The 70,298-nt window shown below is 50.9% G+C and overlaps 2 protein-coding genes and 4 non-coding genes across 6 annotated transcripts; 1 reads left to right on the top strand and 5 right to left on the bottom strand.

The window, feature by feature from the left end:
- The first annotated feature begins 21,059 nt into the window (after positions 1–21,059).
- B3GNT7 (UDP-GlcNAc:betaGal beta-1,3-N-acetylglucosaminyltransferase 7) lies at positions 21,060–35,866 on the top strand. The gene is made up of 2 exons (XM_024206324.1): positions 21,060–21,187; positions 34,292–35,866. Exons 1-2 carry the CDS (start codon positions 21,177–21,179, stop codon positions 35,484–35,486), a joined length of 1,206 nt encoding a protein of 401 aa, XP_024062092.1. The 5' UTR covers positions 21,060–21,176; the 3' UTR covers positions 35,487–35,866.
- An 18,092-nt stretch (positions 35,867–53,958) lies between these two features.
- On the bottom strand, positions 53,959–65,534 carry NCL (nucleolin). The gene is made up of 15 exons (XM_024206318.3): positions 65,402–65,534; positions 64,118–64,228; positions 63,189–63,426; positions 62,103–62,246; positions 61,301–61,468; positions 60,944–61,030; positions 60,502–60,637; positions 58,639–58,775; positions 58,124–58,250; positions 57,795–57,928; positions 56,932–57,058; positions 56,591–56,742; positions 55,783–55,909; positions 54,636–54,862; positions 53,959–54,428 (listed from the first exon to the last, which is right to left on the bottom strand). Exons 1-15 carry the CDS (start codon positions 65,417–65,419, stop codon positions 54,346–54,348), a joined length of 2,016 nt encoding a protein of 671 aa, XP_024062086.1. The 5' UTR covers positions 65,420–65,534; the 3' UTR covers positions 53,959–54,345.
- Positions 55,457–55,594, bottom strand: LOC112111066. The gene has a single exon (XR_002908460.1). It is a non-coding gene; the product is annotated as a small nucleolar RNA SNORA75 (small nucleolar RNA).
- Positions 56,344–56,412, bottom strand: LOC112111068. The gene has a single exon (XR_002908462.1). It is a non-coding gene; the product is annotated as a small nucleolar RNA SNORD20 (small nucleolar RNA).
- On the bottom strand, positions 60,708–60,775 carry LOC112111067. The gene has a single exon (XR_002908461.1). It is a non-coding gene; the product is annotated as a small nucleolar RNA SNORD82 (small nucleolar RNA).
- LOC112111069 lies at positions 61,113–61,192 on the bottom strand. The gene has a single exon (XR_002908463.1). It is a non-coding gene; the product is annotated as a small nucleolar RNA SNORD20 (small nucleolar RNA).
- Positions 65,535–70,298: the final 4,764 nt, after the last annotated feature.

Here is a 70,298-nt window from a genome sequence, read left to right as displayed (position 1 = left end):
CGGCGATGAGCAATGTCAGACTGATGATGTACCTACACCAGAGATGGGGTGGCTGGTACGGAATCTTTCCTTTCCGGGGCACTTGTTCTCATTCAGTCTGAGCGGGTGGTGAGCAAACGTCACGACAGCTTGTTGTTCTATTAGCCTCAGTCCCAGCGTCCACATCACAACCGAAGCCACTTGGTCTCCTTGTTTTTTACACTCGGGAAATCCAGAATAGGATCGGGAGTGAGTGGGCTAAAGGGGGAGGACAGAGTGGGATGAAGTGAGCACCGAGATGCTCTGGGTCTGCCAATGCCTACCTGTGAGGATGATGGAAGGGGTTTAGTTCCTAACAACATGTTAGGGCTAGATCAGCTTGTTTAGATACATCACTAAGCCTACGGCTTCCTTATGGGGCCAAGGACGGAGCTGTTTATTCGAATACTGGGCAGCTGGTGCAGAGGAGACGTGAGGTGAAGCGGTCTGAGTTTGCCAGCCAAGGAGCCACCGCCTGACTGCATCAGCCCTCGGCAGCCAGAGGGAGATGGACGCGGAGTTGTGAGTCCGGTGGGGCTGATCCCTGACTGGAAAGCCAGGGATCAGCCCCTGTTTCTGTTTCCAAAGCCAAGAGTACAACGACTAGAAGCTGACCCAAAGTAACCCCACTGCCTGCACATCAGGGTGGCTCCTGGAGAGGGGGTGGAGTAGGCTGGGTGTGAAGGTTTCTCCTTAGCGAGCTGGTGAGGGAACTTCCACAGTGAGACGCTACGTCGTCCTTGATGTTCTGTTCCTTCGCCTGTTAGGACGGCGTTGGTTTAGTCTTTGCATCCATCACATTCCTTGTTCTGCTCTTACTAAACTAGTTAGACTCTGGTTCCCCTGTCCCCTGCCCCCTTGGGGTCTTTCTCTCACCAGGGTGCATCTCCAAGGCTTGTTTGCACAGGGACATTTTCTCACGGTTGTTGCTCCTCCAGCGTTAGCAATGATGGCCTGGACCGGGGCCTGCCGTCTGCCAGCTTTTTGAGCCCGTGTTGCAGAGAGCAGGGTTAGCTGACACAGTACGTCAGGTGCTGGCAGCCACCCGCCGCCCTGTCTGGACTTGAGCTCCCGTTACGGCTACCAGTGTTGGGGCCGAATCCATGGTAGCAACCGTGGGCAGTGTTAGCAAAAAATAAAAATTGAGGTAAATGAGGCCTGAAGTGACTCACTGGAGGAATCGGGTCCATAGATTAACTCACTGGCCGTCGCAGCCCACATCATGACTTCACTGCGTGGCCAGGCCAACAGGAAAAATCCCACCCTGGAATCCAAGCCTCAGGAATGCAGATGTCTCCAGTCTCCCCTCCCGAGGGTTTCTTCAGGGCTGGAAGAATTCTAGAAGGTCACAGGCTAGTGGTTTGTCATTGCCACCTCCTTCGAGGAGCCCCTATGAGGAACCAGGAGTTTCCTTAGCCCAGGTACAACCTCCCCCCTCGCTTCCCCCCCCCCCCGTCCCAGGGACGTGTAGGTGGAGAGTTCACCAACTGGGAGGGAGAGAGGTTGTCCCTAACTTCCAGGGTTTCAAAGCTGTGTGCTGCATGATCTCTTGAAGGATCTGTCCTTCCTGAGGGCGTCTGCCCTTGGAGATCCTCCATTTGTGGCAGTGAAGGAAAGACTTCCTCTTGTAGATCAATCTCCTCTGTTCTAAGGGGCACAAACAGGGTGACCACTGCAAAGGCTTCACCCCAATGGAAGGCCCCTCTCCTTCAATCCAAAGTGGATCCACCCCACTGCTGTTCTCCAGCTCCAAGAGCGATTCAAACATCAGTCTAGGATCCTGGCAGCTATATACCTTGTTCTTCAAGTGATGGTCCCTGTATGTATTCCAAACGCGGTTGAGTACGGAGCAGCGATCAGCTCAGAGCTGGATGCGAAGATGCGATAGGTAAGGCCTGCAGGACCACCTGGCCCACGACCGCAGCTGCCCACTGGTCGATGGCCTAGTGCGCTGTGCAGGTGTGGACGGAGCACCAGGTTGCCGCATGGCAGATCTTGTGCCAGGAGACTTCCGCCAGGGAGGCAGAGATGCTTGCGTGCGCCCTCGTGGAATGGGCCGTGATCTTGCCGGGTGGTGCAGCATTTGAGCGCGCATAGCATTCTGTACTGCATTTAGATATGTGCTGGGAGGAGAGGGCCTGACCTCTTGACCATTCCACAACGGCCACGAAGGGACATGGGGAGGCGCAGAATGCGTGAGTCCTGTCCAAGTAGAAGGCCAGTGCCCTGCAGACATCCAGACGGTGCCATGTCCTGTTCTCGGGCGTGGCGCGCGGCTTCGGATGGAAGAGCGGGAGATGGATGCACTGGTTGAGATGAAACTCGGAAACAGCGTTTGGGAGGAACTTAAGGTGAAGGCACAGGGAGACTTTGTCCTTATGGAATTTCATATACGAGGGGGGTCAGCCATCATGGCTGCCAATTCGCTGACCTGCTAGGCGGAAGTCATGGCCACAAGGAAGAGGACCTTCGTGGAGAGGTGGGCAAGGGAACATGTGGCCAGTGGTTCAAAAGGAGGCCTGGTGAGGGCAGACAGCACAAGATTAAGGTCCGGGGTGTGTGTGGTAGGAGTAAGGACTGTCGGGAAGCAGTTCGTCGGGCCCTTCAGAAAGTGGGTAGCGTTAGGGCGGGTAAGCACCAACTGTCCGTCCATTGGAGGGAGGAAGGAACTAAGCGCTGTGAGGTGGACACGGATCACGACCTGAGGGCAAGGCCCGAGTTCTTGAGCGCTAGTCCAGGACGACGGGCACAGAGATGGTCTGGAAGGGAAGGTGGTAGCGTTGCGCCCAGGAGGTGACACGCCCACGTGGAGTCCCGCCTGCTGTGCATAAGCATGTGATGGACAGGTGGCAAACAGGCGTTGTCTACAGGCGAGCCCCATCCAAAAACCAGGCCGTCAGTTGAAGCGGGCCTGGGTGGGGGTGTCGAACCCTGCCGTTATCCCGCACACCATCCCCTGTGCTACGGACTCTCTATTCAGCGGTAAAAGGGAGACCAAGGGCAGGGTGCGTCGCCCCGCACGGCCTCTTATAATCTCGCCAGGAGCATGTGGCAACGCAAGACGCCTGTGTGGGTCAACAGACACTGCTGCTGAAAACATCCAGCTCCGGCCCATGGCGCGCATGCGGCCCCGCATTTGGAATACAAAGAGGGAACCACACATCTCAAAGAGCCTCCAGCTACAGGTAAGTAACCTCCTCTCGTGATGCCTGGTGTGTCATGCTGCGGGCACTAGGAGGCTGCCGGAGCATGGGCTGTGAAGAGTAGACCCTCCACACCTTCATACAGTATGTACGCAGGGATGCCACAGGCTAAGCCTACACAGCAAGCAGGATCCCACGCCAGCGAGTCTCAGGGCCGGGGCCCAGTCTTGTGGGGCTCATGCGACAGCACTAAAAATAGCTTGTAGATGTTCAGGCTCGGGCCGGAGCTCGCCCACGTCCCTAGGCTTCAGAGCCTGAGCTCCAGTCCGTAAACCCAGGCTCTGAGATTCGCCGCTGCGGCTCCTGCTTGCTGTTGTGTGGACGTGCCCTCGCTCGCCGGTGCCTTTCGCACAAACCGATCTGGCCAAATAAGGAAACGGAGGGTAAGGATTTCTGTGTGTTAAGGAGCTGGAAGGGGTCCAGAAGTGGCACTCCGCGGGTCTGTATATTTTTCCACTTAACTAGGAAAGCTGGCTCGTGCCCAGCCGACCGTTGGTGCTCAGGTGACTTGCGAGCCTGGCTTTCCATCTGACTCATGAGAAAGTTGAGAAACTCCCCCCTGCCCGATGGAAATACATCATCTTTCAGCCCTCGGTCGGCGGTTCAGGGCCAGCCCTGGAAGGGAGTGACCAAAAGGCAGCAGCATCTGCTGGCTCTTCAAAGATGTGTGTGTGATGCATTTGGTAAGTCTGGATCCAGTGTCTAGAGTGATCTAACATCACCAAAATCCCTCAACCCACAATGGCTGGTAGGCTCAGCTGAGAGGCTAGTGGGTGAATGGGCCAGGGAGAATGGACGCCCCTCTCTCCCCGGGGCTGGTCCCTGCACTGCCATGCTGGCTTGATGTCATTCTGTGCATATGCAGAGGCCTCCAGTTCCAGGACAGTGGACTCAGCACCTTTCCCCAGGACTCCAATTCTTTAACAAACACCCAGCCAGTGGTTCCTCCCGGCTTCCCTTCTCCCTACCCCTCCCACGAGCTTATTCTTGGATGGGGTCAAAAATGAGAACCACCAGCTGTTCTCTGGGCTAGGACAGAAGAACCATGTGCTGAGCGCATGGAGCATGGCACAGCCCGGAAGGAATCTTTGTCTTCTCCTGCTGTAGCCCCGGGAAATGGGGTCAGCCTAAACCCGCCCGTTGCTGAGGGACCCTGCCTGGCGTGTAGCCACACTGGCAATTGCTTTGACTCTTTGCATTCCTGGGAGCCCACGATGTCGTATTTAACAGCCCCATCCCTCTGGCTGGAAGCTGCGGAACGGGCTACCAGCCCCGAGTACGTAACTAGCATCTCGGATGGGCGTGTCCTTAGGGTGCTAGTCCTTCGCACGGCTGTGGCGCCGGTCTGTTTTTAGAGAAGTTACCCGATCAGAGCTCATGTGGGTACCTCTCCTTGACCCGGGAAACACCCCCAGCTCCACGTATACATATCCCCGGTGAGCGTGCGGTATTCTTGTTGAAGGAGGCTCAAGAGACGCACAGCAGCTGAAACACGAGTCAGTGGATCCCCCTGTATAGGGTGAAAGGCTTTTACTTTGTCTCACGCTACACCTGGCTCGAGCACTTTCCGCCAGAGGCTCTCAAAGCACCTTACCCGCACCAATGAGCTGAGCCTCACAACTCCCTCATGGGGTGCGCTAGGCGTTCACCTTCTTGTGTGGGGGAAACTGAGGCACACAAGGGGCACATGCCTTGCACGAGGTCACACAGTGAGTTGAGCCAGACACCCCAGAACTCCTGGCTCGAGTCCATTCTAGGCTCAGCGCTGGGCCTTGCTGACATCCAGCGCTCCCGTGGCTGCTCCGAGTGTCGGTCCCTTGCTGCCTCTCCACTGTGCTAGCCCGGCATGGGGCTGATTTTGATCCGTCCAAGGGGAAGTTGCTTCATGTTTGTGCTCCAAGAGCCAATGTGAGTCCAATTTCCCCTGCCCGCGGCAGCCAGGCGTTGGCGGGGCTGTCTGCGAGCCGCTGGAAAATGAATAAAACCACTCCGTAATGCATGCTGCAAGGGTCACTGGCAGTCACAGCTGCAGGGCAGGCTGAGGATTTAAAGGGACAAGGCTGCCAGGTTGGTATTTCTGAAGAGAGCAAGGAGACGGGGGTAGGGTGACCAGACAGCAAATGTGAAAAATCGGGACGGGGGGTGGGGGGTAATAGGAGCCTATATAAGAAAAAGACCTAAAAATCGGGACTGTCCCTATAAAATCGGGACATGTGGTCACCCTGGGCGGGGGGGAAATGGCCCCCTGAGAAGAAGCCAGGCCCCACATGTCCAGGCTCAATGTCCCAAAGGGAAACGCCCCCAGAGAGCAGGCATGCTGACGGGAACCCCAACACACCCGCCGTCAGGGGGAATGCAGGAGAACCAACCCCCGAGAGACCTCATTCCCTGAGGAGGGAGCCGGGCTAGCTCGGCCCTGCCTCTCTGTGGTACCTCCCCTGCCCTGGGCTTGCCTTGCCGGAACAGACCCTGTCTTGGGTCAGGCTTCTGGGCCCTGCTGCGCTTCATTCAGCTGCCCAAGATGCTGGAGTGGGGGAAACTTGTTCGCTGCTTCAGGTCCAGGGTGGTCTGGACCAAGACACAGAGTGCCTGAGAGCCCAGCCACTGGGGAGGAGAGCCTGTTGGGAGCCTCTTGGCTGGGCACCTGGGGCTCCTTATCTCCTGTGAACGCTTGGGAAGCAGCCATGGTTTCCTAGTACAGTAAAAGCTTCGTTATCCGGCATGTTGGGGGGATGGGGGGTGCTGGTTAGTCAACAATTCCAGTTCACTAAGAGTTATACTTACCCATGGAGGGAGGGAGTTTGGGTGCTGGAGGGGGTTGGGGCATGGGGCACGGGCTCTGGGAGGGAGTTTGGCTGTGTGAGGGGGCTCGGGGTAGGGGGTTGGGGTATGGGAGTGGGTGCAGGTGCGGTGCCAGATCCGGGCGGTGCTCACCTCAGGCCGGGCGGCTTCCTGCAAGCAGCGACCTGTCCCTGCTGCTCCTAGGCAGAGGCACGGCTAGGCGGCTCTGTGCACTGCCTCCGCCCGCAGGCGCGGCCAATGGGAGCTGCGGAGCCAGTGCTCGGGGCAGGGCGGGGGCAGCGCATGGAGCCCCCATGGCCATTCCTCCACCTAGGAGCAGCAGGGACAGGTCGCCGCTTCCGGGGAGCCACACGGAGCCAGGCAGGGAGCCTGCCGCCCCGCACCAACCGGACTTTTAATGCAGATCAGAAATGCCGGTTTCTAGAGCTTTCTGGTTGGTAAAGCGCCGGATAACACAGATTTTACGGTACCTGCCTGCAACTGGCTCTTGTTTCAAGAACAGCCCATGGCACCGTGACATCCCCTCCCCTCACCCCCCAGTCCTATGGCATCCCGATGTCCCCTCCTCTCCTGTGACAGTGTGATGTCCCCCACATCCTGTTTGTTGTCTCCCCTCTCATCCCCTGGCCATGCAACATCCTCACCCCTCCCCTACCATCCGCAGCAAAGCAACCTTCCCTCCTGGCCTGTGGCAACCCCAAACCAGGCATGGGTCTGTTCCTGGGCGTCTGGCTTATCCGCACCAGCAGAGTTTGAGGGAGGTTTCAGTTCTGATCCGTTTTGTGTGGAAACCATGAGAAACTCGGGGTGGGGGTGGGGGCAGTTATCCCAAAGTGGGCAAACATGTTGGTTTCAGCCAGGTTTGGCTTTGATTTTTCAGCGGGCCACTCCCTGCTCCTAATGCAGCTCGAGGAATTCCGCGTAGGAGCTGGGTTTGAACGCAAACACCCCAAACTCAGAAAAATGCATCTCTCAACACCTTGCGACCTGAGCTAATTCCTTGCCAAAGACTGAAGGGACTGGCAGGAAAAGGCGCCGGCACTGGGGCTGTTAATATGTAAAAGGCTCTCGTGTTTTGGTTCCGTTTGATGGAGTTGTTAATGATTGGCAGATAGAAAAATGTTTCAGTAAAGATGTCTGTATTTTCTTGACTGTCATGGAAGAACCTGCTCAAGGGTGATGTCTAACCCAATTTCCAGGAGGACGTTTTGCAGATGATACAAAACTACTCACGATAGTTAAGTCCAAAGCAGACTGCGAAGAACTACAAAAAGATCTAACAAAACCAGATGAGTGGGCAACAAAATGGCCGATGAAATTCAACGTTGATAAATGCAAAGTAATGCACATTGGAAAACATAATCCCAACAATACATATAAAATGATGGGGTCTAAATTAGCTGTTACCACTCAAGAGAGAGATCTTGGCGTCATTGTGGAGAGTTCTCTGAAAACATCCACTCAATGTGCAGCGGCAGTCAAAAAAGCGAACAGAATGTTGGGAATCATTAAGAAAGGGATAGATAAGAAGACAGAAAATATCGTATTGCCTCTATATAAATCCATGGTACGCCCACATCTGGAATACTGCGTGCAGATGTGGTCCCCCCCATCTCAAAAAAGATTACATTGGAATTGGAAAAGGTTCAGAAAAGGGCAACAAAAATGGTTATGGGTATGGAACAGCTGCCGTATGAGGAGAGATTAATAAGACTGGGACTTTTCAGCTTGGAAAAGAGATGACTAAGGGAGGATATGATAGAGATCTATAAAATCATGACTGGTGTAGAGAAAGTAAATAAGGAAGTGTTATTTACTCTTCCTCATAACACAAGAACTAGGGGTCACCAAATGAAATTAATGGGCAGCAGGTTTAAAACAAACACAAAGAAGTATTTCTTCACACAAGGCACAGTCAACCTGTGGAACTCCTTGTCAGAGGATGTTGTGAAGGGCAAGACTATAACAGGGTTCAAAAAAGAACTAGATAAATTCATGGAGGATGGGCAGGGATGGTGTCCCTAGCCTCTGTTTGCCAGAAGCTGGGAATGAGCGACAGGGGATGGATCACTTGACGATGACCTGTTCTGTTCATTCCCTCTGGGGCACCTGGCATTGGCCACTGTCGGTAGACAGGATACTGGGCTAGATGGACCTTTGGCCTGACCAAGTATGGTCGTTCTTATGGTCTTATGTTATTCCAAGGCATCTGAGCCCCCTAGTAACAGTCAAACCTGAGCTAGTAATCATGCTGCTGAGCACTTAGCTAGGGCTTGTCACCCATGGAGCTCAACGTGCTTTGCAATGGAAGATGAGCACCACTAGCCCCATTTTGCAAATGGGGAAACTGAGTCACCGAGCGGGGAAGTGATTTGCCCAAGGTCACACGGCAAATCAGAGGCAGAGTTGGGAATAGAACCCAAATCGGCCGATTCCCAGGCCAGGGTTTGAATCGAGAATCTCCGTTACATTGAGGCTTGTAAGAAACTGATACAGGCTTGAAGCTGATGGGCAGTGTGAGGTGTTGTCCTAATGGCACAAAGTTGTAGAGATTCATTCTGCTTGTGCTTTTAGCATGGACCTATGACCATGGCGCTGCCATCACAGACCGGGCACCAGCTGACAAGGTGCCCAGACTAAGAACTATAAAGCTGATACAAGGGGGCGTTCTTAGGCCTTTTCATTGCCGCTGGTTGCAGACGGTCCAAGACACATTAAAGTAAGTCTAAATTCCAGATATGCGAGTCTTTGCACTAGCTAAATAAATAGGGACATCCGGGTGTATGCGAGAGCGTATGAAGTATTGGAAGCGTGCCCATAAAACACCAGCCATGTTAGAAAGGAGAGCGAGTCTTAAATTAAGCAAGACATAATTAGGCCCAGTAATAAGGGTGGCCCAATTCTGAGCTCTTATGTGCCACAGGATGCGAGGCAGTGGATAAGAATCCCGGAGCACCAGATCAACATTTTTTAATGAATGAAAACATAAATGGAGTTTAAAATGGTCATTAACGCTGGAAAATGCTTGCATGTACCAGAGCATGTTAGACCGGAGAGAGCGCGCGTATGTATGTGTGTGTGTACACCATTACCTCCCTCTACTGGATGGAATCAGAACTGCTCACCCGCGTGTCATAGGTCCTGTACTGCCAATAGCTCCTTTGCCCAAGTGGAAGGAGCTGGCTTGAGCTACATGAGAAAGCGAACCTATTGAAATGCTGTTCCACTCTGGCATGTCCATCATCTGCCTTGTCCTGAGAGCGAGCTCTGGCCCCAAGGCCAAGGGGTCGTGCTGGTGACCAGCAGAGGAAGAGGTTAAATAAGTGATTTAGAAGAATTCTGTTTCTGCGGAAGCTGGTGGTGGCCACATTCCTGCATGGAAACTTACCGCCCCGGCTTTGAATAGTGAGGGAAGGAGGAACCACTCCAACCAGTTCTGAAGAGGCGAGGCCGGTGGTGGCCACATTCCAGGTTCAGTCCCGCCCGGCCCAAGTGCTCCTGTCCAGAGCACGGAGTGGGTTTGGGGAAGAGCGCCAGCCGTGTGACGGAGCTTGGATGGCTGTGCAGGGCAGTTGCAGGCCTGCTCCTGCGGTATAATGCGCCCTACACCTGCTGCCGGAAAGGCACCGTGTGCAATCCCCAAGCCAGCCACGGCGTGTAGCTGGGGCACCTCTCCCCATCCCCCCAAATGTTTGGTGAGCTCTAGGGTGGCCATTCTGTCTGGGATCTGCTGGGGCTGGGGAGGAGACTCCCGTTCCCCCTCCTCATCCCGCCCTGGGATCTGCACAGGACAAGCCAAACCCCTGGATGTAAGTGCTTCAGGAGAGACGAAGTCAAGCGGAGCTCCCCGCTCCCCAATGCCCTTCCCCTCAGACAGCACCCCACGGCTTTGGTCCCAGCCTTTGCACTGGGTTTGCAGCCCCACTCCTTTGTCAGGTCCGGGGGTTCTGCTCGTGCGGCTGCAGCTGGGAGGCCTAAAGCCCAGGTGATGTCGGCCCTGCCCCCCCTTGGCTATCGGGGTCACGATTTTCACTTGCAAACCCGGCCGCTCCTTCCAGTGCTGTGGTGGGAGGGAAAGGTGCTGGATTGACATCCCTGGGACGTCAGTCTCAGCCTGGGCAGCAGCAGGGCAAACCTCGCCCACACGCCGCCCCACCCCGGAGCCTCAGCCCAGACCTGGGAGGGCCATCTCTCAATGGGCGGGGGGGGAGGGGGCACTTCCGTGGGCCCTTTTGGTCCTTGGACTCTCGGCTGAGTCTGATCCAAAGGGGACGAGTGATGCTAAATGCGGGGGCTGATGTTAACCCGTCTATATGCTCAAAACGATTAACAGAACTGCCTGCTTCATGCCCCAGCCAGGGAACTACTCCTTCTCGTTGGCTTTGCCAGGCAGCGCGGGTGACCGTACAGTCGTTTTTGCCATGGCCCTTTCTGACCCACTTTCAAACCTCGGCCGTGCTGGGAGCACCCGTACCGACTCCTGTGGTTGGTTCTTCTGAAGCCCACTTGCTCTGACTGTGACTAATCCTGTCTCTTCCATCACTCTCAGGTGCCATCTGCCAGCCTGTGCAGACCTTCTCCTTACAGTGCAATGTACCATCTAGTTAGATCTAGAACAAGGGTGGGAGGGATAGCTCAGTGGTTTGAGCAGTGACCTGCCAAACCCAGGGTTATGAGTTCAATCCTTGAGGGGGCCACTTAGGGGTTCTAGGGCAAAATCAGTACTTGGTCCTGCTAGTGAACGCAGGGAACTGGACTCAACTCAATGACTTTTCAGGGTCCCTTCCAGCTCTATGAGATATTTATATACTTTATACATCTGACTGTGCTCACCATTAGCAGCTTCGTCCAGAAACCCAGCCTAAATTTTCCTTGGCGTCAGTTCATCCCCTTAGTCCTCATTGTATCGCGTTCAAGCACCCTAAACAATTCCTCTCTTCCGTCATGCCCCCAAGCCAGCCAGTGTGATTTTTCTTGCTCCTCTCTGAGCTTCCTCCAGCCCGAGTTCTTGCTTTCAGGTGATGAATTCCCTGCGCTGCAGTGAGAGGGGTTAATTGCCACCCTGTCTGTGATGCCTCACCTTGAATCTCCATGTCTAGGCTTCAGTCCAGGGCTGCTTGGGCTCCCACCTTCCGAGCAAGCTTCTTCCTAGGACACGGTGGCTGTGTCGAAACTTTATGGTTGTCGTTCTACTGCAGGCCATGAATGCTCAGAATTTCTTGGGGACATCAGTATTCGAACTCAGATCCCCAGCCCCACCCCATGCTCTACAAGCCCAGCCCCCCTGCTGTACAGCCAGGACTCATGTTACTAGTACAGTCATGCATGCGCAGTCACGCGGCTGGGAATGGGGGTCATGCCGGCGGGGGGTGGGCCCACACCAATCCCAGAAATACTGGAATGTCCTGTTTGCTGGGAATGCATGAGGTGGCCACCTTAGGTGTGGCTATGCCAGTGGCTGTTCAGCCTCTGAGCATGCCCGGTGTGAATTAGATGTTTCCAGAAGCCCCAGTCTGGCTGAGCTGATTGCTCATGCCATTCCAAGAATGCATTCCCTTCTCTCCCATCAGCCTGCCTCCTGAGTACCTCCTAAATGTGAACCCTACCACTCAGGCGAAAGGAGAATCTCCATTAGTTGTTAGCAGTGCGGGGCCTATGACACACAGCTGAACTGTTCTGATTCTACCCAGCAGAGGGCAGCAGTAATGTACCCACTAGCCAGCTCATTGTTACCCTGAACGCATTTAGAGGCAGACATCGTGATCCTGACCAGTCTCTATCCAGATAGCTCCCTCAGTCTTTCCATGGGGATTTTCTCCTCCCATCCTTATCTCATTTGAGTTCACGGCTCTATATTTCCTCTAGATTTTTCTGTCTGCAGGAGAGTATTACAGCTCTCACCACGACTGCGCTGACCCAGGGTGTCTCTCCCAGTCCCTCGCATGCTGAGATGTATTTTTTTGCAGTGACATTGCACTGCAAGCTCCTGTCCAGTTTGTGACAGTCCGGAGATCTGTCACCCCACTTGCATTGCTGCTACTGTGTGGGGGCCCCTCCCTAGAACTATGTAGTCAATCCCCCCGACATACAGGTGGCCTGTTGTTCTAATCTCCCCTCATCATGGCTCAGCGGCCCCTAGATATTCAGGGGGGTCTTTCCCATTCTTTGATTGCTCAGGAACAAGTATTTACTGAGTGACTCACAGGCCAGGAATGCCTGCTACAGCTCCCTCTTGCATAAGGTCCATTCATTCACCTGCCCCCGGGGGAGAAATCAGGTGCGACTATGTATGAGCTCAGAGCTCCATGCAGCTGAAGGAGCATTATCCCACCTGCCCATGCATAGGGGCACAATCAGGACATGCTAATAGCATCTCCTCCAAGCTTGCAGATAAGTGTGGTTTGCACATAGGCCTGAGAACGCTTCCCCTGAATTTCTGTGCCCTTTGCTGGTTGAACAGGCCAGGGGGGAATTTCCTGATCAGGCTCCTCTAAGGGTTCTTGGAATTCGGATGGAGGAGGGGGGCTTGCTTTGGTTTCGCTCTCTGTGGGTGTGATCTCGCCCCTCTAGGGCTTGGCTTGAGCAATCTGCCCTTTGGGAAGAAAGAGGACAGAGAGGATCAGTGAAGAGGGCCCTGGCGCATGGCAGAGAGGACTCTGGGAGGGCCAAAGGGCAGTGAGCTGGGCCAGGATGGGAGTGAGAGCGAGGGCAAAGCCCAGCCACCTCTGCTGCAGAAAGGGGCCCATGTCCTTGCTTTGGGGTGGGCCAGACCACCCCAAAAGACCTGCTTGTTGGCCCCCCTCCGTAGGCCGCAATGTTAGCCACTTGCATGGAAGTGGCCTTTCATTTACTCCCCTAGGTGAAGGGGCGGGGGGTGGACGCTGGTCCAGGGCCTCCTTCCACCCAGCCAGGCAGCAGTAGTGAGCTCTGCCTGACCCTGCCGCCTTCTGCCCAGCCTCAGACTCACTGATCCCCCTGGCTCCATGTGACCTGGGTCCTACGAGTCCAAAGCTCCTATCATAACCAACCCCGACATAATTGGGGAAATCAATTAGGGCAAGGGCTATGGATGGGCTACTAGGCTCATATACTAATGCAGATCTGGGGCCACACAGCAACTCAGATGTTGGTTTGAAGTGACCCAGCTTCGCATGACAGACCAGGGCCGGCTCTAGGTTTTTTGCCACCCCAAGCAAAAAAATTATTGGCTGCCCCCCCCCCCCGCCCCGGGCCCCCCCCCCACCCCACCCGCCCCCCCCGCCGCCCCAGCCCTGGGCTCTTCCCCCCCAATCCGCACCCCCTGCCGCCTGAGCCCTGGGCTCCCCCCCACCAGTGCTGACTCTGCCCGCTCCCCCTTGCCTCCAGCCGGTCTGGCGCTGGCAGGGTTGGGGTAAGCAGCAGGGCTCCCGGGCCGTGCCTCAGCCCAGGGTCCCTCCAGCCGGGGTTCTCGCCTCCAGGATCAGCTGGGACCCAGGAGGGCAGAGCCAGGGGACTGCCCGGCAGAGGGCTGAGGAGCCGTGGCAGGGCAGCCCCAGAGGGAGCGGAGCTCCAGAGAGCGGGACGTGGGCCCCTCACGGCAATGCCCCAGGCACCGGTCCCCTCTATGGCCCCGCTGCTGGTGCTGCTGCTGCTCCTGGCCACCCTGTCACAGTCCCTGGGTGGCTCGGGCTGCTTCGCCCAGCCCCGGCTGCGGCGCTGGGGGGCAGCCACCCTGCGGCACCTGCAGGCGGCTCCGTGCGCCCCGCAGGGTGGCCCCCAGCCCAAGTGTCCCACGCTCGGAGCCCGCCCAGCCATAAGGTGCAGGCGCTGCTCCCTGACGCGAACCGCAGCGGCCCCAGGGTGCCCCCCCGTGCAGGACGTGCTGCTGCTGCCAGGGCCGGCTCTAGGCTTTTGCCACCTCAAGCAGAGAAAAAAAAAAAAAAGGATGGCCGGAATGCTGCCCCTGAAAATGTGCCACCCCAAGCAGGTGCTTGGTTTGCTGGTGCCTGGAGCCGGCCCTGTGACAGACACCTGGAAATCTTCATGTACTGCAGGGAAGTGTTCGTCAATTACTTCCACTTAAACAGCCTTTTATACAAGATGGGTAACAATAACTCACTAGATAACTCTGCAGTGTTATTTTAGTGTCAGACATGCCTAAGCGCATCAGATTTGTTTGTGTGTTAAATGTTGCATGCATCAAAGGATAGCCTGGCCTCAGTGAAGAGTTTATATAGCGGTGTGAGTATATTGGCCCACACAAAAACACTACGCTGTGTAACAGTTAAGGTTGTTCAAGGACAAAAACCATTTACCCAAATATTAAAAAAGTAGAAAATCCAAAGTTATGGCAAATACATGACAAAGCAACCCAGCAACAACTTAGAGAAAGCCTAATCTTCAATCATTTCTATCTATCATACTCCTATGCAAACACACTACCAAAACAACCTTAACTCTGCCCCTATCATTATAACACCTGCAGTCTTTCTTACCTAGAGGCAAAGGTTCTATAAACATGGGATCAGAGTGTTGCATATGAGAGCACACTGCAGGTCAACCCAAATCCTTTCCAGTACATCTAACCCAGAGGTTTTCAAACTGTGGGGCATGGAGGAACGTTCGGGGGGAGGGGATGAGAGATACCAGGTGGCTGGCAATGCCCTGGGGCTCAGGCCAGCCCCGTGCAGTGGGGCTTAGGGAGGGAGTGCCACCTCTACCCAGGGCTGGCTCCAGGCACCAGCATTCCAAGCAGGTGCTTGGGGTGGCAATCTGCAAGCAATGTTCAGCTGCCCGCGGCCGAATTCCCGCCGCCGCCGCGGAAACGCGCGTGCCTCCCTAACGGCACACGGACTGCCCCCGCTGTCCGCAGTGGCAATTTGGCGCGCTGCTTGGGGCGGCAAAAACATTAGAGCCTGCCCTGCCTCCACCCCCGACTCACCTCAGTGGGCCACCTGTCTGGGTTGGGGGGGCGGGGGGCTCGGCTCAAAAAAGGTTTGAAAACTGCGGCTCTAACCCCATCGTGTATCTATCTGTACTTCGTGAGTTGGCAGAAAAACTATTTAATAAGTGTTTTAGACAGTTCACTTTGAAATCCCTCTCAGAGATGGTTTTGTTTGAAATTTTTCACCAAAATACTTAACTTTTCTATGAAAAACAGTCAAATCAAAACGATCTTTTTAAATTGTAAGGTGGAAATTGTTATTTTCTTTTATTTTTTTGAAAAATCAAAAATTTCAGATTCTGATTTCCAGGTGGGGGGGGGGATTTTTTCCCTCTCTTCCCATTTTTTAAAATGTTCTTTCTTTTTATTCTGCTGGAAAGGGGGAGAAAGTTTTACAACATGGAGAAAAAGTGATGGGAAAAGATTTTTTTTCCTCATTTGTATTTCTTACTGCCTTTCCCCCCTTTCCAGTGAGGGACGGAGGAGGAAGTAATCAAGCGGAGAAAGGGGGGAAATACTCAACATTTAAAATAATTTTTGTTTTGGCTTTCAAAACAAAAAAAATGAAACTTTTCATTGCAAAAATGAATTGAAAGAAACAAACAAACAAAAAACCCCATAATGTCCTTTAGAAAATGCTGTGGTGGGAAATTTTTGGCAGAATCAAAAATGTTCCATTCTGCTAAAAAGACAGTTTTTTTGTCAAAAACAAAAATTCAGCGCCTCTGAAGAGTCGGGGTGGTTTGATTTAGGGGACTAATTATGGATCATGTTTGGGGCACTCACTCGGGTTTGAATCCTGTCAGACATTTTAGATCATGTGTAGCGGCTCCCACAGATGTCTGATCGTCCCTCTGGCGAACACAATCAGGCCGTGACTTGGCTGCTTCACAGCTAGATGGTGTGTTCCTGTGCTAGGTATTATGATGACGATCAGATGTCAGCGCCGCACTGCGAGGCCGGAAGGACACGCCTGATTCGCTCCTGGTCCGGCAGGGCGACGTGAGCACAACGGAGCAGGCACGGTAAGGCCATCGATTCATCGCCTTTCATCGCGATTATCTAGTCTGCCCTCCTGCCTCGCACAGGCCATAGGCAGAGGGTGCAATCTAGAGCAGCCTTCAGTTTGCTGTACCCTGCGCCGGGGGTTGAACTGCCCCAGAATAAAGGTGGTACAAAGTGGGCACGAAGTCCCTCCCCCTTCTCGTGCTGGGCACAGGCAAGAACAGGGGCATTTCCTGACAGTGTCGTGACCCCCCATCCCCACTGCCTCTCTCAAGCAGGAGCAGGGACAGAGCACTGTAGCTAAGGACCACTGAATAGCACTGGCCTTGCAGCGAGTGCCCCAGCTCCTAGAGGTGGCGTGGCTGTTTCCCAGCTGTCTGGCTAAAATTGAGCCCAGAATCAGTTTAATAGCTGAGCGCCCACAGCTGAGAGGGGCTGGGCTCTCTAGCGCTCCAGGCACCGAGAGGGGGAGCAGAGTCTCGCCTGGCATTTCAAGTTGGTCAGGTTCCACTTCCTCCTTTCTCTCTATCCTGATCCCCTCGGGCAGCTGCCTAGAGCCGCCGGGTGTGTTAATCATGGCCCCTGGGCAGAGCCAGGAGAGGAGAATGACTGTGCTAATGGATTGCGAGGGTCTCCTTGCTGCGCGTGCTGTTTGGGGCTGGTCCCCCTGGAACGGAAGTCCCATTCCCACACACATTGAAGGGAAATCAACACATCACTGTCGCATCTGGGGACTCCCCTGCTCCTGGGGCTCTGCTCTGGGGGCCGGGGCCGGGAGGGATCCACTCCCTGTAGGAGGTGGGATGGGGGGGTGCATGACTGGAGTGGCAGGTGCCTTGATGGAGTCGGGGGCACTCCCAGGGCATCAGCTGGGGGGGCGCCTCTGCCTCCTGTTGGGTACTGACCTGCAGGTCTTGTGAACAATGGCCCTGCTGTTGCCATGCAGGAATGGCTGGCCGGGGTGTGGTGTGCACACTGTGGGTGGGGAGCAGGGGCTGGCTGTGGTGTGCTGAGCACACACTGTACCTCGCCTGCCAGAGGCGAGTGCCCGTTGCTATGGTTAAGGTGGAGCCACTTGTTCCATTATACACCTAGAGTTTCAGGGGGTTAGATTTCGGGGGAGATTCCGGAGCGCCACTGGTCTGGGCTGGCTCACTGTTTAGACTAGAGTGCAGCCTTCGGGAGATCTGGACTAAAGCAAGAGGAAGGTGCTGTTCAGTCCCAGGCCACTGGTTTGCTACTTCAGTTCCTTGGGGGTTGAACTGCAGCACATGTGGCTTTTTATCGACCTTGATGACGGTGCACAATTAGCTTGTGGAACTCACTGCCACTGGAGGTCACTGAGTTGAGTGGGGCTCAAATTGAGTTAAACGTTCATATGGACAGCGAGGACACCCCCAGTTACATTAGATGGAATGAAAAACGTGTAAGGAGTCCTGACCGGTCTCGGAGAAAAGGCGACAGGACTTGCTAGGCCACTGGTCTGATTCGGCCAGGCAGTTATTTATGTGCAGTTTTGTAACACGTTGCATTCACCCACAAAATGTGGTTACAGGCCACACCAGTCCAAGCCCTTTCCCCGTATTACAATGAGACTTCTGCTAAATCTAAGTGTGGTATTAAAGTGATAATCCGGAGTTTGCTCTGAAGCAGGGAGAGAGAACAGGTCTGGCTCAAATAACAACACCCTGTAACATTCCTCCCGGTCTCCCCTCTGCACCAGGCTGCCAGAAGTGTATGTTCCCCTAGGGCCCCGTGACCCATCTAGAACCTCCCCACAACCAGGTGGGTCGGGACCCACGTTTGGGAAACGTTGTTCTCAAGGGACAGGGCTTTCAAACCAGCCTTAAATTGAATCCACACAGCAATCTCTCTCCTGCTAATGAGGTGCAGTGGGACTGCCTGACGGTGGGAGAGATGTGGGTAATGTTTCTGCTTTGCTGTGTGGAAGTTCGGAACCCAGAGGTTGCTCTAAAGGGGACATTCAGGTAACGTCCCAGCAGCGGCCTTTCTCCTGGAAACAAAATGAAGGAATGAACAGCAAAAGCCCCTGCCTTCGAATAGTGTGAAAAGTTATGCCACAAAACTAGGGTGACCAGATGTCCTATTTTTAAAGGGACAGTCCCGTTTTTTGGGAGTTTTTCTTATATAGGCGCCTATTACTCCCCACCCCCTGTCCTGTTTTTTCAGTTGCTATCTGGTAACCCTACACAAAACCACATGTGCAACAACCCAAAATCCCCAAACAAGGCACTCCACTGCACATGGGTCTCTCCCTGGGGAGAGGATGAGGGAGCACACGGGACAGCGGGTAGTCACGTGACTGGATTAGACACCTAACTTCCATGGATTTCAGGTAAGCACCGATATAGAACAGAGTATGTTATTAGACACACTTTCTAGTCAACCACTGCTCTAGCCCCTTCTCTCCACCATCTCTCTTTGTCTCTCTGTCACACACTCTCTCTCTCACTTGAATTCAATGAGTCTTTTTTTGGCCAGGCAAGCTTGAATGGAAATCGTGAAGGTGTAGAAAAGAAACCCCCCCAGATCTTTTGTGTAGAGGTCAGTAACATCTGCACTCTCAGGCATAGGTGCTGGATCTAGGGGTGCTGCTGCACCCCCTGGCTTGAAGTGGTTTCCATTAGATACAGGCTTTACAGTTTGGTTCAATATGGCTCTCAGCACCCCCACTATATACATTGTTCCAGCACCCCTGTTCTCAGGGCTTGTCTGTACTTACAGCTCCGCTGTAGCACTTATTGAAGATGTCGTCTACGCTGACGGGAGAGCTTCTCCGGTGGGACTCCACCTTCCTGAGACGCAGTAGCTACGTCCATGGCAGAAGCCCTCCCGTCACCATTGCGCTGACTACACCGGGGGTTAAGTGTGGCTTTTCCACACCCCGAGTGACATAGTTCTATCTACATACGTTTGTATTGTAGATCAGGACTCAGACGCTCACATGTACGCACACAGCGTTCCAGGCAAATTACCTTTCTCTGATCACTGCCGTTGTTTTATAGTTACTTAGGGGCTTGCTTTGTTAGACCATTACGTATGAACTTGGAAATGAAACCCGAGTCAGTTTCTTGCTCACATATTTGCTTATTGCACAGTAAAACTTTGCCAAAGCTTGGATTTCAGTTCAGCTCTGAGGCAGTGTTTCCTGGTGTGAGGTTGGAGACAGATCAGATTAGATATACACACACAGGGAGAGAATGCACATAATAGCTGTGGCTATGCTAGTGTAAAGTTAGTCTCACGATTGGTTTTGCTTCATTGGGTGATGGCAACCGTAGAAACACTAGTGTAGATAAGGCAACTGTATAGGTGACAGTCAGACCGATTCAGTGGTTGAACCCCACCCTGGGAGGAAAATACAATAGATCTTTTCCCTTACAGATAATAACAGAAGAACACAGGAGCTGCAATACTGGATCAGACCATGGTCCATCTAGCCCAGTATCCTGTCTCTGACAGTGGCCCATACCACAGCTTCAAGGGGGACTGTACAGAACAGGGCAGTTTTGGAGTGATCCATCACTGTCTTCCACTCCTGGCTTCTGGCAGTCAGAGGTTTAGGGTGGCCCCGAGCATGGGGTTCCATCCCTGACCATCTTGGCTAATAGCCATTGATGGACCTATCCTCCATGAACTCCCAGTTATACTTTTGATCATCACTATGTCCCATGGCAACGAGTTCCACAGGTTAGTTGTGCTTTGCGTGAAAAAGCACTTTGTCTTGTTTGTACTCAGTCTAATTGCATCAGGTGACCCCAGGGTTTTGTATTGTGTGAAAGGGTAAATAACACTTCACTATTCACTATTTTCACACCGTTCGTGCTTTTATAGACCTCTAGCATATCCCCCCTGAGTCATCTCTTTTCTAAGCTGAACGGGCCCAGTCTTTTTAAACTTTCCTCATATGGAAGCTGTTCCAGACTCCTAGTCAATTTGGTTGCCTTTTTCTGTACCTTTTCCAGTTCTAATATCTCTTTTTTTGAGATGGGATGACCAGAACTGCATGCAGTATTCAAGGTGTTGGCTGTACCATGAATTTATATAGTGGCATTATGATATTTTCTGTCTTATTTTCTATCCCTTTCCTAACAGTTTCTAACGTTTAGCCTTTTTGACCACAGCTGTGGATTGAGCAGAAATGTTCAGAGACCTCTCCACGGTGATTCCAAAAAACTCTTTTGTGGGTGGTAATAGCTAATTTAGACCCCAGCATTGTGTATGTATAGCTCGGACTTTTTCCCCCAAGGTGCGTTAATTTGCACTTCTCAGCACTGAATTTCATCTGCCGTTTTGTTACCCAGTCACCCAGGTTTGTGAGATTTCGCTGTTTTGACAGCGTGTTAGTCATTCCCAGTCTGAATCTATTTCTGATACAGTCGCCGTGTCAGGAAACTGGACACACCGGGAAGATTTTAAGTCTATGCATGATACATTTTAGGATCCATAGACAATGCCACCATCACTCAGGCCCAGAAGCTGGGCGTTATCGTTGACTCAGACCTCTTCCCTAGATCTTTGCATCCAGGCGGTGTCTAAATCTGGCCCTTTCTTTCTGCACAACGTCTCTAAGGGCTGGTCTACACTAGAAAGTCACTCCAGGGGTGTGGAAAATCCACCCCCTCCCAGAGATGTAGTTAAGCCCACCTAAGCCCCAGTGTAGACAGCGCTAGGTGGCTGGAAGAATTATTGGGGCGTTTGTTCTGATGGGAGTGCCTCCCAGGAAGTGATCCACTTGGGGACGATGGGCCCCAGCCGTAAGTCTCCCGGCGCCCAGCGGGCGTCGGCGGCCAGGAAAGCAAAATGGCAGGAGGGCCTGGTGTGGGGAGCTCGTTCCCAGCGACTGAGCGATAACCACCAATGAATCCTGGCCCATCGCCCTTTGACAGGGCGCTGCCCAGGCTTTCGCTGGGACAGGGGGCAGAGCCCGTTGGCGGCCTTGGCCCCGGGGGCAGCAGTCCTGCCAGCCCAGCAGCTGAAGAGTTAAAATACCTGCAGCCCAGGCTCCACCTCAGTGAGTTGAGGGGAGGAAAGAGGCTGCTGAGCAGGAGGCCAGTGAGCAGAGAGGCCTCTGTGTGCAAGCGGCAGGCAGGGAGGAGGGCAAAGCCAAGCCAAGCCAAGCCAGCCCTGTGAGCTCCCACAGCAGTGTAGCCCCAGGACGAGGAAGGAGGGAGCCTCTCAGGAGAGCAGCCTCCGCTCCCAGCATGTTCCAGTGGTGAGTGCGCCTGGGCTTTCTGCTGCTCTCCCGCCGGGCTGGGAGGGAGATGGGGGGCAGAGCAGCGCCCCCCACTTTTCTCTCTGCTGCGCTGGGCCGATCTGGGCTCTGCCTCCCCCTGCCCCCGGAGCGGCTCGGGGCGAAGCGCGTCCGGCCGGGGGGGAGCTCCGGGTACCGAGTTGGGGGGTGCCCCTCGGGGGGGTTCCTGCGCCCCCCCCCCTCCCCCGCAGGTACAGCGGGGAGCGCGGCCATGCCATGAGTGGCTGCAAAGGGGGCGGGGTGAAAATGGGGAGCCAGGCTGGGGGGACTCGGCATGTGCTGCTCGCCTGTCCGATCCCCCGGGGGCTCGCGTGCTTCTCCCTCGCCTGCATCCCCGGCGCGGCGCGGCTCGGCGCGGCTCGGCCCCGAGAGCAAAGCCCTGGCGGAGCCGCTGGTGCTGCTCCCTCTTCGGGACCAAAGCTGGGCTCGGGTTGGGGGGTGTTTGGCTGATCGGTGCCCCTGTGTGTCGTCCCCCCCCGCATCCGGCGGGGGGGGGGGCAGTGTCCAAACCCAGCCAGCCCCCACCTGGCTTCCAGCGGCGCCTCAGCACCCAAGCGATCCGATCCGTTCCCTCTGGAGGGAGTGGGGGGGGGCACATCTCCCCCCTCCCCCCAGATCAGCACAGCGCTCGGTTGCTGAGATTTTTTTCCTCCTTCGTTGCAAACGGTACCGGCATTCCTATGGGACCGGGGCGCGGCTCCTCAATGCAGGGCGCTGCTGCCCATTCGAGGAGTTGGGGGGGGGGGGATGGGATCAACCCGCCCCGCAACAGTGGCAATGAATTGGTTATTCCAGCAGCTCCGGCCGTGGAGCCGGGGAGGTGCCGGTGCGGGGGCCCCACTAGGACTTGGTTTTCCTGACTTCTTTTTTTTCCAGCGTCAAATCTCGCTCCCTTCATTTAACCCATGTCAGCAGAGAGCCCCGGGTTCCCACTAACCGGCTGGCCATCACGGGGCCTGTCGGCAAGTCATTGCCCCTCCTGGCTTCCGCGGAGAGGAAAGGGCGTGAAATACCCTCACCTGCCGGGCCAGGAGCCAATGGGAACTCGAACTTCTAGTCCGGAACCCTTGGGTTCTAGATCTGATCCCATGAGCTCCCCAGTCCCCAGGTGTGATTGGCTGGGAGATCCTTGTGTTCTCCGGGGCAGAGCCCGCTTGATAACTGACTCTAAACGAGGAATTAAAAAAGAGAGAGATTCCAGTCCAGTCAAAGGGGGGTTTCATGGCAATGGAAAGCCTGCCTGTCTCCCCAGACACTTGATTTTTATGGATGGACTCACTGCAGGGGGAGGGAGAGTTTCCATTCCATACAGGGCCAGCATCCATAATGGGAACTGTTTATTCTTAATTAGGTAATTAGACTAATAAAGGCTTGGACTAGATGCCGAGGTGGCATGACTCACCCAAAGGTGTGTCCTACAAGCTGGGGGAGACCAAAGAAGAGGCAAGTGAGAGCTGAGTTTGGCCAATGTAAAGCACCCCTTCCTGGGGAAGAGTTTGATCTCAGGTGGGTTTCCTACTGGTGTGGCTCCATTGACTTCAGCCAAGCTACTCCTGAATTACTGGGGTGTGAGTGAGATCAGAATCCGGCCTCAGCAGCTTTTCCTGCTCTCCCTCTCCCTCCCTCAGTGTGTGAGTTTCGCCTGCACAAAAACAACCCGGAGTCCGGTGGCATCTTAAAGGCTAACAGATTTATTTGGGCATAAGCTTTCGTGGGTAAAAAACTCACTTCTTCAGATGCATGGAGTATAAATTACAGAGAGAGGCATAAATATATATTGGCACATGGAGAAGGGAGTTGCCTTACAAGTGGAGAACCAATGTTGAAGGCCAATTTAGTCAGGGTGGATGTGGTCCACTGCCAATAATTGATGTGGAGGTGGCGATACTAAGGGAAGGGAAATTGCTTTTGTAGTGAGCCAGCCACTCCCAGTCCCTATTCAAGCCCCAATTGATGGTGTTAAATTTGCAAATGAATTGTAGCTCAGCAGTTTCTCTTTGAAGTCTGTTTTTGAAGTTGTTTTGTTGAAGGACGGTTACTTTTAAATCTGTTATTGAGTGTCCAGGAAGATTGAAGTGTTCTCCTACTGGCTTTTGTATGTTACCATTCCTGATGTCTGATTTGTGTCCATTTATCCTTTTACATAGAGACTGTCCGGTTTGACCAATGTACATGGCAGAGGGGCATTGCTGGCACATGATGGCATATATCACATTAGTAAATGTGCAAGTGAATGAGCCTCTGATGGTGTGGCTGGTGTGGTTGGGTCCTATGATGGTGTCACTAGAGTAGATTTGGGGACAGAGAAGGCAATGGGGTTTGTTGCAGGGGTTGGTTCTTGGGTTAGTGTTTGTGTAGTTGCTGGTGAGTATTTGCTTCAGGTTGGGGGGCTGTCTGTAACTGAGGATTGGCCTGCCTCTCAAGGCTTGTGAGAATGGGGGATCATTTTCCAGGATAGGCTGTAGATCGTTGATAATGCGCTGGAGAGGTTTTAGCTGGAGGCTGTACGTGATGGACAGTGGTGTTCTGTTATTTTCCTTGTTGGGCCTGTCCTGTAGTAGGTGATTTCTGGGTATCCGTCTCGCTCTGTCAATCTGTTTCCTCACTTCCCCAGGTAGATATTGTAGTTTTAAGAATGCTTGATAGAGATCTTGTAGGTGTTTGTCTCTGTCTGAGGGATTGGAGCAAATGCGGTTGTATCTTAAGGCTTGGCTGTAGACAATGGATCGTGTGATGTGTCCTGGATGGAAGCTGGAGGCATGTAGGTAAGTACAGCGGTCAGTAGGTTTCTGGTATAGGGTGGTGTTTATGTGACCATCACTTATTTGCACTGAAGTGTCCCGGAAGTGGATCTCTTGTATGGACTGGTCCAGGCTGAGGTTGATGGTGGGGTGGAAATTGTTGAAATCCAGGTGGAATTCTTCAAGAGCCTCCTTCCCGTGGGTCCAGACGATGAAGATGTCATCAATGTAGCGTAAGTGGAGGAGGGGCGTTGGGGATGAAAGCTGAGGAAGCGTTGCTCTAAGTCAGCCATAAAAATGTTGGCATACTGTGGGGCCATGCGGGTACCCATAGCAGTGCCACTGACTTGAAGGTATAGGTTGTCCCCAAATCTGAAATGGTTGTGGGTGAGGACAAAGTCACAAAGTTCAGCCACCAGATGTGCCGTGGCTACATCAGGGATACTGTTCCTGACAGCTTATAGTTCATCCTCGTGTGGAATATTGGTGTAAAGAGCTTCTACATCCATGGTGGCCAGGATGGTGTTTTCAGAAAGATCACCAATGCATTGTAGTTTCCTCAGGAAGTCAGTGGTGTCTCGAAGATAGCGATGATTGCCGGTAACATAGGGTCTGAGGAGAGAGTCCAAATAAGCAGATAATCCTGCTGTAAGAGTGCCAATGCCTGAGATGATGTGGCGTCCAGGGTTTCCAGGTTTATGGATCTTGGGTAGCAGATAGAGTACCCCTGGTTGGGGCTTTAGAGGTGTGTCTGTGTAGATTTGTTCCCGTGCTGTAGCAGGGAGTTTCTTGAGCAGATGGCGTAGTTTCTTTTGGTACTCCTCAGTGGGATCAGAGGATAGTGGCCTGTAGAATGTGGTGTTGGAGAGTTGTCTGGCAGCCTCCAGTTCATAATCCGACCTGTTCATGATGTCTGCAGCACCTCCTTTGTCAGCCCTTTTGATTATAATGTCAGAGTTGTTTCTGAGGCTGTGGATGGCGTTGCATTCTATACAGCTGAACGCCCCACCATTTCAGGCCCAATCCTCGCTTACAGACAGCCCCCCAACCTGAAGCAAATACTTACCATCAACTACACATCACACCACAGAAACACTAACCCAGGAACCAATCCCCAACAAACCACGTTGCCTTCTCTGCCCCACATATCTACTCTAGGGACACCATCATATGACCCAGCCACACCATCAGAGGCTCATTCACTTGCATATCTACTAATGTGATACGTGCCATCATGTGCCAGCAATGCCCCTCTGCCATGTACATTGGCCAAACCGGACAGTCTCTACATAAAAAGATAAATGGACACAAATCAAACATCAGGAATGGTAACATACAAAAGCCAGTAGGAGAACACTTCAATCTTCCTGGACACTCAATAACAGATTTAAAAGTAGCCATCCTGCAACAAAACAACTTCAAAAACAGATTTCAAAGAGAAACTGCTGAGCTACAATTCATTTACAAACAACACCATCAATTGGGGCTTGAATAGGGACTGGGAGTGGCTTGCTCACTACAAAAACAATTTCCCCACCCTTGGTATTGACACCACCTCATCAATTATTGGCAGTGGACCACATCCACCCTGTCTAAATTGGTCTTCAAAATTGGTTCTCCACTTGTAAGATAACACCCTTTTCCATGTGCCAATATATATTTATGCCTCTCTCTGTAATTTTCACTCCATGCACCTGAAGAAGTGGGTTTTTTACCCACGAAAGCTTATGCCCAAATAAATCTGTTAGTCTTTAAGGTGCCACCGGACTCCTCGTTGTTTTTGTGGATACAGACTAACACGGCTACCCCCTGATACTTGTCGCCTGCGCAGATTCTCGTAGTTTGTGGGCCAGCTTGCAAAAGGACGTAGAGGACACATCAATGAGCAGGGGAGAGTTTAAGGGAGTGCACTTCGGTGTTATTTGCGGCCAGCAGAAGTTAACACGGAGACTATTGTTTCCTTTACGTGCCCGTCCCTCCCCATAAAAGCAGATGGTAGAAAATTCTGGGTGATCTCTGCAGGGAAAGGACTGTGGCATGAGTCTGGAACCCCGGGTTCAGGAAAGTTCAAAACCAAGGTTTGCTTCAGACCTAGCTCCAATCGCTAGTGATTATTTCTACCCTGCGGTGAGGTGGGTGGAAGGAGCTCCCAGTCTAGGGGCCTAATGCTGCACTCCCTGCTCAGTCTAATGCCCATTGAGTTCACTGACAGTTTTGCCTGGCTAAGGCCTGCAGGATTGGATCCTTGGTCTGGACAGACTGGTATGGATACACTCACAGCAGTTCATACCAGCTGAGGGTCTGCCCCCAGTCGGTCTGTTTTGCCTCTCACCTAGGTAAGTTTCACACTTGTAACTCCTTTGGCTCTAACAACGAGGAGTCCTTGAGGCACCTTAGAGACTAACAAATTTATTTGGGCATAAGCTTTTGTGGGCTACAGCCCACTTCTTCAGATGCCTGGAGTGGAAAATACAGTAGACAGGTATAAATATACAGCACATGAAAAGATGGGAGTTGCCTTACTAAGTGGGGGGGTCAGTGCTAACGAGGCCAATTCAATCAAGGTGGATGTGGCCCATTCCCAACAGTTGACAAGAAGGGGTGAATATCAACAGAGGGAAAATTACTTTTACTAGTGACCCAGCCACTCCCAGTCTTTATTCAGAGGTAGATAAATATTCCAATATCCTCACAGTTCATACAGTCTCAGATAAATGTATACATATAAAATATCACATACAATATCTATCCACCTTCCCATAACTGTTTATTTTCATACTCTTAGCTGTAACCAGAGCTACTGCGAGGTTTTTTACATTATTAATAGATAGAACGAAGTTATAGATGCTTATAAATGACCAGCTTTGGGGTTTTCATTAGTTAAAAAACAATTTGATTGTAAATCTTCAGGTTTTGCAACAGTTAAGTGCCATTTAATTTAAAAAAAAAAAACATAAAGAAGAATTATTTACAAAACCTGGCATTATCGTTTGATATAGTGACAGGTCCCTTATAAAATCTGTCTGGCCTGACAAGCATTTCATAAAGTTTATTGAGGGTAGGAGGAAGCACAAGAAAATTGGGAACTCTGCAGATCATACCTAACGTGCAGAGGAAGATGGAGCGTCGTCCAATTTCTACTGGGCAAAGAGAGTCAAGGGACATTATAGAAAGCATGATCTCTGCACTGAGCGATGGGAATCCAGAGGCCTTATAGAGCATCTAATCTCTGCAGTAACCCTATATAATTTATAAAAACAAAGACATTCGCACAGCAAAAATGTTAACGAAATTCAGGTTATTCCCATGGAGTGTCACAGCCAGTGTTGCCACCTCTCGTGATTTTATCCCATAGCGATATTGGATGTTTTACGGAAAGCCCCAGCTCCTGGAGATAAGTGATGACATGTGAATTGCAGCTTTAATTTAAAAAGTACATTTCTAGCCCATGGCTGTGGAGAAAAGCTTGGAACTGGGACCTGAGTGCTCCCTAGAGGCTCAAACCGGAAGGCCAAGAAAAGGTACCCAAAATTGATTTTTAAAAAAGCTCATGATTTTTAAGCCAATCTTGCGATTTTGAGAGGCCTGATACGTGATTTTTGTATGCCGTGTATTGAAGCCATGTTGGTCCCAAGATATCAGAAAGACAAGCTGGGAGAAGTAAGATCTTTTATTGGACCAACTTCTGTTGGTGAGAGAGACAAGCTTTCGAGCCACACAGGCTATCTACACACACTACAGCCTACATCAGTACAAGTTATGTCACTCCGGGGTGTGAATAAGCCACCCCTCTGAGCGACATAAGTTACACTGACCTAAGCACCAGTGTGGACCGTGCTATGTCCGGCCAACAGAACTACTGCCGCTGTTCGCTCACAGGTGTTGGGGGGTTTTTGTTTTTTACCATTTTCCTGTGTGAGTTGATTCGAGAGCGTGGTGATTTGTCTGGTTTCACTCGCATAGTTATTATTGGAGGATTGAGTGCACTGGATGAGGTACATCACATGTTGTGATAGGCACGTGTAGGACCCATGGATCTAGACAGGTGTGTTCTGGGGGAGTATTCATCATGGCAGCAGTGGAGATAGGTCTGCAGGCTTTGCATCTGTTGTTCTGGCAGGGTCTGGTGCCACTTTGAGTTAGTGTGTCCTGGTCTGTGGGGAACTAGCTGCTGCTGAGCCTGGAGAGACTGGGGGGTTGCTTGAAGGGCAGAATTGGGGGTTCAGGGAAGATTTCTTTCAGAATAGGATCCCCATCAAGTATGGGTTGTGGTTGTTTGATGATACCCCGTATCGATTCCAGTGGGGGGTGGCAGATCTTGCAATCTTTGAACACTTTGAGGGTAGCGATACTGAATTTCCCTCAACCAGCCAATAATTACATACAAAATAGGCCCTACCCAGGAACAGGCCCCTCCTTTGACCAATGACTTTGAAATTTTCCAGAAGAATTCTCACGTACCGTGAAATAATCACGGCAATGCTTTTCCTGCTTGATACGGGCCACGAATCAGACACTGCTGTGGTTAGTACGTTCGAAATCCCATAGCTACCGCTTATGAGATAGCTTGCTTGTGATCGTAACTCCGGAGCTACTACGGAGTAGTCAAAGTATTTCCTTATTGCTGCCGTATTTCCCCCTGCAACTTTCAGGAAATGCCCTCACTGGCGACCCTGCAACAAAATCCATTGTGAAAATCAAAGAGCGCAGTGGAACCCTGGAAAACTTTGTGTCCCAAACCACAGGCTTCTACTGCTTGAGCTAACGAAGCCCCCTTGTTCCAGGTTACAGCCTAGCCGGATACCTAGGTTTTCCCTATGCTGCAGCCAGCCACCAGACGGCAAACTGCTCATGGGCTGGGTTTGCGAAGGCCACACAGGCCGCTGGGTGGCTCTTCTCTGTTTCATAGATTCATAGATTCATAGATTCTAGGACTGGAAGGGACCTCGAGAGGTCATCGAGTCCAGTCCCCTGCCCGCATGGCAGGACCAAATACTGTCTAGACCATCCCTGATAGACATTTATCTAACCTACTCTTAAATATCTCCAGAGATGGAGATTCCACAACCTCCCTAGGCAATTTATTCCAGTGTTTAACCACCCTGACAGTTAGGAACTTTTTCCTAATGTCCAACCTAGACCTCCCTTGCTGCAGTTTAAGCCCATTTGTAACATGATAACTTTCGAACGGCGCACCCGATCCATTCCAAAATGTCAGGGAATGTTCTAGGCATCCCAGGCCAGAATCCTATTGATTTTGGGGGGAAATCAGAAAAAAACGAAAGGGGAAAAACGTGAAACACGTGAGCCCCCTGCCATCTGATTAGCACAGCCATAGAGAGGTGGGGCACAAACACGCCTGCTGTGGAGAAGAGAATGGGGGATCTTGGCATGGGGGGAGGCGGAATGAAGGGCACACAAAAGCGTGTCTGTGTGGATTTTGGAGGGTGCTGGTATAGGGGAGGATGGAATGGGGGGCACACAGGGGAGGGGGGAGTTGTCCCTGACAAAGAGGGGCTGAGAGGGTGGTACAGAGGCAGCTTGTGGGGTGCAGGACGCAAGGAGCCCCTGGTCTGTGCAGTGAACTTGGCCTACACCAGCTACCAAGTGTGCGACCCGCTAGTAACCGCTTTCAGTTAGATACAATGGCTAATAGTTTGGGCTATAATGATGTTCTTCAAACATGGGTGGCGCGTGAGTTTCCAAGGAGATTTTAACGATGTGCCAAATTGCCAGGGAGTCGCAACCAGCTTCAGAGCTAGTGGGACCCCAAGGGCCTAGAACCAAACCAGCATTTCCAGCCCGGGGCCCGTTTTTAAAACGATCTGTTACCCGGAATGAATTTGATCCATTTTCTTCAAACGTGGCAGCCATGTTCGCCTTCGCCTTCAGCAGTAACCTGCCTAGTCTCAGCTCAGACAAACCAATTCTGCCAAGCCGAGTTCATGAGGGTTGTAATGCCATAATGCAAGAGCGATGGAGAAGCAGATTGGGATATTGTGGGCCTCAAGCAGAACCTTTGTAGCATTCCAGAAATGCAATATTGCATTAGCGCAGAGAGAGGCAAGAACCCTGAAAGCAAGGACAAGCAGGGCAGGGATTTGAAGGAGTGGGGAGCAGTGATGTCAGGTTGACAGGCCAGGAAGAGACCTGGTCTTGGATAGAGCCCCATGGGACCCCCACAGAAGGTGGGAAAGGGTCTGCCAAAAGAGCGTCTGGTGCAGTGACCAGAGGCAGAGGAGGGAGGAGGACCGCAGAGGATGGTATTTGAAAGGCCAAGAGAAGAACCGATGTCGAGGAGGAGGATGTGATTGGCAGAGAGGGGACGAGGACGGAGGATGGCCGAGGCTGCTGGAGACCAAGTGGGAACAGTCTCAGTGGGGTGGAGAGGATGGAAGCTGGACTTAGGGAGGGGAGGTCCAGGCTGACGCTGGATGAGAGGGCCGTGAGGCAGCAGCTGTAGATGGTGTGTTAGATGAACTTAGTGAGGAGAAACGTGGGTGGCGGGTGGAGCCCCCCTTTGGGGAGCCTAGCCCCCAATTTCACCCCTTCCGCCTGCCCCCCAGCAGCCAGAGCCCCGAGACTCCCTCTCCCCCCCCCCCCCCCCCGCAGCCACAAGCCCCCCACCTGGAGAAGCCCCGAGCGCCCCTCCCCTCCCCCCGGCCAGAGGAGCCCTGGGCTGGCTGAAGCCCCGCGACACCTCCCCTCCTCACACACACCTGCCCGGAGGAGCCCCGGGCTGGCTGAAGCCCCAACCCCACCCCTCCCCCGCAACTACCTTGCCCGGAGGAGCCCCGGGCTGGCTGAAGCCCCAACCCCACCCCTCCCTCCTTGGAGTCGAGGGAGCTTACTGAGGAACCCAGGAAGCTGAATAGCACATACTGCCTCCTCAGCCGCCCCAGAACATGCATGGGGCATAATAAAGCAAAATCTTTGCCCCCAAGCCCCATAACCCGCGGGGTCTGGCGGCTGCAGCAGCCTCCCCTGGCCTATTATACCCGTCACCCATGATGAGAAGGGAGATGGGGCAGCAACTGGGAGGCCGGGGGGAGGTGGGGAGGTCAGCTTTTGGAGGGACATGGAGGAGGTGAGCAGGAGGCAGCCAAGGAGGGGGAGGGAAAAGGGGAGAGATGGAGAGCAGGGGAGAAACCTCGGTGTGGGAAGAGGGAAGGTGTTAGAGGGGGTGGAATGGGGTGAGGGGTAGCACAGCGGATCTCACTGATCTTCTCTTGGGAAGAATTAGCCTGCATTGGGCGGAGGGGGGGAAAGGCGGGCTACAGAACGGGAGCTCGTGTGACCCGGACGGGGCTCTGGGCGAGGTTACCGGCCGTATAGGATGCGCCGTCTCTGGGAAACGCTTTCCAGAGCAGCAGCTGCTTCCCAGGGGATCCCATCAGCACAGCACGCTGCCTGTGCGTCAAGCTCGATGAAATCAACCGCCCCGATGCCACATCCATTCCCTGCCCCCATCCACCAGGCGAGCCTGCGCCACTGCCAGCTCTGCTCGGCATCTCACAAACTGCCTTGTTTTTGGAGAAGGTGATGGGGTCCTGTCATTGGCTGGGGGAGAAGCCCTGACACGCACGGGACTGTGGGGCCGGAGGAAATTGGAGAAGATGTGAGAGCAGGAACAGCAGGGCCGGAGCTGGTTTGGGAGCTACGGAGCAATGCAAATAACCGCAGTTGGGTCCTGTTCTCAGCACAGACAACATAAGAATGGCCGTACTGGGTCAGACCAAAGGTCCATGCAGCCCAGTATCCTGTCTACCGACAGTGGCCAATGCCAGGTGCCCCAGAGGGAGTGAACCTAACAGGTAATGATTAAGTGCTCTCTCTCCTGCCACCCTCTGACAGACAGAGGCGAGGGACACCATTCCTTACCCATCCTGGCTAATAGCCATGAATGGACAACCTCCATGAATTTATCTAGTTCTCTTTTAAACCCTGTGATAGTCCTAGCCTTCACAACCTCCTCAGGCAAGGAGTTCCACAGGTTGACTATGTGCTGTGTGAAGAAGAACTTCCTTTTATTTGTTTTAAACCTGCTGCCCATTAATTTCATTTCGTGGCCCCTCATTCTTATATTATGGGAACAAGTAAATAACTTTTCCTTATTCACTTTCTCCACACACTCATGATTTTATATACCTCTATCATATCCTGCCTTAGTCTCCTCTTTTCCAAGCTGAAAAGTCCTAGCCTCTTTAATATCTCCACATATGGGACCCGTTCCAAACCCCTAATCATTTTAGTTGTCCTTTTCTGAACTTTTTCTAATGCCAGTATATCTTTTTTGAGATGAGGAGACCACATCTGTACGTAGTATTCAAGCTGTGGGCGTACCATGGATTTATATAAGGGCAATAAGATATTCTCTGTCTCATTCTCTATCCCTTTTTTAATGATTCCTAACATCCTGTTTGTTTTTTGACTGCCGCTGCACACTGCGTTGACGTCTTCAGAGAGCTATCCACGATGACTCCAAGATCTCTTTCCTGATTAGTTGTAGCTAAATTAGTCCCCATCATATTGTATGTATAGTTGGGGTTGGCAGCGCTTAGGTCTTTCCCCCGAGGGAGTGGGAGGAGCGGGGACACAGTGCGCTCAGGGGAGGAGGCGGAGAAGAGGCAGGGCAGGGGTGGGGACTTGGGGAAGGGGGTGGAATGGGGGCGGGGCGAGGGCGGTGCAGGGGCGGGAAGAGGCGGGGGGGGCAGGCGAGCATCCACCAGGCAGAGGGGAAGTCGGCGCCATAGAGGCGAGTGGTGGGCGAGCTAGTGTGGGGGGTGAAGAGCCAGCGGTAGGCCTGGGGATGAGGAAGGGCGCGGAGGGGGGGGCCCCGAGCGGGGAGGGGGCGGGACCTGGGGCAGAGTGGGGGCGGAGCCTGGAAGGAGTGGGGGCGGACTGTGGGCAGGGCTGATGGCACCCCAATGTGTCCCGATATTTTACTGTTGTGATCTGGTCACCCTAGTTGCTATGTCAGGGAGAAATTACAAGGAGCATGTGAAGGCGGGAGGGGTTTAACATGCAGTGTTTTGAGAGTGCAAATGTTGAAGACTGAGAAAAATTTGCCCCAAAAGTTTGAAAACAAATGTTGGTGAGAGCCATTCAAATAATGACCTAGAGCATCTTCCTACCCTCCATATGAATGTGAAAGTAAATCATATGTACCTAGACCTGGGCATAAAACCCACATTTTTCCCATGAAAAATGTTGGTTCACGTTTTTAGGTTGAAAAGTTCCCCTTCTTTCCCCAAAGGGAGTTCAGAACTGTTTCAAAACGGATATTTTTGTTCAAATTGCCATCTTAAAATGAAATTACAATTTTCATTTCATTTCAACTTAAAATTATAGGGGTGAGGGCAAAATATGGAGGCGAGGGTGGGGTTGGTTCCTTTTCCCCCTTCAGTTTAAAAAAGACCTAAACAACATTTTAAGTGGAAATGGAATCCGATCTTTCAAATTGACAGTTCGACATAAAATATCGTTCTGATTTGCAAAAAGAACAGGAGTACTTGTGGCACCTTAGAGACTAACAAATGTATTAGAGCATAAGCTTTCGTGGGCTACAGCCCACTTCTCGCCCCCCACCCCAAAAAACCAAAAATGTGAAACAAAATGACATTTTAAGGCACTTGGAAGTGAACATTGATTTTAATATTTATGGTGGAAAAAAAATAGAAAATTTTCACTAGAACTGACACTGCAAAAAAATTCAGTTTTGATGAAACCCTATATTTCAGCAAGAAAACTTTCTGCCCTCACTGTTTTAATGATTGTCGTTTTGTGTCTGATATTTACATGGTGAGAATTTGTAAACCGGCTAAAACTTCTTAAATGAATAGACAAAAAACTTCAATTGGCTTTACACGTACCCTGGAGTGGGGCTGCCTTTCCTCCCTCTCCCTTAACCTATCCTAGATAAGTTCATGGAGGATAGGTCCATCAATGGCTATTAGCCAGGATGGGTAGGATGGTGTCCCTAGCCTCTGATTGCCAGAAGCTGGGAATGGGCGACAGGGGATGGATCACTTGATGATTACCTGTTCTGTTCATTCCCTCTGGGGTACCCGGCATTGCCCACTGTCGGAAGACAGGATACTGGGCTAGATGGACTATTGGCCTGACCCAATATGTCCATTCTTATGGTCTCTCTGTTTGTCGCGCTCAGTTTCCTTCTCTTATGTAATAACCATTGTCTGGCATTTGCATTGCAGTGTCTCTCTGATCGTAAGAATAAAAGATTCTCGCACAGAGTGGGCTGACCCCTGAGATTCTACCCTAGCTGACTGCATCTTTGCCTTAACCATACATCTTGTCTCTTTAGGAAGAAGACAATCTACAAAAGTGTCTGCCTGTCCTTTGTGCTGGTGATCATGGTGACGGTGCTGCAGAGGGGGATGACTCCTAGCCATTTCATGCAGGGCCAGCAGCAGAAAGAATTGCACCAAGAGCCCGTGAAAGCTCAGAAGAGAGATGGCATCTTCTCCAAGACCGGAAACTTCTGGAAGAGCAAGAAGGAGAAGACCCACCTGGAGGCGGAGGGAGTCACTGAGAACCAGGTGAAATCCTGGGACGTCACCACTATCAATTGCACGGCCAACCAGAACATCAGCAAGTTGGACTGGTTCAAGGGGCTGGAACCCAACTTTCGGCAGTTCCTGCTTTACCGGCACTGTAGGTACTTCCCCATGCTGATCAACCACCCGGAGAAGTGCAGGGGTGACATTTACCTGCTGATTGTGGTCAAGTCCATCATCACGCAGCACGACCGGCGGGAGGCCATCCGAAGGACCTGGGGCCAGGAGAAAGAGGTGGATGGGAAAAAGATCAAGACTCTCTTTCTGCTGGGCACAGCCTCCAAAGAAGAAGAGAGGGCCAACTACCAGAAGCTGCTGGATTATGAGAACCACATCTATGGGGATATCCTACAATGGGATTTCCTGGACAGTTTCTTCAACCTCACCCTCAAGGAGGTCCATTTCCTAAAGTGGCTCAACATCTACTGCGACAGCGTTCGCTTCATCTTCAAGGGGGATGACGACGTCTTCGTCAGCCCCAACAACATCCTGGAGTTCCTGGACAACAAGAAGGAAGAAGACCTGTTTGTGGGGGATGTCCTGTACAAGGCCAGGCCGATCCGGAGGAAAGAGAACAAGTACTACATCCCCAGCGCCCTTTACAACAAGAACAACTACCCACCCTACGCGGGTGGTGGAGGTTTCCTCATGGATGGGCCCCTGGCCATAAAGCTCCACAAGGCCTCGGAGACCTTGGAGCTGTACCCCATCGATGACGTCTTCCTGGGGATGTGCCTGGAGGTCCTCAAGGTGGCGCCAGTCAGACACGAGGGCTTCAAGACGTTCGGCATTGTGAAGAACAAGAACAGCAAGATGAACAAGGAGCCGTGTTTCTACCGGAGCATGATGGTGGTTCACAAACTGTTGCCCCTGGAGCTGCTCCAGATGTGGAACCTGGTCCACAGTAACTTAACCTGCTCCAGAAAGCTCAACGTCCTTTAGCGTCTGGCTTCCCTGAGGATCTGTGGCAGGAAGGGCTGGAGCATCTAGAACTTTGTCCTGGGGGGCGAGGGGAAAGAACCTAGAACCAGATGAAGGCAACAAACTATTCTGGGACTACTCCAGAGCCTTCCCTTCCGGCGACGAGAGGAGAGAGACTGTGGTTGGGGGGAGGGAAGGTTTCTAATGGGGTATTTTTGTACTGTACTGCGTTTTTTATCCCCAACTGGGTTGGGGGGTCACTGAAAAAGAAAAAGGAGGATGAGAGAAAAGAAAAAGAGAGAGAGAACAGGGATCATCTTGGGGAAAACTTCTGGGTGCTACATTTCAGGAAAGATGTGGACAAATTGGGGAAAGTCCAGAGAAGATTTGGGGATTTTTAAGAGCAGGTTAGACAAACACCTGTGAGGGATGGTCTAGATAATACTTAGTCCTGCCCTGAGTGCAGGGGACTGGACTAGATGACCTCTCGAGGTCTCTTCCTGTCCTACGACTCTGACTGACTGGCACATGCCCTGCTCCGCAGTGTCGCTGTCTCATTCTCTCCTCCTCTTGCCTGGGAGCCCCTGAACAGAGGAATGTGCCTGGTGTGAATTCCTCAGGGATTTCTCTCTCCTAGGGGGAAGGGGAGGAGGGATTGCAAATTTCAAAACAAGCACATGGTGAATCTCAATTCGGTCTGGCCAGTGCAGCCTCCCCAGAGCAGTCACACGCTGCCCTAGATCAATAGGCTGTAGCACCTCCATTCTAATGGCTTCATTTGCCTATGGCTCATCAACCGCCTTGGACAAGTACCCTTCTAATGCCAGTGCCTGCTGGTCACTCCGTTGTCTCTCCAGCCAAAAGCGGCACGGCCTGGAGTCATCTACCAGCGATTCTCTCCCCTCCCCCTATGGGTTGCCAATTTTGGTTGGCTGTATTCCTGAAGGTTTCATCACCTCACATAATCTTCAATTCCTGGAGACTCCAGGACCATCCTGGCCCCAGCCCTGGGAGACACCACCCTCCCCCCAGCTGGTCGTGGTGCCACCCACAAGCTTTGTGGTGCTAGTTCCACGGGATTTTCATTTCCCTCCCTGTGCCAGCGACTGTGGCCCAGAGACTTCTCTGAGGACACTGCCAGCTGCCTGACAATGGCACCGCTCCGGGAGAAACTCTGTAGCCAGGGGCGGGAGGCCATTTCGTGGCTGGGTTGGGCCTAGCAGCAGCCGTGTCACCACAGCAACGGGTGCTAGGCTTCTCTCCCACCTGAGCAGAGGGCAGGCTGGAGTCAGGGCTGGAGGTCTACAGCCCCCACCCCTGGCCCTCAGTGGAGAGAGGGAATGGGACATTCTGTTCTAGTTAGAAGTCAACATTGGGGTTAACCCCAGTGCCAGGAAAAGCTGCCTTGAAAGGACCACCGGTAACACTCCAGCAGGCAGCATGGCCCCAGAAAAAGCAACATCCATGGTGCAGGAATACACATGACCATGCACTCCCACCCGTTACACCTGCAAAGACACAGCTGCATACCTGCAGACACGGGTGCACAGACATGTCCATGCACAGCCCCACGGTGAGATGCATCTCTCCACACATGCGCAGGCCCGGTTCACAGGCGTGGACATGCCCAGCCACACAGTCATGTGCACACTGGCGTGTTCATGCACATACATGGGCCAGAGCAAAGCCGCCGGAGTGAGCACAGCACGTTGCTGCATAGACACAACGGTACATACGGTGGTGTGCACCGAGACACGGGTGGGCGCACACACAGCCACCCCTCTCTCCTTGGTGCCAGCCATTGAAAGGAAAGCACTCCTACTACCTCAACGGTCCCCCTGTGCAGCACCTTTTGAATGTGTCCTGGAAACGTGCCGGTTTCATTCTCGCCAAGGCTGTGCATTCCCCACATTAGAAAACAAACAAGAAAGGGGGAAAGCTAGCCAAAAACGCCAACCTTGTGCCAGGTCTCGCCACTTACCCTTGGCCTGTGCCCACCTTCTGCTCAAACGCCTTGCACATTTGGAAGCGGGGGGACGGCACGCGGGAAATCTAGCGCTGTTGAGTTCAGAACCAGGCGGCCAGGCAGACAGTCTGCTAGGGTTCAGGTCCGGAAAAGTTTGTGTTTTACTTAGTTACTGTGAACTTTTATTTAAGGTGGTTTTTTTTGGTGGCAGGGGAGGGTGGAAAAGGAAAGGGGCTGGAAATGGACAACCCCCCCCCCTCCGCCAACAAAACCGTGCAAGTTCCACTCCCACACCGTCCCCGTCCCGTGTGCAAACGCACTGCGTGTCTGACGGGAACTGCAGTGTCGCTCCCACCCTCTCTGCTTCTCCCTGCAGAATCCAGAGGCCTCCTTTTCTGAACGAACGTACACAGGGGCACTCTCACTATACGTGTCTGGGTAATGTATGTCCAGTAGCGCTGTATGTCTATTTATAGGGTATACCGTAGACAGCGATATAGCACGTGCATGTGTAAGGAGAGTATTGACTGGGTACGTGAACATCTCAAGGCTGCTTTTTGCCGTGGTGGGAGCTGTACAGACAAATATGGTAGGTTTGAGGACTTTTAGTTTCTTAATAAAGATTTTTTTAAAACATGACCTTGAGTAATTCCTAGCAGCTGGGGCGGCTGCGGGATCCGCGGTGGACCATGGATGTGTCTCAATGGAAAGATCATTTGGCCTAGCGTTGACCTTTGACTTGGTGGCCTGAAGATTTGATCTATGGCCTCTGATTTGACCTAGGATCTTGGCATCACAGTGTTTTGGCTCAGCCCCAGATAGCCCCACTCCCTGATGGCTGCCCCTCTCCAGCCTCTGCTGCAGATGTGCAGCGATTCAGGGACGCAGTAGCTAGGATCTACGCCACAACGGCCACCTGAAGCAGGGGTTCTCAAACTTCATTGTGCCGCGACCCCATTCTGACAACAGTTCCTACATGACACCCCCCCCCCCCGGGAGGGGACGGCGGAGCCCGATCCCTGCCGCCCCCGGGTGGGGGGAGCTCGGACGTCAGCTTCAGCCCCGCGTCCCAGCAAGTCTAATGCTGGCCCCGGTGACCTGGGTCGTGACCCACTTGGGGGTCCCAACCCATAGTTTGAGAACCACGGCTCACACTCTGCACCTCTCACTGTTGATTTCTAGAGCGAGAGACTGGCCCAGGCCAGAGGGCCCTGAACCACACCCCGGCTAGTGCACAAGCTGCTAGGCTGGGATTCGGGGCAGGGGGACCAGGGAGTACACGCACCATCACTGGGAGCAGCTTTCTGGCTGCCACACTAGCGCCACCTAGTGGTGCCAGGCTTGTCCCTTGAGCAGGGCAAAGTGCTGGGAAAGGGGCATTGGGCCTGTGCATTTTGTGCTCTCTCTCCCTGGCACTTACCAAGCCCCGTGTTACCAACACAGCCCCAGCCATGTGACCAGCATGTGGTCTTATCTCCTGCTGGCCCCCCCAGCTGTGTGCTGGTGCAGCCATTTGCTGTGGGGCGTGGCGGGGGAAGGGGGGTAGCATTTCTCTGTGAATTCTTTCCCTCTGCCAGGGGCAATGCTCTTTGGATGCCTTAGCTCAACAGCCCGAGATTGTAGCTGTCTGACCACTTGGGGCTTTTTGCTAGCTCGCCTGGCCTGAGACACAGCAAGGCACCTGCCCGAGCGCCTATGAATTTCTCAACTCCTGCATGGGTCAGCAGCTGGGTCAGTTTCCTTGGCCCCATCATGGTTTGTCAAGGCAGCCGCCCCTTCATGTCCGGTGGGTGATCACAGAACAGGCCACTTCCCCAGAGGCAAGTGCAACCAAATTGCTGGACTGTTTGGCTCATGGCGTAATAGTTTAATGATGCTCATGGTGGTAGGGCTTGGTGCATTGCCCCATACACACATTCCCCACCACTCGAGTTACCGCCCCTGCTGTTCGGCCCTCGCTAGACCCCTGAACTGTGTTCCACGCTGCCAGGCAGGCATGTGCATTACACAGCGTTCCTCGTGCAACCAGACAGCTGCTTGCGCGGCTGCGCGGGTGAACTCACCCTCCTTTCTGAGTTGTACAAGGGCTTTGCACCTCCGCTGTTTATGTAAAGCCCTTGTGAAAACAAGCGCAATGGAACTGACTGGCTGAGGCATGGCAGTATGGCCTACTGGTTAGAGCCGGCACCTGGGTGTCAGGATGCCTGGCTGCTCTTCCTATCTTTGCCACTGCTTTAAGTGGGTGACCTTGGTCAAGTCACTTCCCTGCAGTGTGCCTCAGTTTGCTCAGTTGGAAAAAGGACCTCCTGATACTGACCCTCCTCCCAGCGTCAGTGTGCATTGTAGAGCAGGCCTCTCATTGATTAAGATTTAAAAAGGGATAGTTGTGTTATATGGCTACCAAGTACGAACCCAACAGCAGCAATTAGATCCTTAGGGATGTGGAGGAGGGGCATTCCTGCGGGATTGCCCCTAAACTGAGCTCAAGCCACGATCATGTTGGGTACGAGCTGAGTGGCGCGAGCACGACATTTTTCTCACCCACGGAGCGGGAAAGGGAAAGAGGGCACCAGGGCCATAGCTAGGGAGTGGGTCGGGGCTAAGCGAGGGGCGTTATGGAGAGGACAGAGAGTGGCACATTTCAGAGCACTGGCGAAGGCACCAAAGACAGAGGAATTGTGACTGACGGAAATGTAGGGGAGCAAAGACGCCATGATGCTGAGCAGGGGACCTGCCCCAACCTAACCCGCAGTGGGCAAAAACCTCCCAGAACATAGCATCAGGGATGCTCCGGGACACCTCACTAAGCCCCATCTGTGTAATGAAAGCCTTCTCCACACAGGGTGCGCCTAACCAAAGCTCAGGCCAGCCATCTCTTGGAGAGCTGTAGAATCACCCGCAGGCAGGAACCCACTGAAAGCTCTGAAGGGCGTGATCCTGCCGCTGAAGGCCAGTTCGGCTCCAGGGGCAATGAGGCGACTGCAGTATATGTGGAAGCTGTTAATTATTTACCCGTCCCAAAGACTTGCCTGACCCAGAATCCTCCCTCCAGCATAGCTCACGGCTCACCCCTGCACCAACCAGCCAGCGCCTCTCCAGTCTGTATCGATACGCTGGTATCAGCTCCTCGAGCCTGCGGCTCTCATCTGCTTTGCTAGCTCTTGAAATGCATCAAGCGCATCACTGTTTGGCCCCATAGGCGCAGGAACTACGGGTGCAGGGGGTGCTGCAGAACCTCCAGTGTTTTGGGGGGGGTCCCGGCTTCAGGACCCACACCTGGGGCTCTGCTCCCGCCCCCAGTTGTGGTTCCAGGCTCAGCTCCCTTACCCCTGTCTGCGTTGCCTCCCCCGCCCCCCGCCATCCCGGAGCCAGCTCGGGGGAGAGGGGGCACAGCCAGGGGTAAGGGGCGGTGCGAGGTAAAAATTTGGGGACCACTGGCTTTCAGCAGCCCCATTGTAAAAATTGTTCCAGCACCACTGTTTGGCCCTGCCGCTGGAAACCTGCAAACAACACATGCAGCAATTCTGAGGGCCCAGGGCATTTCCAGTGCCTCATACACAAGTTCATCAGCACCCCAGTTTCCGCCTCTGCTGCTCAGCCCTCAATGTACCCCGAGCCGTGTGCCACGCTGGAACGCGGCGCGTGAGGCATCCATTAGGAATTGACGGGGGTTTTCTTTTATTAAACGGGAACACAAAGAAGCAAGACAAATAAAAACGTTCCTTTGCCGTCAGATTTGCCTCTAGCAGACGTTATTTGAGCCTTGTACTGAGATTATAACCACAATCGGTCTCAAGAGTATTCTGGCTCTGTCACCATGAGCAAGCCCTTGGAGCAGTGCCTGGAAAGGGATGGGTAGCTAGTGCAGGGCGTGGGTGCTGTGAGCACACATCAGGCCAGGGCTGTGTGAAAGGAGCTTTGGGGGGGGTGTCACTCTGGTTCCTGAGGGACACGTGGCCACATCACTTGGCAGCCTCAGCTGAAAGGGGCCCTCGGGGTGATCTGGAGGCGCAGTGTGGAGGTCAGGGGCCCTGCTGTATCTCGTGCAGGGCTCATGCGAGATCTTTGTTCTCCAGACCTGCCGCTGGCACCTTTTCCGTTCTCCAGCAAACAAAGAGGACAAGCCCATGTTGAACTTGGTGCACTGCAGGCTGTGTGACATTCACCTCTAGCTGCGTCACAGTGTCCCAGCCCAGTCCTCGCGGTGTGAGGCCCGGCGCCAGCAGGGAAGCACTCAGCGCTACGTGCCCCACCAGCTGGCACCAGGGAGCTGTCCTGAAGGAATTCGGCCTTGGCGCGTGCTTGCCAATCCCCCGGCACTGTGGGGGATGGAGAGGGGGGCAAACCACACCTGTAAGAGGCAAAACGGTTGGAGGTGCTGGTTTTCTCCCAGGGTTTCCAGCAGAAATGAATGAAAACCTGGTTTCACCTTGAAATCGCCTTTATTGCAGTGAAACTGGTGAAAGGGGCACGGAGGCCGGTGATTAACCCCTGCTCGGGGCACCCCGCTGAAGCGAGCGACACTCAGCTGGGCCCATGGCCCACCCCTGACCCATGTGCCCAGCTGTGAAGCGTTTAGTCCCCATTGGCCATTCAGCCCTTGACCAAGCCCAGGCACAAGGTAGCAAATTGGTGCCAAGGGCAAAGGTGGCTCTTGTGCTATAGGATGGACGCCTGCCTGAGTGCCCATCCCCTCAGTGCTCATAAGCCAAGCAGCCCTCACCTGGCAATAGCAGGCAGTATCAACTCGAACCCACAACCTAGCGGGGCAAAGCGCTCCTTATTCTCCTTGGCTGGCCCCAGAGCCAGGCTGTTTGGTGGACACGCCCTCCCTGCCAAGGCCCGTCTTGTTGGCCGTTGCTGTCCCTGCCCCATCCTATTCTCCCCCTCATGCCAGGTCATTCCTGCTGCTGAGGGGCCAGAGCCCTGAGTGTAGCCCAGGAATCTCTAGGGCAGCCCCTTACGGCAAGGCAGCAGCCAGCTTCTTCCATGCAACTGGGGCGTGGCAGGAAAGAGGCCTTGGAAAGAGGGGAGAGACTTTATCTCCTAGGAGACAGGGTTTGGGCCTGTGCTTTCCTGGCACCTCCCCAGCGGCTGCGCCTCAAAGAAGCAGGGCCGAGCTGGAGGCAGCCCCAGTTGGGTTGCAACCCCCCGGTGGATCACAGCAGCAGAGCTAAGCCAAGTGTCTGCCCAAGGACCTGGCCTCCCAGCCAGGAACATCGATATCTGCCTCCAGAACAAGGGTGTGGGCCCCCCCACTACCTAAAACCTGCACAGATGCAGAAGAGCAGCTGCTAGCATCACCCTGGGGGAGTGGCTCAGCGGACTAACGGACGGATCTGCCAAGCAGGAGACTATGAGTCCTATTGACCCGGCTCCTTGCTGGCCAGGTAGGAGGAGGGGGCAGAAACTCCATGAAAAGACCCCGAGCCAGGACGGGACGGGGCACTTCTGGGAAGCAGCCCTGGTGTGGCAAGCAGCAGGAAGAAACCTCGAGGGAATCGCGTAGAGTAGGTTGCAGCAGAAGCCCAGGACCTGCGGTGGAGCAGGGTGTGATGTCAGACCCGCAGCTGGGACCAGGTCTGCGTGGGACTTATGGGGAACAGCGACGGGGCAAGCAGCCAGGGCAGAGGGGCCCCAGTGAGCCAGACAGGCCCAGCAGTACGTGCTTCGGAGCCATGGTATACCTGGCACCCGACTGGTATCGTAAAAGGTTGCTGTGCCATCTAATTACACTGACGAAGGCTGGGGCACCCCCATGCTCCCAGCTGTACAAAGGTCACCTGTGCCCTGAGCAGAAGGGCATAATCGGTTAAGCACACTCTGGATTTTCCTCTGTGGTTTCTTTTGGCGTTTTTCAGAAGCATCAGATACTGGCCTCTCGTTTGGCTCAGGCATCAGGCGAATCGCAGAGCATGGGCCCACTGCAGCATCTTTATTACCAGGGATCATACATAAGCCACAAACCCTGATGGACGTACACAGCGAGTAATGGAGGCCAGAGGAGGCCTCCCCAAACCTCGTGCCGCTGGAGTAGGGGAGGGGCAGTGGCAGATTTGGGCCCCCCCCAAAAAAATCTTCCCCCCTGCCACTGCCCCAGGACTGGAGGAGCTCTCATTCCCTGCCATGGCTCTGAACTGCAGTGGGGGCACAGAGCTTTTGTGGTCTCAGGGTGGGAAGGGGGCAGAGACGGAGCGAGCAGGGGGCAGGGTCTTGGGGGAAAGAGGCAGAGTGTGGGGGGTGGAAAGGGGGCAGGGCCATGGGTGGAATGGGGTGGGGCCACGGGGGAAGGGGCGGAATTGGGGAGGAGCTCCGGGCTCGGCCCTGCAGCCCATGGGGCCCTGACTGAGCTCTCAGGACCCCCCTCTCCCCAGGGACTGTCTCTCTCACCAGCCGAAATTGGGCCAGTAAAAGCTCTTGTCTCTCTAATATCCTGGGCCCAACATGGCTACGCTGCCCATTCGCTGCACTCAGGTGATCAGGAACATTCCGTTAAGGAGAACTATTAATCGGTGTCTATATTGCAGCGGATTCAGCTCCCTGATGCGCTCTGGGATCCAGGGCAGCTCGGACCCCACCGTGATGTGGGCAGTTTAGCCAGGTACAGCTGCTCTTTGGCTCAAGCCTGGCAGGGCCCTCCTGGTTTGAGCACATCACGCCTTAAGGCCATTTCCCGCCTGCAAAGGCAGCTGTGAAAGCTCAGTGGTTGGGTGTCCTTGGAAGGCAGGGACGAGGCAGGTGGTTAGAATGCAGAATCCCCACCCTGCGCTGGACTTCAGCCTGCACGGCCCCGGCGCAGCGAGCAGCCGTTATAAAGCAGGAGCCAGGAGCTGAAAGGAGCAGGAGAGAGACCCGCCTTAAATGCCACTTATGTAGTAGTGAGTGTAGGGCTGCGGTGGCGTCTCTTTCTATGCTCGCTCAGACACGGTATGGGCTTGCTGCAGAAATTAGGCAGTGAGGTTCTCTGGCCTGTTACACAGGAGGCCAGACTGGAGACCCAGCATGGTCCCTTCTGTTGCTAAAATCTATGAGCCAAAACCTCAGGCTGGTGAGGAGCAGTCGCTGCACCAGGAACAACCTAGTCGAGCCCCAAACTGGCATGCGTGTGTATCGTTAGTTCGATTACAGTAGATCTGGTTCCCATTGTGCTGGGTGCTGCACACACAGTGAGAGACAGTCCCCAGCCCAAAGTTATCCCCATTTTACTAATGAAGAACTGAGGCCCAGAGATGCCACCGGGTGTGTAAAACAACATACTTGGCCATAACAGCAGTGGTCACATCGTCTCCTTTGTTCACATTGTCTTGAGGGCCAAGGCTGTTAATTCACTAGTCCACAATCACGCAGCCAGTCTACGGTGGCCCAGAGAACAGAACACATCCCGGTCCTTAGCCACACCCCTTATTTCATCCTTGAGCTCCGCTCCCCGAGGAGGCACTGGCCTTTCTGGAGTCAGCAGCTCTCACACAATCCCACACTCCACCCCTCAGCGTGGATGCAGGTTTAGAAATCTCCTCTCACCTGGCCACCGCGCCCACTCTGGGATTCATGTTTAAACATACTAGAACAATGTCGCTGTGGACAGAGCCATACCTGTTTGAGACAGGATCGTTAAATACTATGAACCTGGTACTCCATTGCCGTGAGGCTCCCTTGATGCCATTCCAGCAGTGTCAAGGCCCCATGCTAACCCCTTTGAATTAGGTAGGCCTGGGCTACGCTTAAAAATTCGCTCGCCCTAGCGCAGTCGCTGAGGACTGTGAAAAATTTCTCATCCTGAGTGCCATAGTTGGGGTTGACCCAGCTCCTGGTGCAGCCGTGGCTACATAGATGGAAGAATTCGCCTGTCCACCTACATCCCACCTCTCAGAGAGATGTATTAATTACGTTGGCGAAACTCCCCCCCTTCCATCGATGTAGGGAGCGGTTATATCGTGGCGCTACCGCAGCACAGCTGCAGCGCCAGAGAAGTGCAGCTGTAGCATAGACTCAACCTTATGCAGGGCTGGCCTTACCATGAGGCGAACTGAGGCAGCCGCCTCAGGTGTCAGACTGTGGGGGGGCGCCACTAGGCCCCAGAGTGTAGAAAATTGTGTTTGCTGCTGGTGCATATGTATTCTCTCTGCTCTAGATGCACAGAGATGGTGGAGTGCTGTGCTGGAGGAAGGAGGGCACAAGAGACATAACAGGCAGGCAGGAGAAAAGGTGAGAGTGAATAACAGAAAGCAGCAGGAGCTGCAGGGAGAGAGAGAGAGAGAAGGAGGAGGAGCCTCTTATGTACCTCTCCAGCACCCCCAGGAGCCTGGACTGATTCACACCAGCTTCTCAGGGAGCTCCCTGTCTCCTGCTGCTTCCCTGAACCCACTTGAGGAGAACAGGCAGTCAACTGAAGTAGTAGGAGCCAATTAGGCCCTTAAGACACTGATATCTTCCCTCACTCAGGCCCTGCTACCAGCCTGCTTATTTGTCCCTTTCAATTGAGTGTTGAGAGCCACTATACCGGGCACAGAACAGCCGTCATGAGTGAAAGAAGAAAAGGCCCCTCTGGGGCAGCATTCAGAAAAAGAAAGCAAAGGAAGCTTTTCTATCTAAGCGGGAAGGAGCTCTCCTGAGATACATAGACACAAATGTTCACGGTGAGTCCTCCGGCTCCAGTGAGGATGGGAGTGGTGAGGAGATGCCTGATCTCCCAGTTAGTCAGAGTGCAGGTGACCTGGCAACTACTGCAGCATCCATATCTCCATCTCAAATGGATGTAACCATGCACATTCCTGAAGAACAGTGTAGATCAGAGAAGAATGTGGTGGAGGTGCAAGAAACAGCTGCTGCTGAGTTTAGTTCCTTAAGTCTAGATGATCCAGGACTGTGGACCCACTTGAGCAGTAGCCTGAGGGACTTCCTTGTACTGCACGGGCCACAGCAAGTGAAAAACTTTATGTTCCCCATAGACAATGAAAATAGAACTTTCCATCCAACACATTACTGGCGTGAAATCCCCAATAGTGACAAAGTGGAGAGGCCATGGCTTATGTACTCAAAAACCCAGAATGCTGCATACTGTTTTTGTTGCAAACTCTCCCAGTCTAATGTTCCAGCCACATTGGGGTTCTACAGGAACAAAGGACTGGAAAAATCTGGCATACCATGAGAAAGCAGCAAATCACCAGAGAGCATTCCATAGGTGGAAGGAGCTTGAGATGAGACTAAGGTTAAAGGCCACCATAGATGATCCGCAGCCAGAGAAGATTGCATCAGAGTCTCTTTACTGGCAAAATATTCTGAAAAGGCTCATTGCCATTGTGAGAATGCTTGCTACCCAAAACCTAGCACGGCGTGGCACTTCAGATCAGCTGTATGTGCCAAACAATGGAACGTCCTTAAAATTGTGGAGCTCATGGCTGAGTTTGATGCTGTACTCCAGGAGCATCTAAGAAGAATCACCACCCAAGAAACGTACACACACCACTACCTTGGAAAAACAATTCAAAATGAGATCATACAGTTACTGGCAACAAAAGTCAAAGAGAAGATTGTGGCAAATCTGAAGTCAGCAAGATATTACTCTGTTATTCTGGAGTGCACACCTGACATCAGCCATACAGAACAAATGACTTTAATGGTGCGTTTTGTAACAACAACAGAACCTAGTGAAAATGTCCCTGCAATGGTGACTGTCAGAGAGCATTTTCTAGAATGTATTGACATTGATGATACTACAGGAGCGGGTATGACAAATGTGCTTCTTAAAAAACTGGAAGATACAGAAATTGCGATAGCTGACATGAGAGGTCAGGGCTACGATAATGGTGCCAACATGAGAGGAAAGAACAGAGGAGTGCAAACACGGATCTGAGAGTTAAACCCTCGAGTTTTTTTTGTCCCATGCAGTTCTCATTCATTGACCTTGGTGGTCAGTGATGCAGCATCAGCTTCTAGTGAGGCTGCTGAATTTTTTAATGTAATTCAAAGCATCTATGTATTTTTCTCTGCATCAACTCATCGATGGCAAATTTTGAAGCAACATCTGGGAACATCCTCTCTGACACTGAAACCACTGAGTGCCACACAATGGGAAAGTCGAGTGGAGGCAATAACGCCTATCAAACACTAAATTGGGAAGAGAGATGATGCCATAGTTGCCATTATGGAGGATAATGCTATGACAGGAACTGTTCATGGGAGAACAGTGGCAGACGGAAATGGAATCACTAGAAACATATACAACTTCAAATTTCTGTGTGTCTTAGTGTTGTGGCATGACAAACTGTTTGAAATAAATGTTGTAAGGAAGAGACTCCAAGGTGTTGACCTTGAAATATCTGGAGCAATGGAACAATGGGACAAAGTAAAGTCATACCTACAGTCTTACCGGTCAGATGAGGGATTTCAAAACATTCTGAAGAGTGCACAGAAGTTGGCAGAGGAACTTCACGCTGAAGCTATTTCCCCACCCATACAAGAGTCACCGAAGAAGAAGACATTTTGATTACACGGCACAGGATAATCCCATGAGACCCCAAACAACAATTCAAAGTTGAATTCTTTAACCAGGTGCTAGATTGTGCAATACAGTCGGTTGAAGAACATTTCATGCAGCTCAAGGAACACAGCAGTATATTTAGGATGTTGTATGATAATCCAAGACTCCTCACCATACCTGAAGAAGACCTACACCAGCAATGCAGGGCACTAGAGACAGTGTTGACACATGATGACATGCGCTATATTGATGCGAGTGATTTAGGTGATGAACTGAAAGCCCTTTCAAGATACATTTCAGCAGGATCAACTCCAAAGGCTGTTCTGGAATATATGTGCACAAATTCTATGCATCTGAAGAAGTAGGCTGTAGCCCACGAAAGCTTATGCTCAAATAAATTTGTTAGTCTCTAAGGTGCCACAAGTACTCCTGTTCTTTTTAACATTTTTGAACAAGGTATTTTAAGTTGTTAGTTCTTCTTTATTGGGGTAGGTAGCAGAGCAGTACTGTGAGAGGAGTAGAACAGGAAGAAGGCAGAATTGAGACCTTTCAAAGTTTTGACCCAAGCGAGGGGACATGGGGGCGTCATTTGAGCTCCCCGCCTCAGGTGCCAAAATGTTGTGGGCTGGCCCTGCTTAGTCTGTCGATTCTTAGGTACAGCACTGTTTTCAAACCCTGTTCTGCCAAGCCTCCACCCTACCCAAGTGCCCAGACGCATCCTATTGCTTGTAGCAGTGTTTTAAACTCAGCCCCTTAACTGGACAAACATAGCAGAGGCCTGTATCCTGAGCTGGTTCCTTCATGCCGTTTGCTCTGACAATGTCCAACGTTTCCTAGCTCTCGTGATTCTGTTTCTTGGCTCATACCGTTTGGTGGGTTTTTTAAAGCATCAGCTCCCGGAGTTCGATAAGTACCTGAGAATTTCAGCTTTCATTTAATCAAAATAGTAAGTGTCCGGGTTGCCCAAAAAAGCTGGAAAATATAGCCCCTTAAAGGCTTTCAAGAAGGCAAAGAAAGGAGATGGATCACTCAATGATTGCCTGCTCTGAAGCATCTGGCATTGGCCACTGTTGGAAGAGCTAGATGGACCATTGGTCTGACCCAGTATGGCCATTCTTATGTTCTTAAACAGAATCTAAAATTCATTTGTTTAATCTCATGATTTTAAAACAATCTGGTGATTTTAAGAGACATTGACATGATTTCTGAGCATTTGGGGTTGGCAATCTTGCTGGTATTTTAATGGGAATGGATTTTTCAACCCCTTCCACCTCCCGCAATAAAACAAGTGATTTCTCTCCACCCCTCAAAGCTAATCTCACATGTGCCAAAAATCCCCTAAGCATCTTTTTCCTGCCTTGCTAAAAGCAAATGCTGCCATCTAGTGCTCTTACAGAGAATAGCAGCAGAGCTTTTTCAACCATTTGCTGGTATTGCTTCTAAGCAGCCACACATCTTCTAAAATGGCTGAAGCCCAAATTAAACCATATTCACCAAATCCGCCTAGCAGGGCTGGGGAGTACTGGTTAGACGACTGCCATGACTCCTGTGCTTTCTAGTCTCGGCTTTCCTTCTAGGACAAGGAGCAGTTACAACCTGTCTGCTTTAATTTTGTGAACTGTTCTGTGCACCGGTGAGGTAGAAGACAGGAAAAATAAGCGAGCACTTCATAAGGCCCCGGTTGGGCTTTGGAAAGGAACTAAAGTCTTTGGGGCAGGTTTTGCCTTTTGCTGTGTTTGCACAGCACCCCGTCCAATGAGCCCCATTTTAATTGGGACCTATGGGCACCACACGCAACAAAGGAGAGGGAGCTTCCATGTGACCATCTGCAGCTCCTCTTGTATAAGGTCCCATAACGCTTATTAGTAGGGATCGTGACGTTAGCTAGTAGGAATAAATGCAGGATAACTCCCAGCCCGTGCCCCCACTCACTCGCAGAGGCATTGCCTCGCAAGGGGGTACAAGCAAGAAAGGATGCAGCGGCTTTAAGCCGCGGAGCAGCAGGCAAGGAATGACCTGCCATGCTCCTCTAGTACATTTCAAGGGCAGTACTTTTAGCAGTGACAGCCGGGCCAGGAGGTACTCCAGTGTTCTAGAGAATGTCTTTATGAAAGGCGGACACTTTTGCCATAGTTGCCATGATCCCGCACTAACCGTCACACCTGAGATGCAGTTTAAGTGAAGAGACATCTTAGCTCCATTCTAAGCTACCAGCGAATGGGACTGGCAACTTTTCAGAAGTGCTGTGCCGAGTCTTCATTTATTCACTCCAATTTAAGGTTTCGCGTGCCAGTCATACATTTTAACGTTTTTAGAAGGTCTCTTTCTATAAGTCTAGAATATATAACTAAACTATTGTTGTATGTAAAGTAAATAAGGTTTTTAAAATGTTGAAGAATCATTTAAAATTAAATTAAAATGCAGAGCCCTCCAGACCGGTGGCCAGGATCCGGGCAGCGTGAGTGCCACTGAAAATCAACTCACGGGCCGTCTTTGGCACACGTGCCATAGGTTGCCTACCCCTGATCTAACAGTACGACAGTTTCCCCCGCCTCCCCAAGGACATGCATAGCACTCCAGATTATGTATAGAAGAGATTCTCCTTGAGCACGTAAAACCTCACTCTAAAAAGTTAGAGATCAACTCAAGCCACGGTGTAAAACCCCCACATCATATGTTCCGAATGGCACTAAGATCATAGTCTGGGAATTTCTCATGTGCTTTTGTTTTACATTTTAGAGCTTAGTTACTAGGGGAAGTTTCTACCACCATTGTCCCTTTGCAGGATACAGAAGTTTAGCAGCCGCTGCCTTGACCGTGGTTGTACAGATCCATGTGTTGCAGTCACTCATCTCATAAAGGGAAAGGGATGTATTCCTGGGCTGGACAGCTGCAAGGCTGAAGAGACAGGCTGTCATCTGTTCCACGTTCCAAGATGCACCCTTTGTGCAGGGGGTACAGATGTAACGTTAGGCACAAGTGTTCAGTAAGGCCCTTTGCTCCAACAGCTTGGCTTGTGCACAACCCCTGGCCCCTCGAAGCTGCCGACTCCAGGGAGGGGAAGATCTTAGAGACACTCTACACTAGAAATTCACATCAGTGCAGCTGCGCATGTCTGGTGAAGTAGTCTCCCATCAGCTTAATAACTACCTCCACGAGAAGTAGGAGCAAACGTCAGCACATAACACTGTCTAGGCAGGGACACGATGAGGGTCAATAATATATGGAGATATACCTATCTCCTAGAACTGGAAGGGACCTTGAAAGGTCATTGAATCCAGCCCCCTGCCTTCACTAGCAGGACCAAGTACTGATTTTGCCCCAGATCCCTAAGTGGTCCCCTCAAAGATTGAACTCACAACCCTGGGTTTAGCAGGCCAATGCTCAAACCACTGAGCTATCCCTCTGTATTTTTCACATCCCTGAGTGACGTAGTGACCAGTGTATAGCATAGATCTGCCCCTGGAAATGCTCTGCCCTTTTATATGGCTGGCGTGCAAGCTCCTGGATCACCCCACCACAGCAAGTTTTCACCTGTCACTCAAAGGACTTTGTGCCATACACTCTCAAATGAAGACAGGAAGGAAGGACCTCTAAACTGCTTGTATGTCACCCTACACCACGTAGCTCTCATTCAGAGCCATATCCCAAGATGCAATTGCAGTGGGAATTGCTGTGCTCAGCTGCACCGAGGCTGTAGAAAGGAAGCATTCTTGGGTACTTACACCTGTAACAAGGAACCCATTCTAGGCCAGCAAGTTGAAGATTTGACACATCAAGACAGCCTTTACCTAGTGTAGTTGAATATTTTTACAGTAGCACATTATATAATTCATTTTAATACTGAAACAGCCTCTCCTATTAAACAGCAGTTCTGACATCAACACACTGGAGTTCATGGGGATTTTGCTCCTGGCTCCTCCTAAGTCTTCCATCTGGTGTAGTGACAAAAGGCCTGCTTCTCTTCAGGGCGTGTCTGTGCCTCAGTTTCCCCCATGTAAACACTTCCCAGCATCACTAGGAATAAGTTCACGAACAGATGTACAGATACTAGTGATGAGCCTCACAAAGAGCTTTCAAGTAACTAGAACGTCTAGGCATTGCAAGCTGTCCCAGAAGGAAGATGCCTTGCAGCGGGTTTTAGGTGCGCAGTGCTGCACAGAATAGGAGGTCCCCAAACACACACATAGAAGCCACTTTTTAAACCTTTGATTGTGTAGAATACAGCAGATTATTGTGGTAAGTGAGGTTCTACCCAACTTATAGGGCAAAGAATCTATGCTGCATTTAGTCTCCATTGCTCTCTTGAGATACATGTGTAACACATCTAGTTATCTTTTGTGGGAGAGTTAAGAGCTGGTACTTACATGCCTTTAAAGACAAAAGTGTGGAAATACATCACTTTAAAAAAAAAAAAGCACTGTACCAAGTAATCTGACATTACTAAGAGGCAGCTGTTAGTTTTCTAGGAGAGAAAATCCACACAGGCTAAGTGATATCCCAGGCTACATAGGAAATGTAGGTGTAACTACAGTTGACAAGAGGAAAATCAGATTCCAATACTCATGTGCTCACACCACTGAAATACGATGCCTTTTAGTGTTCATATGGAAATGTGTCAGACTTGCTGTTACAATGGGCAAAATGCTTATGCACTAGGCCTCCAGCTCTAGATGGGGATTTCCTTCTCCCAGCCTGTCTCTATCTATGCAGATGTTAAACACTTTGGAATAGCTGTAGTTTTACTCCATCCTGTGCCCAATACAATGGCTCCACAATCCCTGATGGGGCCTCTACACACTGCCATACTACAAAATTACATCAGTCATTTCACCACTGTCTAGTGTCAGGCAGACACAGTTCAGCTCTATCAGCTTGGCATTCAAAGGAATATAAAGGATGACTTGTTATGCACACCATCTGGAGAAGGTAAGAGATCCATGACATATGTTCGAATAAGCGTCTACAGCAGGAATTAGACTTACTGACAGAAGTGGCAGGCTCATACTTCTTGGAGTTTTGTTACTTTAGAGAATAGCATCTTTCAGGAAACCTCAAAATTCTCCCTGACTTGTCTGTTTTGATATATTCCATTAGACAGTTAGCTTAATTACTACATGACATGTAAACTTGGAACAGTCGGATTTGTGTAATTGATGTGCTCTGTCTAGCTGGTCAAGCTTTGTTTAGTGAAATGTTTACTTGAGTCATGGGAGCAGACACGGGTTTCCTTTCTTCCTTTCCTCCACATTTCCCTCCAGGCAGGAAGTCCTAATTCCCAGCCCCATATACATCAGGTAGCAATAAAACAGACATGCATATAAGGCATTAGTTAGAACTAAAGCAATGAAGCTGGTTAATGTTTTGGGAAGACAAAGTTCCATCAGTATATATTTAGGTTTTCTTCCTAACCAAGAGGGCTAGAAACTTTCATTTATGAGTTTAGATTCTGTAACTCTGACTACAACATATGGGGCACAGAGCTAAAGCAAGTGATCTGGGCATTTAACACCGCTGGGCCCTTTCACATCAGGAATGTAGGGGGCTTTTTTTTTATTTTTCCTTAAATGATTGCCCAAGCCTTAATATCGTATTTCCCTCCACCCTCTTTCACAGGCAGTAGTTTTTAAATCTTAGACCTGTCCATCCTGCCATCAGAGTGATCCTATATACGGAGCTGCTATATGCTTTCCAAACAGCAACTCGCAATTTTGGAGGCTTGCGAGCACAGGAATGGGATTTGGAACAGCCGTTTTATGGTGAGTTAGAGTGCGCACTCTTTGAATAACAAGAGGTGGCACAGCAGAGATCTTAGACAAACTAGTACTGCTACATATAAACAGGTTCAAATGTCCATCCAGAGTAGAGCCCTGCATGGGATTATTTTTTAACTCTTGTTATGATGACAGCGGGTCCTGCAGGATCCCAGTCCCGCTGCAGGAATCCTACACTAGTCCCACGCAGGGCTCTAATCTAGAGCGTGCTTGCTTTCCTGTCCCAGATTGCTCACTCATCAGCACTTGATGAAGAATGGCAGGAAGACATGCACCAGTTCAGGCCCTTTAATCTGTCTGAGACAGGGTGCCGAAGCACAAAAATGATAAAACGGTCTGCATTTTTACAGCAAAAAACCTACGGAAATTTATAGGGAAAAAAATATTTTTGTACATGGGGTAAAACGTTATAAATTCAAGACAACTCACAGACAAGGGGAAACTCCCACATCTAGCACTCATTTCTTTAAAAAGTTCACTTGAATAGCCAGGCAGTCAAGCTGCCGCTCTCTTTGAAATGATAGTTACTTTTCCCAAGTGGCTCACAGTACTGCTTTGCATCTTGGAATGTCCTCAGAAGGCTCCGTGTCAAAACAAGGTGACAGAATAAAAACCCCAGAGTCCTTTCAGATAGCAGGGGAAGGAAGGAAAAGGGAACGCTTAGTCATCAAATTTTATCTTCTTCCCTTGTGGCTTGTGTTCTCCTCCTCCTCCTCTGCCTCCCCGGAAGCCACCTCCTCTACCTGGAAGGAAATTGAAGAGATTAGGAACCAACGTTGCGTTTAGCCTGACTCAGAAGTTAGTACATGGACAGCACATCAGTATTCTAATGTGCCACCTCTGAGAATCTGAAAGTATGTGCCTGGCCTGGGATTAGTCAGGCAACATTTTAGATAAATCAAAGACCGAAATCGATAATATGCTAAGCTTTGGTTATACTTTCTTCGTACCTCCAAATCCTCTGCCGCCACCCCGTCCACCGAATCCACCTCTGCCACCCCGTCCTCCTCTTCCTCCGCGTCCGCCAAATCCACCGCCAAATCCACCACCACGCTGACCATCACCCTTGGGCTTGGCATAGTCAAGGGTCACTTTGTTTCCATCGATCTCTCCATCCTCCATAGCTTCTTTAGCTGCTTTAGCATCTTCTGGGCAGTTGAAGTCCACAAACCCAAATCTATGCAAGGTAGTGAAAAGACAAGAGTTCACCTTCCACTGAAGTGAGCCACGCAGCAGTTCCACCCTTCACCAGAATACCACACATACTGAAGAGCTACACCGTAACGTATGCATTTAAAAAGAGAACACGCGGGGGGAGAGGGAGGAGAAGGGGTGGTGTTTCCACTGTATTTGGCTTCCCACCATCCTATAAGCTTTAGTCTTTCAAAGTTCTAGCTTGTTAACACCATGCCAACTTTAAATGTGCATTATTTGTGTAACCTGCTCATTGCCTCCTTTACTTTTAGCACTCTTGCTGCAAGTTCCATACTATGCTGCTTCTTCACAACACCTTCAGTCCAAATTCCTGTGTGTCTAATGTCAGCCCAGCGATCAAAGCTGTAACATTTAAATATCCCATAAGAGGCTCAATTTAATAAACTGTATGAGCTACTGGGCGAGGAGGGAGCAGCAGAGTATAAAACCTCATCATGGAGGATCTGTCTGCACTATTAATATTGGCCCACTGGCAGTCAGAGCAGAAGATCTACACCACCATTTTTCATGGCCATTCACGGGACTAAGCACAGCTTGTTACACAAGAACACACATCCAGTGTCCCACAGCCTTGGCTAATCACTCATCTAAAGCCAGAAGGTGAATATGCCAGCACTGAGCACTTAATTTTCTTCTCGTGCGAATCCATAGGCTGCCACTGATTTTACGGCAGGAAGGAGCTCATTGAGAAGGGAGGCTGTTACACCTTTACTGTTCACAGGTGTAATAGAATATCCAAGATTGTACGCCTGTTTCCTCTTAGCAACTAGTTGCCAATGTTATTAACGCCAATTTGAGGTCAGTTAGGATTTCAATTGATTAATCTAGACCTCTTCCAGCAGGAAGTGAATTATACCATCTCCAGATTAGAATTTAACATACCCTTTGGATGAGCCAGTGTCTCTGTCCATGACTATTCTGGCATTGACAGAACCCTCAAACGAATCCCTCAACGTCTCCTCTGTGGTGTCCTCAGAAAGGCCTTTGACAAACAGCGTTTTGGTTTGTTCTAAACAAAGAGAATCCATTTTCAGATCAACCACTTTTGTAAAGTTTCTGCCTTAAGTAAGATACGTGAGCCAGGTTCCCAGCCACGCATACATCAAGCCCTTTTATGTTAACAAAGGAGACATTAGCCAGTTGAACATTGTGGACTAATTTGAGATGTCAGATAAAAACCATTATCTACACCAACATTATAAGGTTGCTTTCCTGGGCCACAACTACAAAAATAGAAAGGCCAAAAACATTGAAGTGACTGACATGCAAACAGCTAAGGTGTTTTTGTTTCAAGATTTTAAAAGAGGGAAAGATATTAGCAACTTATGCCAAGACATTCCCCCGCCCTTGTTTCTGACCTTGGAAAAAACTTGTCCTGTTAGACAACAGAAATGCTCACAAAAAACAAGTTCAGTCATGACGGCATAATCATAACTAACACAGCTTGATCAGTACTTTACTATCCAAAGGAATTTTGAGATTATTTCATCAGTATCTCAGTCATCATATCCACCTCTTAAACTTAACTCTTGCTGCTGTTCACTGTTCCTAGCATCTGAGAAGCAGGTCTTTTCCACACCATTTGTCCACGTCAAATGATTTTTGGGGAACAGAATTAAGTGTACATGAATTATAGCTGAATCAAAGTCTCAAAACCTCTGTAGGTCAGGATAAAGCCCAGGGCACTTACGACTAAATCCTCCTCTGGAGTTACCACTGCCTTTCTGTCCGGCTGGTGCGCTGAATTCCAGTCGGATTGTTCTGCCTTCAATTTCTGTGTTGTTACAGGAATTCAAAGCTTCCTTAGCATCTTCAACTGTGGAAAATTCGATGAACGCATATCTAGGTGGAGAGAAAGATTCAGATCAGACTGGAGACTTGTTCCCATATGGGTCCTAAATAGCATGAAACAAGTCATGCTGCCAATATTCAAATCTTTACTACAGGGCTGGATCACTTAAGGTTTCATTAGGTTTTTTTTTGGGGGTGGGGGGGTGGGAAGAAGAAGGAAATACAACTCCTCTTACACACCCTTTAGGCTTGCCCTGGTTATTCTGTGGCATCCTGATAGCAGAGGCTTTTTCAAACAGTTCTTGAAGAGATTCTTCTGTTGCATTGTAGGAGAGGTTGTTCACAATTAGGGTCTTTGACTCTCCACCTATCAGGAAAGAGAAAGACAACTTAGAACTGCACATTTACAGACTTTTCCGAACTAAACCAACAGAGCTTTTAGGAGCAAGAGGGAATGGGGTATTTTCAGGATTATGGATCTTTGCTCCACTACGGTATCTGCTTCAGGTCACCGTGCACAAGGTAGACTCCCAAGCACAAACTAATAACCTTCATAGGCTTAATTGGCATCTAGTGTATTGTATGTCAGGGTAATTGGTACCTGGACTAGTTAGATTGTTCAGAACTGGAGAATTGCTGTGTAACTTAAAACTCCAGAAGGATTTAAGAATGGTTTAAGTGCTCCTTTGTGCCAGGTGCTGCTGGATTAACAGCCTTCAAAACAAATCCTCAAATCCAAGAATATTCACCAATGAACACTCTCTCTCTCTCTTTAGGTCAAGGTCTAGAGAATGAAGGTACTTGTTTCACAAGGCCCAGCATGATAGGGGCAGGTTGACTCAAGTCTGAACTGATGGACCTCTTTCCCACTAATATGCAAATTAGAATGGTAGCCATTGTGATATTTTATAACTATATAAGATGGCATGAAGCGTATGGGATTGAAAGTAGAAAGAAAAGAGGAAGAAATACAAAGGATTCCCTGTGAACCGCTCTGATTTGCTTGTGATCGCATCACAGCCTACCTATCCCCTGTCTTGGTAAAGCTGATCTGTGGATTGGCTATCAGGTACCTTTAGCACATCATAGTGCTGTATAAATACCTTTTTGTGTCTCTTGATGGCTCTTCTCTCCTGTGTAGTCTAAGATGATGGCACGTCCCTCGATTTCAGTGCCCTGCTTCTCCTCTAGTGCCTTGTCTGCCTCAGCTTCTGTTTTAAACTCTACATAGGCAATCCTAAAACAGTAAAGACAGCAGATGAACAAGCTGTTTCTTTGAGGAGTGTTGAATAAGCACAAAAAGCTAAAACCCAAATAATGCTTTCAGGACAAGTATTTAATTTCACTTTTCTAATTAGCAAAAAGACATCAGTCTACATTAAAAAGGCAACGCATGCCTGGGAAAAAAACCTAAACTATCACAACTACATACCCTTTACTGCTCCCGTCCTTGCCAGCCACTAGCCTGATTTCTAGCGCTTCTTCAAATACTTCTCTCAATTCATCCTGAGTTATACGGTAAGGCAGATTCTTAACAAAGAGTGTTCTAGCATCTCTCTCTACAGAAAGACAAAAAAATTAAGATTCTCTAGTACACTGTACCACATTGAACAAAATGCCAGCACCAGGAAAACCAAAGTAATTCAATTATATCACCAAAACACAAGTCAAGTTGATATTTTATATTTGTGCCAGGAACAGTTATAATTTTACACATTAAGGGCTTTACATCCAAAAGTAGAAATATCTTTACCACATGCTGGTAATATGAACATTCCCCCAAACACAATCCAGATCATTAATACATTAACCATTTCTGCAGGTATTCCTACAATCATCAAACCGAACAGGCCAGTAGCAGAGTCAGTCAGTCACTGGCTTGCTTAACATGACAAGATGCATTACCTGGAAATCTAGCAGATAACTAACTTTCGTTCTTTTTCATACCTTTCTTTGTTTCTTTAATGATTTCTTTACTCCTTGCTTTCTCCAGTTTGATTTCCAAACCCATGAATTTCTTTCCATTAAATTCCAGGGATTTATCCAGATCCTCAGCTGATGAGAAATCTACATAGCCAAACCGCCTGAAAGAAGGAAGACTTTAATATCTACACTGAACTTTGGCGTTAGTGTCAGAACACATTGTGGAAGTGTGGTCAATAAGGATATGTCTACACTGAATTATAAACCATGGTCTGTGCAACCCAAGCTTATGGAGCTGATGTTTCCAAACCCACGCTTGAGCATCCACACTGCACTATAAACCTGAGCCTACGATTGCCGGACTCAGGTCTCACAGCCATGCTAATACACCCACCCTGCACTGCACAGATCTCTTGACTTGGGCCTGCAGCTTAGAGCTGCATCCACACTGCAAAATGACAAGGGCTTAGACAGGAATCACAGTGGGGCCCCCCTAGGATCGAAGTCCTGCTTGCTTGCTGATACGAGTCAGACTGATGTGTGTGTGGATGGAAAGGGGACTTGGGCTCAAAACTGAATCAGGGCTGGACTTAGGTTATGTCTACACTACTCACCTTTTAGTGACACAGCTGTGTCGCTAAAAGGCACGCAGCATAGCCGCTGTTTGTTGGCAGGAGACAGTTCTCCCGACCAAAAAAAAAACTCCCACCCCCAACGAGCGGCCGTAGCTGTTCACATCGGTACTTTTGGCCGGCAAAACTTTTATCATTGGGGATGGGGTGGGGTTGGGTGTGTTTTTTTCCCCACCACTGAACAACAGAAGCGTTGCCGACGAAAGTCCAGTGTAGACAAAGCCTTAGAGTGCAGTGTACACATACCCTAAGAGCTGTCTTCAAAAAAAAAAAAAGAGTTAACGATTGAAGCAGCTTTACAGTGGAAGCCATTAAAATATAAACCTTACACAACTAAGGGTAGGTCTATACTTACCTCCGGGTCCGGCGGTAAGCAATCGATCTTCTGGGATCGATTTATCGCGTCTAGACAAGACGCGATAAATCGATCCTGGAAGTGCTCGCCGTCGACACCGGTACTCCTGCTCCACGAGAGGAGTATGCGGAGTCGACGGGGGAGCCTGCCTGCCGCGTGTGGACCCGCGGTAAGTACCTTGTAGTTCGAACTAAGATACTTCGACTTCAGCTACGTTATTCTTAGTTCGAACTGGGGGGTTAGTGTGGACCAGCCCATAGGGTAGTCAGAAGAGCTGTGCTCCTCAACAAGGAATCTATCATATTGCTAAGACAGCAAGTTTTCAGACTGGAACTCAAATTTAGAGATCCAAATGCATCAAGACGAGTTGCATCTCAGCTACAAGGTATGCTGGTTTATGTCTTTAAAGCAGTCCTGAATTCAAATCATGACAGGTTTCCTGTGCCTCCCCAGGAGGGTCACTTAACCTCTTTCAACATCTGCCAAATGGACACACTTACCCAAGTCACAGAACGAGTAAGAATTAGCTGTTCAGCACTAAATATTTTCAGAAAAATGAAACCAAATTGCCCCCAAGACACTCAAAAAATAGCTCTTTAGAAAGTAGAATAGCTTAGACTCAGCTGCCCAAAAAAGGGCTGTACGTAAATTACATAAAATGAACCCTGCAGCCTTCCTCTTTGGTATGGACATGCTGCCTGAAGCAGTTACCAGTCCTGAGAGGAAGTGCTTCACCTTGTTCAGAATAGCATAAGGCTGAACTTGGTCTAAACAGTTCCACATACTATCCAGTGTTCACTTAAACATTTTGTTTGTCCCAGTTATGCCTCCTAATTGTGCCAGTAGTTTACAGCTTAATATGAAGAGAAAGTGGCAGCAGAATTATAGTGAAGAGCTTACTTGGAACCACCAATTCTGACTTGCAGAACTGGAAGGTCTTTTTTGCCAAAGAACTCCTTGATAGCAGTCTTCAGTTCCTCATAGTCCTTGCTGGCATTCAAGTTTCCCATGAACAGAGAGAAAGCTGAAGCAGTTTCTTTAAGAAAAAGTGAAATTCAATTAGGCAAATTAAAGGATGACCAAATTGGAAGCAATTTAGGAGTACGGCACATCAGTTTATATCAAAGTCACATCAGACTTCAGTATTAAGTCCCTAGTATTCATCATTTGTGCTGGTAGCACCATATAAAAGCCAAAGATTCAAACCCCATACTGCAAGTTCCCCAGCTAGTACCTTCCCACATTAAATGAAGAAATTTTGAACATTCTCTCTGGAGCACTGCAGTAAGGGAAGCCTTGACTTTAGCTGCACTCACATTTCAGGCTGCACCACACTACATACCTTCAGTTTTCTTTTTCTTGGCTTCTGGAACACTTTTTTGCTTGGGCATTTCCTTCTTTCGTTTTCCAGGAACTTCCTTCACAGATTCTGTGGTACAGGAAAATACATTAGAAGGATCTTAGAATAAAAATAAGCAAGGCATCCAGTGACACCCCCACCCTCCGTCATGCTGGATCAGTACTTGACTATCTTGAGAAACTTTCATTGTGATTTTCCTCACATCATTTCAGTGAGTGTTCATCAGTTCCAGCTTTGGAAGACAGGGTTGGACACACTTCTTACCTACTGCTGCTATAGATGAGTTCTGTGTATTACTAAGCAGCAGGGATTTACACAAGAATAGAACATTCAGCTCACCTTCCTCTTCATCATCATCGTCGTCATCCTCATCATCGTCCTCATCTTCATCGTCGTCGTCCTCATCATCATCCTCAGAGTCTGCCTTTGCTTTCATTGGAACAGCTTTCACTGGAGTAGCTTTCTTTCCTTTTGCTGGGGTTGTGTCCATTGCCTCAACTTCAGAGTCTGAAACATCAAAGCAAACAATCTTTCTTGGGAATGGTTCAATTTCTGTGCAACTGAGCAAGGAATCTCCACCACCCTCATTTCCCCTCTGGTAAAATGGGCCATGCTTCTCACTCTTTCGTCTTGTCCATTTCAGTTGGCAAGCTCTTTGGGGCAGGGACTCAATGTGTGTTTTACAGTGCTTAACACAACTGGATCCTGGACATGACTGAGGTCTCTTAGCCTATGTCTACACTGCAGTGAAACACCTGTGGCAGGCCCGAGTCAGCTGACACAGACCAGCCGTGGACGTTTTATTGCAGTGTAGACGTATCCTAAAGTGCTACTCTAATATTACTACCTACTGGACACTACTGATGGTAATAACAAGCGCCCACAGAAAGCAGCAATAGGAAATAATTGTTAAACTCCAACACACTCCTTAGTTTTATTTGTACGCATCAATGACCTTATAAAATCAGATCTGCCGTATGTGAAATAGGCAAGCAAACTAGTTTCAATAATACAAAGAGCTCAGTACATTATTAGTGCCATGTCAGCCTCTGTGGGTTCAAGCCAACTAAAAACTTGTGCGTTTTATAATGATCAAAATTATATACTCTAAGCCTTCCCATAACCAGTGTAGCCTACACACCATCGTCTTCCTCATCATCATCTTCCTCATCGTCGTCATCCTCATCGTCAGATTCATGTTTTGCAGATACTGCCACAGGTTTTGCCAGTACAGGCTTTTTGACTGCAGGCGTCACAGGCATTGCTACTTCCTCCTCAGACTCATCTGTAAGAAGAGTTTATCACTCACTAGTCTGCATGCTATAAATGAGCATTTATACCAGGGGAGGGCAAACTACAGCCTGCGGGCCGGATTCGGCCAGTCAGGGCTTTCAATCCGGCCCGCGGGATTGCCAGCCCCGGGCTGCTCCCAGATGCGGTCGGCACCACGTTCCTGCGGCCCCTGGGGACGGGAGCAGCGGGCTCCGTATGCTGCCCTCGCCTGGAGGCACTGTCCCCCCACAGCTCCCACTGGCCGGAAATGGGGAACTGCGGCCAATGGGAGCTTCAGGGGTGGTACCCACAGGCAAGGGTGGCACACGGTGGAGCCACCTGCCCGACCCCACAAGCCACTGCCAGGCATGCTGGCCACATCCGGGAGTGGTGCAGGGCCAGGGAAGGCAGGGAGACTGCCTTAGCATCGCTGCCACCCCAGAGCCTCTCGAGGTAAGCAGTGCCGGGCCGGAGCCCACAGCCCAAACCCCTCCTGCACCCCAAGACCTTGCCCCCTCCTGCACACTGCACCCCCTTCCCATACACCGCACTTCAATCCCCTACCCCAGCCCTACATTTATGGCCCTGCATACAATTTCCCCACCCAGATGTGGCTCTCGGGCCAAAAAGTTTGCCCACCCCTGATTTATACTGTTAATTCAGGTTTGCTCAAGAAATGTACTCTGAGATGTTGCTAAATTAATCAATGGCTTGAACCATGCACGACAGGGAGCCCATGCAAGCTTCCCCCAAACAGCTCTGCTACTTTAACTTAGTGCTGACCTCTCTACTCCCTACCTTTGCTATACAAACCCTGTGCCTCATTGGACGAAAAACTGCCAGTTGTGCTGAACTGCACACTGGTTGTGATATGGACATATAGGAGCTATTCAGGTTGAGGTAATTTTGTTCAATGATGGCAAAGCATTTAACAGAAAAGTGAATTTTGACTTGCCAGAGTCATCTTCATCCTCCTCACTGTTGTCGTCATCCTCCTCCTCCTCTTCCATGTCTTTTTTCTTCGCATTTTTTCCATTCTTAGCTCCTTTGGCTGAAGTGGCAACTGCCTTCTTGGCTGGAGTGGCAACTACCTTCTTGGCTGGAGTGGCAACTACCTTCTTGGCTGGAGTGGCAGCCTTTTTGCCAGGTGTAACTGCTGCTTTTGGTGTTACCACTTTCTTCTGAGGAACAACCTTAGAGAAACAGACAAGTCAAATGAGTGTACACAACTCCTAAATTAGATCAAATTAAACCCACCACAACCATTCATCCAACTAGCCTCTCTGCTGGAGTGCCTAGAAAGGCTGCATGACCAAACTAGCTCACCGGGAACCAAAGGACTGTCCCTCGTTTACATATATAAGAAATCTCCCTACTACATATGAACTTCTGCCACCTCTACACCTGTTTTTGGCCCCTCTCTGCCTCCACAACTAGGACATCTGGAGGGGGTGGGTTTACCAAGTATAAAAAGAAACCACCATTAAGAACCCTTGGTAAGAGCTGAGTATTAATAGGTGCCCTTTTTGACAGAACTACTTGGTTTCTGATGAAATGCCCAGTTAGCTAATTTGCGTATTCTTCCCTATCTTTATGGGAGAGGAATAGAAAGGAGAATACAATTAGTTTAGTGTTCAAGAAGCCAGCCTTTCCGCAACAGACAAACCTTTACAGTGCCACATTTGAAAGTTATTTAGCTACACTCAAAAAATCTACTTGCTAATGCTAGTTCCTTGTCTCATCACTTACGGTATTCTCATATCACTTATTGCATTTATTCCCCTATTTCATTCACCGAAGGCTTCTGGGTTGTGTTTCCCAAATGAATAATTTGTTCCCAAAGTAACATGGAGCAAAAAAAAAATCCAGATGTAAAATGATCACCTCTTCCTCACTGCTGTCCTCTTCCTCTGAGGAGTCCTCCTCCTCACTATCTTCTACATCCTTTGGGGGAGGAGGAGCCACTTTTTTCTGTTTGGCTTGATTTTTCGGATTCTTAAAGAAGAGATGTGAAATATGAAGATACATTAAAGTTCACCCCTTTAATCTTCCAGTTTACAAAAATGTCTATAAAAGAATGTAAAACACACCAAAGCCGTAAAATAGTAAGCCAAATCCCATTTTAGCCAAACTGTTTCCAAATTGTGCTTCCACACACAATTAATACAACTGCATGGCACCACTACTTTCATATCAAATTTAGAAATCTGCTGGTCCTTGTCACACTGCATCGTGCCACTGCATCATGACTCCGGCAGTGACCAACACGTTTTTCAGATCCTCTAAAATGCCTGCGCGTGAACCTGAGACACAGGGTGAGTGAGGGAATGTCTTTTATTGGACCAACTTCTGTCCCACGCGGAGCTCTTCCGGAACCTGCTCAGTCTGTAACGTTAATACACGTGCAGACCTTTAATCAAGCAGAGCGATGGGGAAAGGGGGGGGGGTCATCCCTCTCCTATGGAAAGACACGCCTAAAACCTGACTTTCCTCCCGCCCACACAGAGCCAGGCTGATCGAAGAGCCCCCACCCGCCTCGTGGAGGCGCCGTCAGCGCTGCGACCAGGCCGCGGAAAGTCCAAGCGCTCAAGCGCTTCCCCTGCCCGCCCGAGCCCCGGGAGGACTCGACAAAGGGCCTTGCACCATGTGGGACAGCCAGGCCCGCGCCGCGTGCTTGCTGCTCCGGAGACACCACGTGGCCGCCCCCCCCCCACGCGGCGCACGCAGCCTGAGGCCTTCCCAGCCGGCAGCGCGAGCCGCCGGCCCCGCCCCCTCCTCCGCGCGCGCGCCCCGACCCTCTAGCTTCCGTCGCGAGCCCCGAGGGGAGCCTAGAAACCCTCCCCCCCACGGCCGGAAAGAGGCCTAGAAACCGCCCCGAGTCCTGCGGCCCGTCGCGGAGCCGGGATGCGGCACCCGGCCTCGGGGGCTGGGAGCGGCCGCGCGAAACCTGCTGGCTTCGGGGGTGGGGGGATTAGAAACCACCGCCCCTCAGGGAGCCGCGAAACCGCCCCCCGGCACCGCGAGCCGATGGGGGCCTGGCCGCCGCCGCTCTCCCCTCTCAAGGATGGGGCCTGGAAGGCTCCGCCTCGGGCCCTCCGTTCCCCGGGCTGGGGCCTGGCCGCGGCAGGCGCGCGCCCCTCCCCGCCTCGCGCTCTCCGCGGGCCCCACCTTGGCGATCTTCACCATGATGGCGGCGGGGGCGTCACGGGCCGGCGCGCGGTCCGGGTCGGTTGGGTCCGTGTGCGACAGGCAGCGCCGGGAGCAGCGACTCGACTGTGCCCTGGACTGAAGCGAAAGAGTGAGAGCGCCGCCCCTCCCCCCAACCTCCCCCCAGCTTATGCTTTGTCCCGCCCCCCTTCGCCCCGCCGGACCAACCCCTGCCCGCGTCGCGGTTAGCTCCGCCCGCCCGCCCAAAAGTCGCCCAATCACCGGTCTCCGAGTGCGGAATACGCACCAATGGGCGCGGGGCTGCCACTGACCAATTGGAGCGCGCGTTACAGCGAGAGGTCGTGCCCGCTGGGGAGAAGGGGCAATGTATCCAATAGGCGGCTGCGCTCCGATGGGGTTCGGATGGGGGGGCTGGTAAAGGAGCAGCGCAGCACGTGGCTCCAGGAAAACCACGTGCACCTGGGGCCTCAGGGGAGAGGGCGTCAGAGGGGTCGTTACATTACCCCATGGCTTGGCTGGGGGTCGGGAGCCGGGACCCGCCTGGGGCTGGAGATCAGCCTAGCCCTGGGGGTCTGGCCATGGGACCACCCAGCCCTGGGGACAGGACTGGGATAGATGGAATTATGCCAGGGGGACTTGGGCTGGTGATGGGTTGGAGAGGGTGGTTTCTTCCCCGATCTACGATCTCTTTTATCCTGCTGCCCAGCACCATGGTATCTGAGTTCCTTACACGTAAAGTCAATAGCAAAGATCCTCGCAGACTTTGTAGCGCCTGAGGCATGGATCCCTTTTCAGGGTCAAATGTTTACTTAGGATAAGGTTTTTCCCCTTTCTTTTGGTTTGTGAGGGTTTAAGAATACCCACTTTTCACCTCTCTTTTCCAGTCTCTTTTCATCATGATCTCTTTTCCTTCCATCTCTACCCATCTTGCTCCTCTGTACTCTGTTTCTACCTCATTCCACTCGCTCTTCTGTGGGGTAGGTCAACAGTGCTCGTGAAGGTGTGGTGATAGCACAGCTAGGCATACCGGTGCTAGTTTTAATCTAGCTCGGGGAACAATAGAGTAGCTGGAGTGGCACGGGTTAGCAACCAGAATGCATACCCCGGCACCCCGGTTAGGCTAGTCCGTGGTGATGCCTGTGCCACCACATCTGCGTTACAATCTATGCCTACCCTTGCTACAATCACATCTTCACTTGCAGTGTAGACATACCTGCGGAGCACAGGCCAGAGCGTGGGTTCCGCTCACTTCCAATGGCAAGTGAGACAGTCCTGAGTTTAAATGGCACAAAATGTAAGAGCCATGAAAATATGCAGACGACAGATTCCATTAGACACAGTAAATGATCTTCGCTGTTGTTGGACCCTATTTTGTACAAACCGTCCAAAATGTCACATCCCGACCAGTACGAATCCAGCACATTTTAGCTGACAACTCTACCATTATCAATCATGTTTATTATGATAGGGTCTAGAGACCAATCGAGGTCCCGACCCCACTATGTTAGGCACTGTTCAAACACAGAGTAATCCCTGCCTCAAAGAGCTCACGTTATAAAATGTCACCCCCATCTCGAAGTGTAGACATACCCTTAAAACACCTGCTGTGTCAGTAGCTCCTATAACTTCATTTTCTGTGAAAGAGTGACATCACAACCCCCTCGGACATATTAGTCACTGACTGTAATCGGCGTCTGTGACATTAATTCCCCTCCCACTCTGTACTGGAAGGCTGCAATGTAACAACTTTAACCAAACTACCGTGTATGTAGAGAGTGTGATAGAGAAGGGAAGGCTCTTTGCATCTGCTTACCATGCTAATCAGTTAAATCAGCAAGAGGCTGGAGTTAAATCGCTCTCACTGGGGTTTATCCAGGATGGGGCATCAGAGCCTCTATTTTTAATTTAAAAATCATTAAAACAGGTTTTTTGACCAAAAAATAATAAAGCAGGCGTCGATCTTCATGAACCATGAGTCACATGAGCTGACAAACGCAGAAAAGCTTTGCAGATCAAGTTAATGTAATCATAGTTAACATTCCCTTAAGATGAAGGGGAAAGTAGTTCACACTTTTCTTTGCCACTATTATTTTATTCTTTCTGGGGACTTACAGGCTGGGGGAAAGGGCAAAACTGTAATTCAACGTAGGCTTGTCTTTACTAGGAAACTAGATTGTATTTAACCATGTTTTTTAACTATTATGTTAGGGGGCATGATGCTGGCCTGGTCTGACTCATCAGTGCAGACACGGACAAGTTGTGGTCAGCATCATGTTAGCAAGTGGTGGGTAAACTCAGATACCAGTAGACTTTACCCACAACCAGTGGCGGCAGGTTTGTATGATTTTTGGTGGTGCCCAGAATGGGTCCAAGTCGTCCCCCACCCCCACCCCCACACCTGCCTTGTAAGCTGATATATATTTTTTAAAATAATGTAAAAATGGACTGGAAAAGTAACAGTTTCCCTATATTGCACAACATCACTATCCTAAGAAAAATGTATTTAACTAAGAATATCAACTTTAGTATAATACTCTTTTGAATACGGAAACAACCCAGCATTCTTGGATCAATAACCCTCAAAAGCAAAAAGCTCTGTCTAATTCGCTATTGGACTCCAACCATGTAAATCTTGATAGCCAAGATTGATGAAAACTCCTTCTCTTATCTTTTAGATTTGCCGCATCTTTCTTTTGTATAACTTCAGTTTGCGAGCTGGGGGTCGAACTCAGGCCGTCACTTGATGAATTGCCCTTTTCTTCTTTTTTTCTGGGTAACTTTATTAAGAATTTATCCACTGTTGATTATTGTGGAGCTGAGGGGTTTGGAGTGTGGGAGCAGGTTCAGGGTAGGGCAGAGGGTTGCGGTGCGGGGGTGAGGGCTGCGGGGTGGGGCCGGGGATGAGGGTTCACAGGGGGGGGGGCTCAGGGCTGGGGCAGAGGGTTGGGGTTGGGGGGGGTGAGGGCTCTGGGGAGGGGCTGGGCCAGGATTGAGTTCAAACTTAGGGGTGCAGCAGGCAGGCTGCCCCGGGGCTGGGGCCAGAGAGGAGGACTCCCCCCAGCCCTCTCCTCACTGGCAGCAGCGAGCTCCCTCCCCCCAGCACGACACTCACCCAAGCCCCAGGCTGCTACTCAGGAGGTCCAGACAGAATAAGTCCCCTCGGAATTGCTTGCCGGGGGGGACGGGGACTGATATGCTGCTGCGCCTCCTTCCCACCTCCCTCCACAGGCACAGCAGTCAGCCTGCTGCCGGCGCCGCTCCCTTAGCCGGCAGTGGCCGGCGAGGGAGTGCAGTGCGGAGCTGCCGGGGGCAGCCACCTGCTGCCCAGGGCGCAGGTGAGGCAGGGATGCTTGGGGAGATGTGCAGGGGTGGCATGCGGGGCCGGGGGATGCTCCAGGGGAGGCGCGCAGGGGCGGCAGGCAGGGCTGGGGGAGAGACCCGGCCCCAAACATTGGTGGAGCTGTGCCCCTGGGGCCCTGAATTTGCTGGAGCAAGGGCACCACGGGCCCATACAACTCGCCGCCCCAGTCCACAAACAATGCTGAATATAATTTGCCCTTGTCTATACCGACTAATCACTATCAATCAACTAGATCAGTGATATTCACACTGAGGCTTGTGAACTTCAAGTGGCTCTTTAATGTGTCTCATGTGGCTCTGTGTGATTTATTAGCCAATCAGGATGCTTTTACTTTGTTATTAACCAATTGTAGTTGATAAAATAATAATATTTGGTCAGTCATTTTGCTGTGAGAATAATATGTACATTATATACATATAAAATAGTAAGTGAAAAAATTCACATGGCTGGCTCTTTTGGGTAATGTTGATCACTCCTTTGGCTCCTGAAGTCTGAGTACCGCTGAGCTAGATAGTTGCAGAAGTGGAGAAAGGCATACCTGGATTTGCATACAGCAGGTTTCATGTGTCTGAATTAGCTCACTATCCGGTCCATACTCACGGATTTCACCCTTTAACCTTGGGCAAGCTGAGTTTCATATGGCAACACTACCAGGTTTTTGGCTCCGTGGTACACAGGGAATTCCTGGTGATAGCGTGTGCTTATGCGCATAGGCCTGTCCACACTACAAAAACACATTGCTGGAGCTGGTTGCAAAGTTGGAAATTTTAGCATCGTCTGATAACACAGTTTGGTCCCATCTCACTGCAAGGCTGGACAGTGTTTTAACCATATTGACCACTACCAAGATGTAACCAGATCCTCCAACACAGTAGTATTCCATGGGGAGTTTGGACCGTTCTCTGTGTCTCTTAGGGTTGCCAACCCTCCAGGATTGGCCTGGAGTTTCCAGGAATCAGCATCCATCTCCCAGTGACTATTGAAAGCAATCCAGGAAATTTTAATAGGATATTTTAAGAAAATGACATTATGGGGACAAAAAAAAAAAATCTCCCGGAATAGCTTCAGTCAGAGTTGGCAACCCTAGTGTCTCTCTATCTTAAAACCTTCCATTGTTGTTCCAGTAGCAAACTTTCTTGCTGGTCTTTATATTCACCGCTCAGCTCCCAAGCTATATTTATGCTCCTAAAATTGCCCCTTCCCATCTCCCTCTTAAGGATAACTTCAATCACATTTTACCAGCATTGTATACCTTTAAAAGTCCAGACAGCAAATATGATCAAAAGTGTGCATTCATTTCCCCCCTTCCCTGCCTTGTCAATATTTATCCTGTGCTTATCTCTGTATGTGACAATGCTAGAGACCGTTCACACACAAATCATCTGTAATAACTCATTCACTTTTCACAGTCCATGCTGTTTGTTTACTTTTCTGCACTTCATGCAGTTAGAGCAATGAAACCATTCATTTTTCATTCATTCCTGGTTTCATTTTGGGTTTCTAATCAGTTTCATTTCTGGCTCCTGAGTAGCTCAC

This window comes from Terrapene carolina, unplaced genomic scaffold, assembly GCF_002925995.2.
Source record: "Terrapene carolina triunguis isolate 2854851 unplaced genomic scaffold, T_m_triunguis-2.0 Scaffold88, whole genome shotgun sequence".
Taxonomy (NCBI): Eukaryota; Metazoa; Chordata; order Testudines; family Emydidae; genus Terrapene; species Terrapene triunguis.
Note: the sequence above shows the minus strand (reverse complement) of the source record. Positions and strands in the feature narration are given on the sequence as shown.

Excerpts from the sequence above, each read along its gene's own strand:
- NCL (XM_024206318.3), bottom strand. Across the intron at positions 61,469-62,102 it reads TGATGATGAGGAAGACGATG|ACTCTGAAGTTGAGGCAATG; the intron begins GTGTGTAGGCTA and ends TTGATGTTTCAG. Across the intron at positions 54,863-55,782 it reads GACACTGGCTCATCCAAAGG|ATTTGGGTTTGTGGACTTCA; the intron begins GTATGTTAAATT and ends TACCTTGCATAG.